The 72,089-nt window shown below is 37.3% G+C and overlaps 2 protein-coding genes across 13 annotated transcripts; one reads left to right on the forward strand and one right to left on the reverse strand.

Annotated features, from left to right (window-relative positions):
• The first annotated feature begins 20,576 nt into the window (after nucleotides 1-20,576).
• Nucleotides 20,577-49,704, forward strand: LOC120090245 (D-alanine-D-alanine ligase family). Of its 12 annotated transcripts, XR_016524454.1 has the most exons (26): nucleotides 20,577-21,122; nucleotides 21,423-21,494; nucleotides 21,667-21,710; nucleotides 21,802-21,913; nucleotides 22,007-22,078; nucleotides 22,175-22,237; nucleotides 22,418-22,495; nucleotides 22,590-22,682; nucleotides 22,863-22,982; nucleotides 23,081-23,167; nucleotides 23,308-23,517; nucleotides 23,605-23,652; nucleotides 23,962-24,216; nucleotides 24,906-25,012; nucleotides 31,251-31,495; nucleotides 31,704-31,772; nucleotides 31,861-31,925; nucleotides 32,024-32,193; nucleotides 32,346-32,424; nucleotides 32,707-32,959; nucleotides 33,245-33,290; nucleotides 33,582-33,690; nucleotides 34,052-34,114; nucleotides 34,475-34,556; nucleotides 48,356-48,482; nucleotides 49,451-49,704. XR_016524454.1 is itself a non-coding variant. In XM_039047800.2 (25 exons), exons 1-24 carry the CDS (start codon nucleotides 20,775-20,777, stop codon nucleotides 34,553-34,555), a joined length of 2,889 nt encoding a protein of 962 aa, XP_038903728.1. In that variant the 5' UTR covers nucleotides 20,577-20,774; the 3' UTR covers nucleotide 34,556; nucleotides 49,451-49,704. The 12 variants fall into 12 exon arrangements, 4 of the variants coding, with proteins under 4 accessions (XP_038903728.1, XP_038903727.1, XP_038903726.1 ...); XR_005485475.2 differs by lacking the exon at nucleotides 34,475-34,556; XM_039047800.2 differs by lacking the exon at nucleotides 48,356-48,482.
• LOC150032767 (uncharacterized) lies at nucleotides 35,957-37,831 on the reverse strand. The gene has a single exon (XM_090306788.1). It carries the CDS (start codon nucleotides 36,706-36,708, stop codon nucleotides 36,067-36,069), a length of 642 nt encoding a protein of 213 aa, XP_090162914.1. The 5' UTR covers nucleotides 36,709-37,831; the 3' UTR covers nucleotides 35,957-36,066.
• Nucleotides 49,705-72,089: the final 22,385 nt, after the last annotated feature.

Here is a 72,089-nt window from a genome sequence, read left to right on the forward strand (position 1 = left end):
GAAAAGACATTTGTGTTAAAGATGTTGCATACAAAATTTAAAAGGTTTATAAGTTACATAAGCTACATTATTCATAGTCAATTGATTAATTTAAGAAATGAGGAATCCGACATAATTATTGAAATGAAATTAAATAAGGATATTGAATAGTGTTTGAGGTGGAATAGTGAATATCCCATTCACCCAAAGTGATGGTACTTAAAAAAGAAAGTGAAGGTGGGTGTTTGGATACGGACGATGCAATGGTGTGTTTTGTAGTGGAATTCCACGAGACAGAGCTGAACAAAACCCAAAACCAAACAAAATAATAATAATAATAATAATAAGGAGCAAAGTGGAAGCATTAGTGTTTTAATTAATAATTAATTTGGAATTAGAGTTTCAAAACCTTTGTCTAGTTGAGGTCATACACATCTGTTGAAAAAAAATGATTGTTAAGTAGGTAATTAATCTGGGAGATCGTAGCTTAGCATCATGATAATTAATAAATTAGTGCTTATTCAGGTACTAATTTATTGGTTTAGCGTATAAGTGCGCCAATTTTTCCTTTTACACTCTTTCCCTTTAATGGCCACACCATTCATTTCACCATTATATTATTATTCCATTCCATATACTTCAGTGGATGCATTTCTTAATTATAATTCATTTAACTCCCTTTACTTTATATTTAAGTATACTTAAACTAACACGTAGTATGTATTAATGACTCAAAATCTGTCTATCGTAATACTAAAATGAATAAGATACTTCTTAATTCCATACATTTGATTTATATAGGCTTATTTTACAATGGCTTCGTTTATTCTATTATGTTTTTTTTAAAAAAATGTATGATTATTACTTCTCAAGTTCTCTATTATGAGTTTTACTTGTCTAAAATGCTTAAATTTCTAGTCAACTTTTTTTTTTTTTTAAAAAAAAAAAAAAAAAAAAGTGAAAAACTATATATATTTTTCTAGCTTTAAAATTTTACTGGTAGGATGTCAATCACGGATATTAAAAAAACAAAATCTACTCTCATTTCCTAGTAATTTAGATTTGAATTTATTTAGTATAACAATTGAAGTGAGAGTTTGAACCTCCGACCTCTTGAAGAGGTTCACATGCTAATACCATTGAACTAAGCTCACTTTAACAACTTCGATTATTTTTTACATTAACAAAAGGAGTATTTTTTTCGTAACCAATATAACAAACAATAAAATAATTCTGAGAATCCTTTTTAAATAAATAAAAAAAGAATTATTTCTAGAACTGCATTATTTTCCTGTATTTAGTTTTTTAATGTGTATAACATTTCTCTAACATTACATTATTTCAGGCATGGCTATTAGAAAGGCATAATAAACACACACATCTTTTTCTTTTTTTCAAATTATAAAATAAGTTCTGGTTAATTAGGTACAGTTTTGCTTTTCAACTTACCACCAATACCAACCATTTATATATATAGTTTTTTTTTTTTTTTTCTAATTAAAACACACACAGTCACACTGAAATAATATCTAAGTTTATATGAATACATTTTTTTAAAAATGATTTGACATTCCGTAGAGTGGTGTTTTTTAGGTTAGTTGTATAATTATTAGTTAGATGTGAGAATAATTGAGAATTATTGATCTATGCTATACCTATACCAACGGTGGTTACCCGGCTGCTCCGCCGTGGACCGTGGCGACCGTTTCCACGAAATAAATAAAGTGATATGAATTTTTCTTTTTTCTTTTTCTTTTTTCCTCCATCTCTTTTTTTTCTAGTGAAAAGTGAAATGATTTTCTTGTTGGTGGCGAACATGATTTGCAATTTTGGTCTAATCACCCGGAAAACCCGGAATTATTATTATTATTTTAAAAGAAAATAAATCGCTGCTCATTATATTCTATTTCTAGTCTAGGCTTTTAAAAATGTTATATTTAAAATCAGAAAAAAGAAAATGTATGGCCTTATCCTTATTATGCATCATAATTACGTCACGGGTATACATTCTCTCGTAACTTGTAAAATATGGTTCCCTTAGATTCCAAAAGGAGAAATTTTGTTTACCATTTTAATTTTAAAAAGTCAAAAGAAATACGCAAATTTTGGCCTTTCAAAATGTTAAAATATATGGTGATAGAATTTTGTTTCTGTCGTTGTTAGCTCCGGATTGGCCGACAGGCCAGTTGTTGCTTTGTTAGGTGGCAGGCGTAAAAGGCAAAACTGACATTGAGCCGTGCCCACCAATTCGAAGCCCAGATAATGGCCCAATATAGCCCATATTTGTTGGGCGGGGTGGGTAACAAAAACGGCCCAACCATATGAAAAGACAAAAGAGCCTACCAGCCCACAACAAACAAAAATTAGCCCAACCAATTTACAAAACGGCGAGATTCAAACTTCATCCTTATTCTCTTTCTTTATCACTTACTTTTGATCTCTAGATTCTCTACTGATCTTTCGATCATTTGTCCATTCTCCAACAATTTATTCTTCTTCTCTTCGTTTAGAGATGCCAACCTCTTTTTTGTTGCTAACTTCTCCATTCATGATGTGATGCACTCCTATTATTGATAAAAATCTAACTATGGTTCATTGATACGTTATAGTTACCTATTCTCTCTCTTTTCCTAATATATCATTTTTATAGATAAAGATTAGTTTGAATGTTGAAAATTTAATGACGTTCCCTTTTTGTGATACACTTCTATTAATGATGGAAAGTTAAGTGTAGCTATTAGTGATAGGCTATAATAATCTTTTTTTTTTTTTTATCTAATATTAAAATCTAATGTTTGTTTATTTATTATTTTGATCAAATCATAGTTCGACAACTTTGAAAGATGTGTAAAATATATTCTTAAAATTTAAAAGTTGTGAAATGTTTAAAATTTGAAATTTCATGTTTGATAATGGTTTTTGATAGAATCTAAGTAGTGTAGCAAGACTAACAAGTGGTCAACTAAATTTATGAACAAGTTGTTAGGAATGTCATAAAACCTAAAAAGTATAGACACAGATATGGATACATGACATCGATACGATACCATACGACGATATGTTAATTTCTAAAAAACTAAGATACAGATACGTTGAAGGTACATTATATATATAATGTCTAATTAATTGTTATAATACTTATTTTAAGTTAGATTAAAATATATTCAAGAAGAGAGTGACAACATGAAAAAAAAAAAACCAGTAACGTGGAGTGATTGTTGAGCAACTAGAGTAGACGGTAGGAAATAAGTAAAAGATGAAGATTGAAGAATGAAGTTGAGGATGAAGGGGGTGTGAATCATGATTTAGTGAGAGAGAATGGAAAAATAAAGATTTAATTACGTTTCGAGTTTTTTTTAAAAAAAATTATGTTTTATCATTTTTAATTTATTTTGTTTTGGATTGCTCAATTTAAATGGACTTTCATGTTTGAAAGTGATTTTAAAATGGTTGAAATCACTTTTGTTATTTTCAAAATCACCGTAAAACATGTTTGATTCTTCAAAACTAATTTTGATGATATGAAAATTGCATTTAAAAGTGTGAAATTGAAAACTAAATTAGTTTTGAGTGATTAAAAATGTGTTTTCGAGTGATTTTAAAAATGAAAAAAGTGAATGATTATTTTAAAATCACTCCTAAACATGCACTCAAATAAAATGGATTGTGGGTTGGACTTTTTAAATGGTTGGGCTTAAATTTGGAAAAAAAATTGACCCACGTATCCCCTTCACATATCTGAAAGTAGATATGCATATCTAAAAATTAAAAATAAAAATAAAAAAAATCAGATACTTCAAATCATGTATCAGACAGTATCTACCACATATCTGGACGTATGCGTATCTGATAACAATTCTCTGCACAATTAGAAGTCTATGTGCTTTCTAGCCTAAAACTCGCAATTCGTAATCATGGAAACATATTCTCTTTATCAATAAAAGTATTGTTGAAGAATTTATTCAATAAAAGTGTTATTGAAATTCCATTATGTTATAAAATCCAATAAATGAATTCATGGCTATAGTATGAATACTTATTTATGTAGAGACATAAAAGAGGATCAAGTTGTAATATATAATCAAAAAGGTCTATAAGTATATGGATAAGATTGAGTATCTCATCTGGAAGACACTATGAATACGACCTACTTTGTATACTGATACAAACGATGTGATTTCGAAATCGTTCGTGTGAAGATATGCGAGTAGAGGCATCCTATGCAAAAGATGTTCGCATAAGATCGAATCACGAAATAGTCACTTTTCTTTATAACAACTGTTTACTAAAGATTGTTTCAATTCGATGACTTAGGGTAACTTGATCTTAATCCTAAGCTAACTATGAACTCCTGTTTATTTGGGATTATCCTTTGATCTGCATATGTGAGAGTAGTTCAACAACACTGCTCAACAAGACTCACATTTTGGGGATAAGACCAGATAGATAACTGGAGACATAGTCCTGCAAGATGAAGCCCACTCCTACCCATTTAAGATTGGCAGATATGTTGTTTTCTTAAGTACTGATTCCTAGTCTTGAACAAAAGAACCACACCCTCTCATGGTCGAGAGAGATATGGTTTGTTAGTTGGACTATAAACCAATTGTTCAATAGAGGATCAGTAGGAGCTTAAGGAGCAAGATGTATTTACAAGGGTAAAACGATAATTTTTTACCTAGCTGTAAATACAAACGACTTGTGAAGAATCGACTTACTGATCATGGTTAAATCAAGTGGATAGAAATATATCTATAGTGAGGAGAGTGCAACCATCGAATTAGCTATAGTGGTATTTCTCCATGGTTAACGAATATTGATTAATTCGATTTAAAAAGTTTAGCTAATTAATCTCAAATTGTTGGAGTTCATGAGGTTCCTCTACTCGCTCATGAGAGATTAAACCTTAGATTAGAAAATTGAGCAAATTTAATAGTTAGGCTTTTGGAGCGGTTCGAGTGGTGTTGAAGTTGTTTTTGTAATAGTTAAGCTTTTACTTGCTTATTTTTTCCAAAACTAAAACCATATCAGTATGTCATTTATTTATGCATTGGGTGTATGTTATAATTATATAAATCTTGTATGTGCATATAGTATGCCATTTAGATTTAAAGTCCTACCATATGAAGCATGCAACATGCATTGAAAGTATGTTATAATTTGTTATAACATATAGTATGCATGTTAGGGTTTCTTGTATTTAATATAAATGTTATATTAGATATTGAATGCATGTATATTGTGGTTGTTTAACATGTCTAAAGTTTTAAAAATTGTTATAAAATTAGGCTAAACATTTAAAATCCATAACGAAGAACAGTTGCATGCTCACATAGATTAACCACTTGTTTTAATAGTTAAAATAGGTTGTTAAACTTGTAAAACTAGAGTTACAAACTCAATCGATATATAATTCTATCGAAGGATAAGGGTATTTAAATTGACGGTCTACGGAACACCTCCTACCTGGGGATTATGGCTAAATAATTTAGCGTTGGTAACCAGTTTTATGAGTATCCATGAGCGATGTGAGGTAATAAAAGCATTTATCACCTAGACATCATAGGTTTAAGTCCAATTATAAGTGTTATACTTGGATAAACCACATAAACTTAGAGTTGTTTTTATTTAGCGGGAAAAGAACCTAAGTATAAGGTTACCCAAAAATTAGAATACTTCAGTGGAGTGAATAACATCTATATAATAGAATTATTAGAAAACTTCAACGGGGGATTAATAACCCACATGATATGTTATTCTTAGCTCTCGCGTCCCTAAGAGTTCACAATCTGAATTTAAGCAGTACTTTGTGTCACCCTGGAAGTGACCTCTCTTCGAAAAGTATTTTTTAGCTTAAATTTAGATTGTGGTGAATAAGGGAAAGTTGTTCAAACAGAAATCCAGTGTACGATTTCAAACTGCCACGTCTCCACATAGTTCACACCATGAGATTCATATGACGCTTCATGTCACCCTAAAAGTGACCTCCCTTCGGAAATTGTTTTATATGAGTCAATATCAAGGTGAACGGAGGAAGTGGTTTATAGTAAGTGGGTGAAGGAAATGTGTCAACATATCCTGTGGTCTCCTCTATTAGTCTAAACCATGAGATTCCTATGTTGCGCCTGTTGGTTAGCTTTAAGCGGCCCTTTGCTAGTCGTCTAACGACGGCTATCCCTACGGAGGGTTGTAACATAGGATTCGGAACAACCCAGACTTCAGTAAAATGAATAAGGTCTTATAGTTCTGTCTTGGGTATTGTTTTCTATCGGAGTGATACTCATACCGTTCTATAAGATCCGAAAGTGGCGGGTCTACACTTACAGAATTATTAAGTATTAATAATGTCTAACCAAAAGTGGTACCTAAATGACTATCGGAATATGAGTTATTATGGAGGTAGTATTTAGTCAAAAATTTCTTGATGTAGTATCGTTACAAAAGAATAATCTTGGGTAAATTATTAAAATTGCTAAAACTTGATTGAATTTAAATTTCAGAATGACAAGTTTAATAATACAAGCGTTGGCGTAAAATAAACTCATTGGGGATAATTATGTGAATTAGAAATCAAATTTGAACACAATATTTGTGATAGACGATTTACAGTTTGTCTTAACTGAGGTTTGTCCTCTCATTCCTAGCTCTAACACAAACTGAAATGTTCGGGATGTATATGATAGATGGGTCAGGGTTAATGATATAGCCTATGCTTATATCCTCGCCAGCTTATCTGATGTGTTGACAAAAGAAGCATGAAGATATGAGTACTGCCAAAGAGATTATGGAATCTCTGCGAGGGATGCCATTAAGTACGTTTACAACAATCACATCAAAGTGGGGACCAATGTTCGTCCATGTCCTAGACATGATGGTCCACTTTAATGTGGTAGAAATAAATGATGTTGTCATAGATGAATGAAGTCTAATTGATTTTATTCTAGAATCTCTTTTAAAGAGTTTTCTGCAATTCTGAATGCAACTTGACTACTCTATTAAATGAGCTACAGGTTTACCAGACATTGTTGGGAACAAAAGGTCTGGTGTCAGAAGTAAATGTTACTACTGCCGAGAAGAGAGGAATGTCCTCCAAGCCTGAAGTTGCCTCCTCTTCGAAGAATAAGAGTATTATTGTGAAGAAAGACAAAGGGAAAGGGAAGAAGATACCTATTGGAAACAAAGGCAAAGATAACACTGCAAATAAAGGGAAATGTTTCCATTGCAACGAAGAAGGGTACTGGAGGAGACACTGCCCTCAGTATCTTATCGTAAAGAGAGCAGAGAAAGGTAGCCAGGCTAACTTGACCCTGGGACCATTTGCTCAACTTATCCAGTTGGAGAAGTTGCTACTTGTTTTTAACTGTTAAAACTTGTAAAGAACAAATTGTATATATTTTTGTGTTAAATGAAATGTTCATTTTCAAAAATTATATTTGTTCTAGCAACCTCTGTTAAAAAATCAAATTGTTAAAAGCCATTTGCAAATATTCAGATATTTAAATGGCTAGATCAAAGTATAGATAGTTTAAAGATTTCTAGATCTAATTGTTAAAAGAGTTGTTGAGACAGATCAGATGCACCTTGCTCAAAGTGTTGAGAGTACCTTAATGTAGTGGGAGGAAAGTGTGCTTCCTGGCCATTATTGAGATTAAGATGCAATCTCCATATAGTTTTATTCAAAAGCCTTTGTATACTAACAATGTTTACAATGATTCTCTCGGTTAAAGTGTTTGAGAATTACCTAGTGGGACTAGGAATACCAGATAACCTAGGGCAAGTGGGAGAAATATTGGGTATGGAGGTACCGAATGATAAAAGATGGGTATGGGATGCCCTAGTTTATTGTATTTCTTTATAAAACTCAGAACCTCAATCTTATATATCAATTGTATAAGTTACCACTTGAGTTTTAGTCCAAGTGAGAGTTTATTGGGTTTTATGTTCTAAAACTCGTGGTATGTAAACAATGGAACTTATTCTGAAAATTCAATAAAGGTGTTATTGAATAGATCTATTGCTTGAATAGAAATCCAATAAACCTATGAGTACTTGAACTTTGTGTGGAGACATAAAGGTGGATCAGGTTCGAGTAAATAGTCAAAATAATTTATAATATATGGATAAGATTGGGTACCTTATTCTGGTAACACTATTGGATGCGGTTTGCTCTGTAGTTGTTACAAGGAGTTGTGAAGTACTACAAACGAAGTGATCCTAATTCGTTCATGTTGGACATGAGGAGTGAGGGTGTCCACCATGTTTTCACTTTTCTACAGGAAACTAGTTCTTGGAAACAACTCTCAGAGTAGAGTTTGTACAAGATCGGACCACGAAATAAGTTGCTCTTACTTTATAACATTGTTTACTGTTTAAGACTGACTATTTCAAAGCGATGACCTAGTTAACTTAACTTTAATCATGAGTTAACTATGAACTTCTGTTTATTTAGGATTGCCCTTAGATTTGCATAGATGAGGGTTGGCTCAATAGCGCCGGCTCAATAAGACTGCCATTTCGGAGGTAAGACCGGATAGATAACTGAGGACATAGGATGTAAGAGGGAATTCACTCCTACCCGTTTTAGGGATAGTAAAGAGGTTGTTCCCTTAAGTGTTAATTCTAGGGCTTGAACAAGAGATCCCGCCCTCTCATTTGGCATGAGAGGGACTCGGTTTTGTGATTGGATCACAAAACAATTGTTCATTAGAGGATCAGTGGGGACTTAAGAAACAAAAGTAATTTCGGGCGTAAAATAGAGATTTGACCCAATCGTTATTACGAACAACCTGTGAAAGGTTAACTTACTAAACACATGGTTATATCGAGTAAACATAATATATCTATAGAAAGCGGAGTTCAACTATGGACTTTAGTGGAGTGACCCATTAGTTAACGAATTAATGAGTTTAGTTGATTAATCTCGGATCGTTGGAGCCCATGATCTGTAGGTCCATGAGGTCCCCCTACTAGCTTGAAAATGGATTAGCTCTAGAGTAGTGTGATAAGTTAATTTAAAACGTTCAAATTAGAATCAAACGGAATTGGAGAAAATATATTTAAGTATAATTTAAATATATGAAGATGAATTTGTGTAAAAATTAATTTAATATTGGATATTAAATTAATTAGAATTATTTAAATTGTTTAAATAATTATTTATTAATTTTATTAGAAAATTAATTTATGAAATTAATTTGTAAAATTAATAAATTTTGATTTTAAAAATAAAATATGATTTAAAATAAATTTTGGATTTTTGGAAATTGAAAAATTACACAAACTTGAAAGATGGGTTTTTTAAGTTCATCTTCAACTAGCCTAAAATGAACCCACCTCTTCCTTGATTTACTCCAAGCATGAGCCGCATCCCATGCAACACATCTCTTTGCATGATAGTCTGCTATATATTGACGAGGTTGGAGTAAAGTTAAATGTGATGAACCGATTGAATTTTTGTTGAAAAATTCGGATGAAGAAGGTGTTCTTCAATGAGCTTTCTCCATATTCCCTTTGATTCCAGCTTATTTTGAGTCCCACAACTTAATCTAGAGCACCAAGAGGATAGTAGGGAAGATCTTGTGGTAGTTTACACAAGGATTTGGAGGATTTAGCAGCTGGAAATAGATATTTCAATGGTCCGGCCAAGGTTTGTTCTTCAAACCCATTAAACTCTATTTTAGCATGTTTCTTTTAAGCCAAAATTAATGAATTAGAGTGCTTATGGATCCTGAACTCTTCCGCTGCATGCTGGTATCGATCCAACACGTCGCTCGTTCCGACGGAGTTTTAGATCGCGTAGTGATCCAACTGCAGCCTACCTGATCTCTAGCCATGATCTCCAGCTGCCTCACTCACCTGCTAGCACTGCTGCTGGAGTCTAGCTGTCAGATCTGAAGCTGTGCCGCTGTCCACAATCGTCCACAGCTGGTGCTCAACGTGGCCATTCGTGTGGGTTTTTGTTGGGCCGTCCGCTCGTTGTAACTTCCGCCGTTTGTTTCGCCACACTCATTCACCACCGATCGTTGGGCACTACCATTGAGTATTCGCTTTAAATTGCTAGATTTTAAAAGTTCGATGAGTTATTGTGAGTTGATGAGATTTCGTTGGGTTGTTTCCAATCTGTTGGTTATGGTAGGTTGATCTAATTTTAGTTTTCTCACGCTAACTTGATCATAGATTTAATGTTCTGGAAGAATTCGAAGAATTTTGAAGAAATTTCCAGCAAGATTGGGTCTACAATCGGTGAGTTTTGTTGGGTTCTTGTTTAATGGTAGATAACCCATTAAACTTTGCACTGGTTTAAGTTTGTTACTCACAATGCTTATGTTAGATTGGAGCTTTGAAGGACTTTGAGGCACTGTTTAGAAGCCGTTGGGTTTTTGTAGGTTATCTTTGTAAGATTTATTGATATGCAATGGAAGCAACAAGGATCAATAAGCATTCAAATTCACTAATTTTGGCAGAAACCAAAGCATGCTCATTTAAGAAAAGAGGGTTTGTAGTCATACCTTTATAAAACTCTTCAAGATCTTTAGAACGAGTCGTGGGACTCAAGAACAACTTGAAGCAATGAATAAACTAATTTTAAAACTGAAAAATTTTATTAATTTTATAAAATTAATAAATTAATTTTTAAATAATTTTAATTAATTTAATATCAAATATTAAATTAATTTTTACACAAATCCATCTTTATATATTTAAATATAAATTCTCCTATTCTGTTTCATTCTAATTTGAACGTTTCAAATTAACTTCTCAAGCTACTCTAAAGCTTATCCATTTACGAGTTAGTAGGGGGACCTCGCGGACCTACAGATCATGGGCTTCAACAATCCGAGATTAATCGGCTAAACTCATTAAACCGAATTAACCCCAATTTGTTAACTAATGGGTCACTCCACTACAACCCATAGTTGAACTCCCCTCACTGTAGATATATTATGTCCACTTTATATAATCATAATCAGTAAGTCGATCATTCACAGGTTGTTCATAATCACAGTTGGGTCAAGATAACCGTTTTACCCCTATGAATATATCTTGTTTCTTAAGTTCCCATTGACCCTCTAATGAATAATTTTGATACATAATCCTTATGAATCAAATCTTTTCTCTATCATGAGAAGGCGGGGCCCATATTGTTCAAGACCTGGAATTAGTACTTAAGAGAACAACCTATCTGCTAACTTTAAATCGGGTAGGAGTGAGTTTCATCTTGTAGGGCTATGTCCCCAGCTATTCAGCCGGTCTTATCCTCAAAATGAAAGGCTTATTGAGCAGTGCTGTTGGACTACTCTCAACGTTTGCAAATCAAAGGATAATCCCGAACAAACAGGAGTTCATAACTAGCTTAGGATTAAGATTAAGTTAACCTAGATTATGTAATAAATGAAATAGTCAGTTTTAACAGTAAACAGTCGTCATAAAGAAAGATGACTATTTTTGTGGTCCAGTCTGTGACGCTCCCAAAGATTGTAAGGTAAAATCCGTCTTGTTCCTTTTTATTTTTGGGTTTGAAATTACATGATATGTGGTTAGGGGATTTTGGAATATATATATATATAAAGGGAGGAGGAGTTAGGGTTTAGTGGGGTACAAATGGTTATAAATGTGAAGTTAATGAGCCCTCGATTTACGTGCAGAGAAAAGAAGAAAATAAAATTCTATTTTTTTTCTCTCATTCTTCTTTTGTCCAACCCCTCGCGAGCCCATTTTCTTCCCCAACTCTTTTTTTGCTAGCCGCTTGTGGTTCGACAGGTCGCTGGCGCCTCAGTCCAGCCGTGCCGATCATGCCTCAGTTCTCCGCCAGCTGCGTCGCTCAGCCTCGGTTCTCTGCCAGCCATGTCGCTCAACCTCAATTCTCCGTCGACGCGCCACTCGACCTCTGTTCTCTGCCAGGCGCGCCGCGCGACTGCTGCCCTCCACCAAGCGCACCGCTCAACCCTGGCATGCAAGAACCTGAGGTGCAAAGCCAAGAGGTGCGGGACCCGCCGCTTCGTGACTCTTTTGGGTCAACTTGGCAGAAGGTTAGACCAAGAAGCGGGCCCCGTGCTTCGACTGTGCCCCCGCCAGGACCATCATCCTCAGAAATTCTAGTAGAATATACGACTATGGCTGCAACTATTGGGAATGTCGTCACGCATGCCATAGTAAAACAGCTAAGAGGTATGGTGGCCGAGCAGATAGCTCAACACGCACAGTCACAATAGGCGCCATCCTCGTCAGTCCCATTACCACTAGTTCAGAATCAAGATAGGGCCACAAATAGGACTTGGCCGGTTCTTCTTTGGAGGCCGGATACCTATGGGATTTCAAGAAGTATGATCCCTCGAAGTTTAACGGGTCCCTGAAAGACCCCACAAACACAGAATTGTGGTTGTCCACTATGGAGGGGATTTTTCAATACACGAGGTGTCAAGAGGAGCAGAAGTTGCAGTGTGCCGCTTTTGTTTTCATCGATAATGCCAAGCGCTGGTGGCGCTCAGCTGAGAGAATGATAGAAGCCAGTGGAGACCAAGCCACGTGGGACCAGTTCAAGGAGCGGTTTTACAAGAAGTACTTCTTTGCTCACATGAGGTACAACAAACAGGTTGAGTTCATGAATTTGAAGTAGGGGATCATGACAGTAGAAGAGTATGAGGAGGAGTTTGACAAGTTGTCTTGCTTCGACCCTGACCTGGTGTCTACTAGAGAAAAGAAGGCTGAAAGGTTTGTGCAAGGACTCCGGGATAGGGTGCGAGGTATTGTGCAAGCTCTAAAGCCTCCCACTTAGGCCGCAGCTTTCCGAGCGGCAACACGTGTGGGCTGTCCTTCAGGGATAGAGTTCTTGAAGTCCTTGACGGAGGAATCGGCCCTCGACCAGAAGAGGAAAGCTGAGCAGAAAGCTCCAGGACCTCCGCAGAAGGTTCAGAGTACAAACAGGTTGGTAGGGCACACCCAACAACAGGCTACTGCTTCATGAGAAGTTTGGAGGGAAAGACCGGTGTGCAAGTCATACGGGAAGCACATTAGGGACGCTATCTGATTGGCACGGGGAATTATTTCAGATGTAAGCAGAAAGGGCATATGACGGACCAATGCCCTAGTAGTGGTTCTGGAAGTGCGGGGGGTCAACCCCCGAGTTCACATCAGAATAGTTCAAACCGACAGCAGCAGCAGGGTCAGGTCTGTGCCACCAGTCTTGGGGTACTATGCCTTGGCATTGTTTGACTCTAGCTCATCTCACTCTTTCATTTCATCGTTGTTCGTAAAGTATGCTATGTTAGTTTTAGAACCCTTAGGTTATGTTTTATCAATATCTACACCGTTGGGAGGAATTATGATAGTAAGTGAAAAGATAAAAGTATGTCAGTTAGAAATAGCGAATCACACCTTGATGTGACTCTAATAGTTTTAGACATGCCTGACTTTGATGTAATTCTAGGTATGGATTGGTTGGCTGCCAACCATGCTAGCATAGACTGTTCTCATAAGGAGGTGAATTTTTGCCCCCGTAGGGAAGCCAATTTTAAGTTCAAGGAGGTCGAGACGGTAGTTTTGCCCAAGATGATTTCAACGGTAAAAGCCAAGAGGTTGATTAACCAAGGTGTCTGGAGTATTTTGGCTAGCGTAGTTGACACATGAGAAACCGAGATTGCTCTAATCTTTGAGCCAGTTGTGAGGGATTATCCCGATGTGTTTTCGAAAGAACTTCCAGAGTTGCCTCTACCAAGGGAGATTGATTTTGCGATCGAATTGAAGCCGGGCACTATTCCTATATCCAAAGCTCCGTACATAATGGCTTCGGCAGAATTGAAAGATTTGAAGGTCCAGTTGCAGGAACTGCTTGATAAAGGGTTCATACGACCCAGTGTTTCTCCGTAGGGTGCACAAGGATGGATCGTTACATTTATGCATAGACTACAGGGAGTTGAATAAGGTGACCATCAAGAACAAGTACCTGCTTCCTAGGATCGATGACCTATTTGACCAGCTATAGGGTGATACTGTATTTTTCAAGATTGACCTATGGTTAGGTTACCATCAGCTGAGGATTAGGGACAGTGATATCCCTAAGACTGCGTTCCGATCCAGATACGGGCATTACGAGTTTATTGTAATGTCTTTTGGTCTAACCAATGCTCCAAACGATATTCATGGATTTGATGAACAGGGTGTTAAAGGACTTCTTGGACACCTTTGTAATCGTTTTCATTGATGACATCTTGGTCTACTCCAAGACAGAGGCGGAACACGAGGAACATCTTTGGAAGGTCCTAGGAACGCTGAGGGAAAACAAACTGTATGCAAAGTTTTCTAAGTGCGAATTTTGGCTCTGAAAGGTGTCCTTTCTTGGGCACGTGGTGTTGAAGGACGGGGTTTTAGTGGATCCAGCTAAGATTGAGGTCATGACCAATTGGCCTCACCCCTACAATGGTCAGTGAGGTGCACAGTTTCCTAGGGTTGGTTGGGTACTATCGTAGGTTTGTAGAGAATTTCTCTAGCATGGCCACGCCGTTGACTCAGCTAACGAGGAAGGGAGCTTCGTTTATTTGGAGCAAAGTTTGTGAGGACAGTTTTCAGGACCTCAAGCAGAGGTTGTTTCAGCACTAGTTCTCACTATATCAAATGGCTCCAGGAATTTCGTGATCTACGGTAATGCTTCTAAAAAGGGTTTGGGTTGTGTGCATGCAACATGGTAGGGTGGTCACTTATGCCTCCTGCCAGTTGAAAAACCATGAGCGAAACTATCCTACTCACGACTTGGAATTGGCAGCGGTGGTGTTTGCCCTGAAGATCTAAAGGCACTACTTGTATGAGGAAAAAATCTAGGTTTTCACCGACCACAAGAGTCTGAAATACTTCTTCACCCAGAAAGAGTTAAACATGAGGCAGCGTAAATGGCTTGAGTTAGTAAAGGATTACGACTGTGAGATCCTCTACCTCCCAGGTAAGGCGAATATGGTAGTCGATGCCCTTAGTCGAAAGGTCATTCATTCGGTCGCCTTGATCACTAAGCACGTTCAGTTGTGTAAGAATTTAGAGCGAGCAGAGATTGTAGTGGCAGTGGGGGAAGTCACTTCGCAGCTAGCTCAGTTGACAGTGCAACCAACCTTGAGGCAGAGGATTATTGTTGCACAGCAGGGTGATCCGTACTTAGTTCAGAAATGTCATCAGGTAGGGTCGAGCCAAGCTAGTGAATTTTCTATGTCGTGGACAAGGGTCTTCTATATCAGGGATGGTTGTGTTTTTCAGCAGATGATGGCCTGAAAGGGGAACTGTTGACAGAAACTCACAACTCTCTATTCTCGATGCACCTAGGTAGTACCAAAATGTACCAAGATATGAAGCGGTATTACTGGTGGCCCAATATGAAAAGGGAGATAGCTGACTATGTCAGCAAGTGTTTAATCTGTCAATTGGTGAAGGCCTCGAGGCATAAGATAGCAGGCTTGCTACAACCATTAGATGTGCCAGAATGGAAATGGGAGAGCGTGGCTATGGATTTCATTATGGGTTTGCCCAGGACAGCGAAGGGTTTCTCAATGATTAGGGTTGAGATAGACAGACTCACCAAGGTGGTGCATTTTATTCCAGGAAATCCCACGTACACGATGAGTAAGTGGGCTTAGCTATATATGAAGGAGATAAGAAGATTGTATGGTGTGCCAGTATCAATTGTGTCCGACAAGAACCCTCGTTTCACCTCCAGTTTTTGGAAGAGCCTCCAGGCAGCCTTAGGGTCGCGGTTAAACTTCAGTATAACCTTTCACCCCCAAATTGATGGGCAAACAGAACGTTTGAATCAAACGTTGGAGGACATGTTGCGCACTTGTGCGTTGGAATTCTCAGAGGGTTGGGACTCCCACTTGCATTTGGCAGAGTTTGCTTATGATAATAACTATCAGACTACCATTAGCATATCATCTTCTATTTGATGGGGTGAGATTGGGGAGAGGAAACTGGTAGGAACTGAGTTAGTGGAGTTGACAAATGAAACCATGCAGAAGATCAGGGCTCGAATGCTAGCAACGCAAAGTAGACAGAAAAGTTACGCTGATGTTAGGCGTAAAGATCTTGAGTTTGAGGTAGGTGACAAAGTGTTCCTGAAAGTGGTGCCAATGAAGGGTGTCTTGAGATTCGAAAAGAAGGGTAAGCTAAGTCCGCGTTTTGTAGTGCCATTCAAGATCTTGGAGCGAGTCGGCCTTGTGGCTTACCATTTGGCCTTGCCACCGTCTCTCTCCGCGGTCCATAATATCTTTCATGTCTCCATGCTGAGGAAGTACTTAACAGACTCGTCTTATGTGGTGGACTTTGAGCCCTTGCAGCTGAATGAAAACTTAAGTTACGAGGAGAAGCCTGCGCAAATTGTGGCCAGGGAGTTAAAAGTTTTGCGCAGCAGAGAGGTGCCAATGGTGAAGGTTCTATGGCAGAATTATCAGTTTGAGGAAGCAACTTGGGAGCCAGAGAACAAGATGAAAACACTGCATTCAGAGCTCTTCCAGGATTAGAACTTTTGAGGACGAAAGTTTATTAAAGGGGGAAGAGTGTGATGCCCCCAAAGATCGTAAGGTAAAATCCGTATTGTTCATTTTTATTTTTGGGTTTGAAATTATATGATAAGTGGTTAGGGAATTTTGGAAGATATATATATATATATATATATATATATATATAAATTTAAGGAAAAGGGAGGAGAAGTTAGGGTTTAGTGGGGTACAAATGGTTATAAATGTAGAGTTAATGAGCCCTCGGTTTGCATGCACAAAAAAGAAGAAAATAAAATTATATTTTTTTCTCTTCTTCTTCTTCCTTCCAGCCTCTCGCGAGCCCTTTTTCTTCCCCAACTCTTTTTTTGCCAGCCGCTTGTGGTTCGACAGGTCGCCGCTGCCTAGCCGCGTCGATAATGCCTCAGTTCTCCGCCAGCCGCATCGCTCGGCCTCGGTTCTGCACCAGTTGCACCGCTCGACTGCTGCCCTCCGCCAGCCATGCCACTCGATCGCTATTTTTCGCCAGTCGAGTTTCTTCAGTTTTCCATTCCCATTCTTGTCGTCCGCCAGTCGTCGACCTCTTCCGTTCTGCTAGGAACTTGGTTTTTTTTGGTGAGATTTAAGTTCTTGGTTTTTAGTTAATGGGTTTTGAATGCCTATCGATTTTGGTCTGATTTAAGTTTACTCACGATACATTGTTGCTCAATTCGGGGTTTCAAGATATTTTTTGGTACTGTCCAGCAGCATCAAAGTTCACTTTGGGCACCTTTTGGTAAGTTATAATGGGTGTTCTGATTTAAATATTGTTTTCCCCAGTTTGTTGGTGAATATTTGTGTTAATTGGATTTTAGGATTGAGTTTTGAAACCTTTCAGTTTGGCTTATTACTGGTTTGGATTCCGTACTTGAAGCTCAGATGTAGTTCTGGTTAAGTTGACATTTTTGGGTAAGTGGTTTGGAGACTTTTGGTGCATTTTGGGTGAGTTAGCCTGTGTTTATAAGGATTGACATTGATTGGTTTAATATAGGGAAATTCGAGCATTTGACTCAAGTCAAAGAGGAATTTGATTGATAGTTGAATTTTTATTTGCTAATTGTTCGACATAAATTTGAGGTAAGTGGTTTACTACCGGTTTGCCCTCAATCCCAAGCACGTGTTATGTATTGGTTCCTTAGTTGGAATGAAATATTTTTCTATGTCTGATGGTCAATGAAAATTTTGAAAGCTTACACTTATGCCACTGTTGTATGTCGTTGCAAAGTTTGGTGGATGGATAAATGATGAACTGTTAGATGATCTTGGCATGGTGTATGACCTTGTTTACATGCTTATGTCTGTTTGAAATTCCAGTGACTATTAGTATTGCCATTGGGCTATGCACATCACATGTTGTGAGCCTTTGGGCTACACCCTATGCTTATGTACGGTGTCCTTTTGGGATCACCACTATGTTTATGTTTGTGACCCCTGGGGTCACTACTTATGAAAGCATGCCTTCGAGTTCGCCCTTTATACCTATGCCTATGCCTATGATGCCTTTGTGCACTTTGGTCCAATGGAAAGACTAACAGACCACTGAGTGGGCTCAGTAATGGGCTGCTTACTGAGTATACTTTTACATTTCTTTTCATGTTTTTTAGGTAGGGGTAACGATAGACTGGTGCATGACAAGAGAGATCTGTGACCTGGCCATTTGGACGATTTACTGCTTCCGCACTTAGGCCTCATATATTAGAGTCTGGTTTAGGAGTTAGGCATTTTAGAATCTTATGAAATATTTATTGATTTATTTAATTGTTATTCATTTTAAAGTTAGGTTAGGGGTACCCCAAACGGTAATTTTTTTTATGTTTTCTCACCTTTGCTTATTGATCATTATTTAAATTAAATAAAAATTTATCTCTTTTATTTTATTATTTTTGAAAAAAAATGTATTGCCAAGCCTATGCATACAATAAGTAGCATCCTAGAAATATATTAGAAAGTTGGGTCGTTACACAGTCTATATACAAACTCATTGCATGGGATACCCTCACTCACCTGTCTCAACATGAACGATCTATGGATCACATCATTTGTAGCACTTTGCAACTCTTTGTAACAACTACAGAGTGAGCCGCATCCAATAGTGTTACGAGGATGAGATACCCAATTTCATTCTTATACTTATTAAACCATTTAGACTATATACTCTTAACTTGATCCTGTTTATGTCACTACATAAAGTTACAGTATTCAGACTATAGCCATGGATATATTTATTGGATTTTCATAATAGGATGCAAAATCAACAACTTATTATTATTGATAAATAGAATGTTTAACACGAACTGCGAGTTCTAGGACATTCCCAACAAGCTTAAGTTTAATTGTTGGGAATTTAGTCATTGTCTTACTGATGATTTGTGCATAGGTTGGACTACTTGGTGACGTCTTTGAGTGAAATCTTGGATTGATCTTGTTTTGACCTCCATTTGGGTAAATGGTTTAAGGATAGTTGAGGTAAAGTTTGTTGAAAATTTATGCTTTATGGGATGAAACCGATTATAGTTTATGTTTTAGGCTTTGGATTAAGGAAGTTTGATAAACAAAGGGAAAAATCGTTTGGATTTACTCTAAGGCAAGTGATTTACTACTGGTTCGCACTCGAACCCAAGTTGATGTTAAGACTGTGATTACACTGAAAGCATGATTCTATTTTGATGGGTTGAATTGCTATGACTTGCTATGGTTGAACTATTGAGGGTGTTCTGGAAACTTGTGTTTATGTTATGAGAAATATGATATTATGTGAACGATTTGCTACGTTTGAATGATGGGCTGTTGAGATCGTTCTGGAAACTTTTGAGTGAGTATGTTATAAGATTATGGTTACATGCTTATGACTATTTTAGACTGATGGTTATTGTTAGAATTCCTAACGAGATGTGTACATCCCCTGTGTATGTTTTGGCGTCCTTATGGGATCGCCACCTATATTTATGATTTTTTTGACTATTCGGAGCCACTACCTATGAAAGCGTGTCTTCGAGTTCACCCCTTATACTTATGCTTATGCCTATGTCGGGATGCACACATTATTTTATTAGGAAGACTAACCTGTACACCTAGTGGGCCCTGTAGTGAGTCGCTTACTGAGTATTTTTATACTCAATCTTTTCTCTACATGTTTTTTTTTTAGGTAGAGGTGAAGATAGACCGACGAATGACAAGAGGAATCCGTGACAAAGCCATTGGGACTTGACATCGCTTTCTCACATGATATTCTCAAAGTGTTATGTTTGTTTTAGAGTCAAATATTTAAATTATTCGATTGTTTTAGTCATTTATTTAATTTATTTTGAAGTGGATTAGGGGTACTCCGAACAGTGTTTTTATTTTATTTTATTATTTTAGAGCTTTATTTAATGAAAATATTTTATTTCTTTTATTGAATTTTTCTTCTAGAAATATGTTTTCAAGCTTATACATGCATGTAATGGCGTCTTTGAAATATATTAGAAAGTTGGGTCGTTATATGGTCCATTTTGGGGCATAACATCGTGGTTGTTCCCTTGATTGATCGATAAAAACAAGTGAAAGAGGCATCTTCCATCATATCGATTTTGGTTTAGTGATAGAAGTTTATCACTAATAATTATCAACGACAATCAATGATAAAATTATATGAGAAATTGAAATAAGCATATTTATGGCTAGCCACTTATAGACACGGATAGAATATATAAGTTGTAGACTTTCAGTTTGATATTGAGCATCTAATTACAATCTAATTACAATTATCTAAACTAATTCTTCTATATCAATACTAATTTAAAGTGTGTTTATTACCGCATAGGAGAAAGCGACAAAAAAGTTATATATATATATATATTTTTTTTTATTAAGATTGATAGATTATTATGTAGTAGTTAAAGAAGTCTCGTTTTTTTTTTTTTTTTTTTTTTTTTTTTTTTTTTCTGTTGCTAAGTAATATCATATTAGCATATTACAGTATATATAAAATTCAATAATTGATGTGTAGGAGCTAAATAAAAATGCTAAACTTGAAAACAACACCGAAAAAGTCAATTGGGAGTCGGGTAGGTCGTATTTTGTCCATGATATTATTGATTTTTTATTATTATTCTATACAGTTCAACGGCCGTCTGCCGGCTTCCTTAAGCTCGAACCTCTTTTCTCTACAAGACGAAGACAAAGAATAAAACATGGCGTCACCCTTCGCTTCGCTTATTCTATTCCGCTCCTCTCCGTTATTTTAGCTTCAATTATATCACGCTTTAATGTGGCAGAAGCCTGCGGTTATCGTCTTCATCTCCTCTTATGGCATATATAACAAATTGTTCTACCTGCGACGTGTCAAGCAAGGCCCTCAAACTGAGAGCTTCAACTTTTGCTCCAACACTTCCCTCCAGCTTCCTCAGATTGTCTCTGGATTTGAATAATTATACTCGGCGTCGGCGGCTTCAGTCTCCGAAAATCCATCTCCCTCGCTCTGCTGCCAAGGTGCTAGCTAAGGACGGTGTAGCTCAAATGGCGGTGACAGGGATGGAGAGGGAGAGACAGAGTGAAAAATGTGGAGCGTTGAGAGTTGGGCTCATCTGTGGAGGTCCGTCTGCGGAACGTGGAATTTCTCTCAACTCCGCTAGATCAGTTCTTGATCACATACAGGTACGTTGGGGCAAATGCTCGATAACTCTGGAGTTATCTGCCCTAAGATTACTATGTGATACGGAATAGATTAACTTCTAACAGAGGCTAAAGAATTGTTCGCATCGCATCGATATTTCTTTATTAATATTATGATGAAAATAATAAAGTAGAAGTTCATGTTGAAATTTGACAAGAAAGAGTGATCAGAAGCGTATAATTCTAGTAAGAAAGTTGAAAAATCGCTAGCGGATTTAGCGCCTTTCTGCTTTTACTATTCCCGACGCCTGTTCAAACTTGCATCGACTTTATCTACTATAGGGAGATGATTTGCAAGTGAGCTGTTACTACATCGATTCGGAGTTGAATGCATATGCAATATCTTCTGCTCAGGTACCAGTAACATGCAGCCTTCCTTGATCTTTGATCCTTGCTTCGTTTGATTTCGTACTTATCATGCTTCTAAGTTTCTAACTCTGCTCAAGAATGGGAACAAATCACAAAGACCTTCACCATCTTACAACATTTGCATCCTGTATTCTAATCTTCTTCTTCTCATTTATAGGTCTATTCAAACACTCCAGCAGACTTTGATTTTAAGCTTAAAAGGTAAGTTTAAATTATCCTTAATTGATTTTGTGACTTTTTGCTTTTGCAGGGAATTTAAGACGTTAAACTAATAAACTGTTCGTTTGTGAAGCCTTGCCCGCGGTTTCCTGTCTTTGACTGAGTTTGCTGAGCACCTTTCTACTTCTGTGGACATAGTATTCCCTGTTATACATGGTCGGTTTGGTGAAGATGGTGGAATCCAGGTGTAACTTTTAGTTCTCACAATATACATTTACTTTGTTCCTCCTGTACGTTTATATATAAATAAATTCTAAATGTTTGTTGATGTGTTTCAGGAACTATTGGAAACGCATAACATTCCGTTTGTTGGAACAGGTTCGACGCAGTGTTCACATGCCTTTGACAAGGTATGATGATCTAGTCTTGGAGACTAGAGTAGTTTTATGCATACAACTGTCTCCTGATAGTATTGCTAACTTGTTCTTTTCCTTGGTAATTGGTAGTATAACGCCTCCTTGGAGCTCGATAGACTTGGATTCATAACAGTGCCTAATTTTCTTGTACAGGTAGTCTTTCTATTCTTCATAGTTACAGTATCTGCCTACTTGAATGCTCTTCAATTAAGGTCCTTTTTGTGTGTGTGAAAAATAAGATTCTTAGGATATAGTTTATTTTGGTTTATCTTTTAGGCCTTACACATCTATCATTTATTATTCTAATATTCCGATTTGTGGAATAATGTTCAGGCTGGTGGTGTAAGTGAATCTGAGCTATCAAAGTGGTTTTTGAGTAATCAGCTTGATCTTAGCTCAGGAAAAGTTGTGGTAAGTAAAATGTTCACTTACTATGGAATCATGGTGGGACTGTAAACTTTGTACTCTAGAATATTAATTTTATTTTTTTTCTAATGTCAATCAGGTAAAACCAGCAAGAGCAGGATCAAGCATAGGTGTGTCAGTTGCATATGGAGTGGTGGATTCACTCAAGAAGGCTAATGAGATTATTTCAATGGTACTACGGCATTTGCTTATCCCATGTTCTGATGCAGGGCATGAAATCGTTCGTTCTTGACAATAGATCATATTTTTCTCATATAATAACTCAACAGAAGCTGATAATGTAATTCTATAAACATGTACTCAAATGGTCATATCTCAACTTCATAAAATGTGCACCATTTATCTTCTTTAGGAGATTGATGATAAAGTCCTCGTTGAAGTATTTCTTGAAGGAGGCAGTGAGTTCACTGCAATCGTCCTTGATGTGGGATCTGGTTCTGTTTGTCATCCTGTTGTACTACTACCAACAGAAGTATCTTTTCTTATCTCAAAATAACTTTCTTGATTTGTTTTCTTCCGATTACATATAATGCATCTTAAAACTTCTCTTCTTCTTTTTCTTTAAATTAGGTCGAGATTCAATCACTTGGTTTGGCAGATGCGGGAGAAAAGGATGCAATTTTCAATTACAGGAGGAAATACCTCCCCACCCAGCAGGTACACTGATGGTGTAGTGCCACTTATACTTGCATGTCTGCTATGTCTATTCTTGAATTCACTAGCTTCCATTCTATCTAACCCTATCTAGTAACTATATTCATTTTCAAATCAATGAGGAGTCTGCATTTATAAAACAGGTCGCATATCATACTCCTCCTCGTTTTCCTATTGACGTGATAGAAACCATTCGTGAAGGAGCATCTTTACTCTTCAAAGGACTTGGTCTCTGTGATTTTGCTCGGATTGATGGGTGGTATTTGCCTAATTTCTCTCATGAATCTTCATGCTCCATGGGGAAGTTTGGAAGGACTAAATCTGGCACAGTAGTCTATACCGACATAAATTTGGTAATGGTGTTTTTTTAGCTGATAGTTACAATTTGACTAAAAGTATACTTTTTCTAGATTTCCTATTAATCTTATTTATATACACAGATTAGTGGGATGGAACAAACCAGTTTTTTGTTTCAGCAAGCCTCAAAGGTACTTAATGTTGGCATTATAATGTTATTTTGTCTAATGGATCTCGGCTGGAGGTTAATAGAATACTCCTGGAGTACTGCCTGTAGGGCTTTCTGCAACTACGGGAAAAAAATATTTAGCCTCTTTAATGAGATGCTCACATTGTTCTTTTGGTTACATTACATAATATACATATTTAATAGGTTATGCCAAAACCTCTAGTTGTTATTCTCATCTTCCTTGCTAAAGCCTCTTTTTTCCATTTCTCATATGTGTTCAATCTCAAAACCATATACGCTACATCATTAAGTCTAATATACACATTTCCAGGTTGGTTTTTCTCACTCAAATATTCTTCGGAGCATTATTTACCATGCTTGTTTGCGGTATCCCAGTCTAGGATCATTGGACTGTATGTCTGGGAATACGCCTAGAAGATCGATCTCCTCTCAACGTAGTCAAGCATATTCTAGCCATGAAAGCATTCGAAAAGTTTTTGTTATTTTTGGAGGAGACACATCAGAACGTCAAGTATCTCTTATGAGTGGAACAAATGTTTGGCTTAATCTGCAAGCGTTCGATGAGGTAAGTTACCCCAATTTCTGCCTAGATTATGTTCAAATATGTAATAGTTGAAAGCGCAGGTGCTCAAGATCGAGATCTGATTTAATTAGTTTTCACTCCTTTGTATTCCTCCCATGATTTCGAAGCTGAACACCGAGTATACAATTATGCAATGATGGACAATTGCTAGTCTTTTCATGGTTTAAAAACTACTTTATTCCATGTACTTTTGGATTTGATTCATTTTGGTCAATGTACTTTTAAAATATTCATTTTGGTCATTGTACTTATTACCTTTTTGGTTATTTCATTTTTATTATCATTATCATTTCATTTTTAAGGGATCAAAATGGTCAATAAGTGTTGGTTGTCTGGGTGAATAGGCAACTAGATTCCTTCATTTGTTATGAAAGGAAGGAAGAATAGCAACCCCAATGCCAGAGGAATTACAAAAAACACTCTATTGATGATCAAATGTTCTGTATCACCCGAGTGAACTAGAAAAAACTTGAGTTTGAGAATTTCTACTTGCTTATTGCCTCGAGAGTTATTGGTTCCATTTATAAATGTTTTCAGATGTTCGTTTCTGTCTTGAAGTTGTGATAGATGATATAAGACCTCCAATGCAAAGTTTTACTTCATTGATGGTTTATTTCTCTGAGTGCATCTTTTTCCCTATCTTAATCTGAGAATGATTTTTATGGCTACAGCTTGAAGTAACTCCATGTTTACTGGCCCCATCTATCGAGCAAACATCTGGCGTGGATTTGGACAAAAATGAAGCCAACTTGACCTTCAAAACGGTTTGGTCATTGCCGTAAGTTCTGACTAGTGAATTTATAAATCTTTATCACTCTTAACAGGACAATAAGAAAGGAGGATTATAACCGTAGATGAAATTCTTTATTTTTGTAATTTACAACTATTTCTCAGGCAAATGTACCAAGTGCTATTGAAAAAAAAGGGAAAGGAAAATAAATACCAAGTTTACGTAGAAAACCCTAGATCAGGGAGAAAAAATCACGATAGGAGAATTTTATTAATTTTTGTCACAGTTACAAGCACCCAAGACTCAGATATAAATAGATATGCAGAAACCTAAAAATAGTAGGAACACGTAAAAAGACTAAAACGCCCCTAGGACAAATACTCCTTATTTCAATACTTCCCCTCAAGTTGGGGCATAAATATCAATAAGACCCAACTTGCTAACATAAGTGTCGAAGCTCTGTCTTAGTAACCCTTTGGTGAGAATGTCAGCAACCTGTTGACTCAAAGGAAGGTAGGGAATACAAATGCTACCATTATCCAGTTTCTCTTTAATAAAGTGTCTGTCAATCTCCACATGTTTGGTTCTATCATGTTGCACTGGATTGTTGGCAGCTGCCTTATTATCACAATAAAGTTTTATGGGACCTTGACTGTCCAGGTGAAGATCAAACAAAACTTTCTTCAACCATATCTCTTCGCATATTCCTAGACTCATAGCCCTGTATTCTGCCTTAGCGCTACTTCGAGCAACCACACCTTGTTTCTTACTTTGCCAGGTGACAAGATTACACACACAAAGGTACAATATCCTGAAGTCGATTTTCTATCTGTTATGGATCCTGCCCAATCTGAGTTAGTATAAGCTTTAATGAATCTATTATCATGTTTTCTGAACATTAAGCCATTTATAGGAATAGACTTCAAATACCCCAGAATCCGAGTAACAACCTTCATATGTTTCTCGTATGGAGCTTGCATAAACTGGCTGACCATGCTAACAACATAGGATATATCCGGTCTAGTATGAGACAGGTAGATCAATTTCCCTACGAGACACTGGTACCTTTCTTTATTCATTGGAACTCCTTCAACAGAATCTCCCAGTTTAGTATTGAATTCAACGGGAGTGTCAACAGGTTTACATCTTGTCATCCCTGTTTCCCTCAACAGGTCTAGAGTGTATTTCCGTTGAGATACATATATTCTGTCCTTCGATCTTGATACCTCCATACCAAGAAAATATCTCAGACTACCAAGGTCCTTAATCTCGAATTCACCTGCCATTCTCTGCTATATTATCTCCTGACAAAACTATATCATCAACGTATACAATCAAAACAACAATCTTCCCAGATTCGAATCTCTTCGTGAATAGAGTATGATCATAATGTCCCTAAACAAACCCTTGGGACTTAACGAAGGTAGTGAATATGTCGAACCACGCTTTCGGAGACTGTTTTAAGCCATATAAGGACTTCCTGAGTTTGCAGACGCAATTGCCAAATTTTGCTTAAACCCAGGAGGAGAGCTCATATAGACCTCTTCTTCTAACTCACTATTTAGGAAAGCATTCTTTACATCAAGTTGATAGAGGGGTCAGTCTTTTTAACTACAACTGAGAGAAGGACCCGAATTGTGTTCAGCTTTGCTATTGGAGAGAGTTTCTGAGTAATCAATCCCATATGTCTAAGCGAACCCTTTAGCAACCAATCTGGCCTTGTGCCTATCGAGAGTCCCGTCAGACTTATACTTGACAGTAAACACCCATTTGCATCCAACTGTTTTGTGACTCTTGGGAAGAGTAACAAGATCCCATGTCTCATTTGTTTCGAGAGCTTTTCATTTCTTCCATGACAGCAGATCTCCACTCGGGAACTTCCATGGCCACATGCACACTGGTTGGTTGGTATTGTCACAATATCCAAATTGGTTGTAAAAGCTTTAAACCCAGGCGACAAGTTATTGTAAGATAGAAAACTATGCATGGAATGTTTGGTACACGATCTAGTTCCTTTTCGTAGGGAAATTGGTATATCAAGGGAGGCATCATAATCTCCTGTTTTTCCAGACTCTTCATCAAACAGGGATGGTGATCATGCTTGCTTATTTGTGGCAAGACCTCACTCTCCTGAGTTTCTCCTGGTGACTCATTACAACTTGTAGGTTTGTCCTCATTGGGAGTCAACCCATTAATTTCACCCCATTCCGTTATATCACCTTTAACATACTCATTTTTACTTCCAGAAGCATCATTAGAAACAGGGGACGCTTGAATCTGAGCAGGTACCGGTTTCGATTCTTGGGCATTTCCCGGTGCAGTAACAGGAGCCACCATTTCCTTTCTAAGATTCTTCCTATAGTATGTTATCCAGGGTACTTATTTTGTAGAGGAATAGGGTTTGTTTTAGGAGTGGGCTCGGATTTTATAGGGATAGAGTAGGTAGATGAGTTAGCCTCTTCGCTAGAGTTCTCTCCCTGAAGAGGACTAACGGAAAAAAAAAGGTTGATCCTCAAGAAACATAATATCCATAGTGACAAAATACTTCCTTGAAGATGGATGGAAACACTTATAGCCCCGTTGGTGAAGAGGATACACCACAAAGACACACTTATAAGCACGAGGGGCAAACTTTGTTTGGTGAGGGCCGTGGCTATGAACAAAGGCAGTACACCTGAACACACAAAGAGGGATATCTGGAAAGAGACGCGTAGACATGAAAAATTCTTTAAAGCACTCTAGAGGTGTTTGAAACTTAAGAATACGGGATGACATACGATTGATGAGGTGAGCTGCAGTAAGAACGTCTCCCCAAAGGTACGAGGGAAAGGGATGTCGGAAGCATGAGAGATCGAGCAACTTCTATAAGGTGGAGATTTTTCCATTCAGTTACTCTGTTTTGCTGAGGAGTATAGGCACATGAGTTTTGATGGATAATTCCTTTTGAATTCAAAAACTCACGAAGGGTGTTATTAACAAACTCCCATCCATTATCACTCCAAAAGATAACAATCTTAGTATTGAACTGGGTTTCGACTGTAGTATAGAACTATTGGAAAACAAATGATACTTTGGACTTATCAACAAGAAGAAATATCCTTGTAAGATGGGTGTGGTCGTCAATGAAGGTGACAAACCATCACTTGTCGGATAAGGTAGTAATGTTCGATGGCTCCCAAACATCACTATGAACCAAGTGGAAAGGTTGGGAAGGTTTATAAGGTTGTGAGGGAAAGGTCACCCTGGGCTGTTTGACACGTATACAGACATCACAAGACAAAGAGGAAATATCCACATTAGAAAATAAATGGAGAAACAAATATTTCATATATTGAAAGTATGGATGACCAAGGCGAAAATGTCATAACAAATAGTCTTTTTTAGAAATTGTAAACGACGATAACAAACTAGTCCTAGACGTGCTACTAGAGGTAGAGAGACCCTTATCATGCTGGGCAGTACCAATCGTCGTCTCCAAGCTCAAGTCCTAAAATGAAACATCATCAGGTGAGAAGATAACTCTGCAGTTAAGATCCCTGGTTATTTGACTTATAGAACAAATTATAAGTAACTTTGGGCACGTGTAGAACATTTTGTAAAACCAACCCTGGAAAAGGAGACAAACGACCTCTACCAGCAATCGGAGCAAAGGACCCTTTTGCAATTCGAATCCTCTCATTTCCAGCGCACGGAGAGTATGAGAAGAATCGATCAGATGAGTCAATTAGATGATCGATCGCTCCTGAATCTAGTATCAAAGTATCTTTTCCCTCAATAAGAAGACTAAGAGATTGAGTGGTACCTGATTGAGCAACTGTACTGATTCCAATAGTACCTAGGTCACTCGGGTTGGTCACTTGAGACTGGGAGGCATCATCAGTAGTTTCACTCACAAGGGCTCAGCCAGACTTTGATTTGTCATTGGAAGACCGACATTTGCCATTCGGGGGTCGACCATGTAGTTTCCAGCATTGATCCTTCGTGTGCATGGTTTCTTACAATGCTCACATATTGGAGGCGATTTGCCATCCTGATTGTCATTCTCCGATCCGGATGATTTTACCCTAAATGCAGTAGAGTCCACAACTGTAATCACAAAATCGTTCATGGCACTTTTCCTATCTTCCTCCAATCAAACTTCAGAGCAAACCTCCATAAGGGACAGTATTGGCCTCTGTCCTAGTATACTACTACGAACCGTATCAAATTTTGAATTTAACCCAGCAAGGAAGTCATAGATACGATTAGTCTTCTCAATCTTCGAATACTGAACCCCACCACATGAGCAATTCTAGACAATCTCCTGGCATAAATCCATCTCTTGCCATAATAAAGACAACTTATTGAAGTACGAGGTCACGTCCATGGTTCCTCGTTTGCATTCATGGACTTGTTTTCGCAATGTATATAGACGCGAGGCATTCTGTCTTTTTGAATACAGCTTCTGGACCGCATCCCAGATGTCTCGAGCAGTGGCAGAATACAGCAAGGGCTTTCCGATTTGAGGTTCCGTGTTGTTAATCAACATCGAGCGAAGTAGGGAGTCTTCACCCTTCCAAACCCGTTCTTGAGGGTCCTTCCAAACCTGTTCTTGAGGGTCCCCATGGTTTGGTCTTGGTATTTTGCTAATTAGATATCCGAATTTATGTCGTCCTTCGAGAACCATTTTTACAGATTGAGACCAAGAAAAATAATTTTAGCCATTTAGTTTCTCTACTGTGATTATTCCTGTAGAATTCCCCACAGACCCCGATAAAATGTTTACCGTAGGTAAATTAGGGAAGGCTGTTACTGGAGTTTCCGCGTATAAAGGCAAACTTGAAAACAAATCTGGATTAGGGTTTGTCTGTGGGTTGGATGTGGTACCAAAAAAACGACCCAAGTGCTGCAATCTTTTGTTGGAGACTAGCAATCTGTTGTTGAATTCCAATCGAAAAGACACCCATTGGTCCTAAACCTCCATAACCGATCGATCCATAAGTTGTAGGAGACTGTTGCCCGTTCGGACCTGAAGAATGATGTTGACCTATAGGCTTGACAGCTTGGGTGTGAGGCTGTCCGGTTGGAGGCTGCACGGGTCGCGGCTGGAGCCCCAGATGAGCTGCCACTTGGAGGGTGTTAAGCAGGGCAGGGGCGGCGCTGGAGCTCGACGTTGGCTAGGTCGGAGCTGCGTTGGTGGACGGGTCGGCCTGCCCAGAAGCGGCGCTAAAGCTTGACATCAGCTGGGTTAGAGCCGCATTGGTGGATGGGTCGGCCTGCCCTGAGTAATGCCCGAACGGCTCGGTGCTGAGCGGTTGCATGATCAGCGGCTGGGTCTGGGTCGGTTGGGTCGGAGGTTGGAGTTGTTGGGTCGCGAGGCTAGCATACTGCCCTTCGAACAACTGTTGGACACCAGTCGGTTGTTGGAAAAGTTGGGTATGGAGTTGAATCAGTTGTTGGATACCAATCGGATGTTGCTGGAGCATGTGCGGCGTGGCTGGGCTTCCAATCGGCTACTGTTGGTTGAGAATTGTCCTGAGGTAACAATCAATGGCAGCCTGGATCACAGCGGTGTTCGTCTCTTCTACTGTTGGTCCATCATCTACTAGGGCCGATGATTGAATTTCTTCTATCAAGCCTAGGGTTTCATCCCCTTGCTCTGATACCATATTGAAAAAAAGGGAAAGGAAAATAAACACCAGGTTTACGTGAAAAACCCTAGATTAGAGAGAAAAAATCACGATAGGAGAATTTTATTAATTTTTATCACAATTACAAACTTACAAGCACTCAAGATTCAAATATAAATAGATTTGCAGAAACCCAAAAATAGCAAGAACACGTAAAAAGACTAAAATGCCCCTAGGATAAATACTCCATATTTCAACAAGTGCCAACTCTTTTTCAGGCATATAAGTACTAAGTGATAATAATCATATCTATTACAACCATTTTAAAGAACTGTAGCCTAAAATATTTAATATTTCTATGACCTTAATTGACCTTACTTGAAGAGGGCCAAGGTCATACAACTGTGTTTGAGTTCTAATTTTTTATTTATTTTTTTTAACATTTCTTTTTACCATTTATTTTATACTTCTATAATAAGTTTTTTGAAAGTCAAATCGTCAACGCACTAACCTTAATTTAAATGCAAGGTACAAGTACAAAACATTTAAACATCGTTGGCATCTAGATTTCTTATTATATTGTAAATAAAGAGAACTTTTAGATATTTCTATTTAACGTCCATTCATGCAGTTAGCCCTTTATATTATTGTTTAACACGATTCTTTTTTCTAAGCAGTTACTCACTTGTGCTAAGACACACCACGGAGGAAGTTCTTGCTGCATGCATTGAGGCCATTGAACCAACTCGCGCAGCATTAACATCTCATCTGCGAGAGCTAGTGGTGACTGATCTTGAAGAAGGTCTGAAGAAGCATAGTTGGTTTTCAGGATTTGATATCAAAGATGAATTGCCTGTGAGATTTTCCTTGGAGCAGTGGATCAAGAAAGCGAAGGAAGTTGATGCAACGGTTTTTATAGCAGGTGTTGTTTCTAACCAGCAGGTGCCAATCCTTGGCATGCGCTCCTCTTCTCCTTTATATGAGAGAAATTATAACGGCATTAGGAAACTTACTAATGTCAGTCCCTAGCAGTATAGAACCTTGGAATTTGAATAACAGTGCAGCTAAGTCAGAAAATCATAGCATAAAAGTTTACTGTGCATTTATGACTTTTATTGTGAACATTATAGTGCATGGAGGCATTGGTGAAGATGGCACGCTTCAATCCTTGTTGGAGGCCCAAGGAGTTCCTTATACAGGTTTGCCAAAAATCAACATTGGTCAAGGAGGACTATCAATATTTGTGCTTTCTCTTGCTCACTTTGTATTTCATTTTCTCAATTGAAGGTCCCGGAGTGGCAGCCTCTAACATATGCATGGACAAAGTATCAACTTCGTTGGCCCTAAACCATGTACGTTAGCCAACTGATTGTTATTTTTAAAGAGAACAGATTTGTATAATTTATAAAACCAGCATATATTCTGTTTCACGAATTATCTTTATGAATAGCTTTCAGAAATGGGTGTACTTACCATTAAAAAGGATGAGAGGAGGAAAGAATATCTCTTGCATATCCCTATATTAAATGTATGGCATGACTTAACCTGCAAGCTTCAGTGTCAGTCGTTATGTGTTAAACCAGCTAGAGATGGTTGCTCGACCGGGGTTGCAAGACTATGGTAAAAGATATAACATATTGTTTGCTGTTCGCTTTCTCCAAAAATTTGATTGACCATTTGAAATGTAGAAAAACATCTCATTATTGTTGTATCAAATTATATTCGAAAGAAATTTTTGTATTTACTTACATTTGAATTATTTCTTCATGCAGCTGTGCTGATGACCTTGCAGTTTATGTGAAAGCATTGGAGAACTGCCTCGTCAGAATTCCTTCTAATAGTTTGTCAAAGGTACAAATAGTTATGTGCCATCTCTAGGAACTTTTCTTCCTGCAATTCTATCCAAAACCACAAGGACAATTTTTTTTCCTGGTTGAGTGCTGTAGACTATCTTACAGAATAATAGACATCTGGCATTGAAAGGCAGCTTGTGCCATAGGTTACTAATACCAAATGTGAACAATCAATCGCTGTTAAATATCCATCTTTTCCTTATAGTTAGTTTTCGGTTATATTGTTGTTTTCTAGTTTATGTTATTGTTAGGTTATAGTGTAACAATTTTTTAATTATAGGCACATGGCATGATTGAGATGCCAAAACCACCTCCAGAACTCTTGATTTTTGAACCTTTTATCGAGACCGATGAGATAATTGTTTCATCCAAATCTACTGATGAGTCTGAAAGACTTTTGTGGAAAGGACAAAGTAGATGGGTGGAAATTACTGTAGGTGTTGTGGGAACACGTGGATCAATGCACTCATTGAGTCCTAGCGTCACCGTCAAGGAAAGTGGGGATATTTTATCTCTCGAGGAGAAATTCCAAGGTGATCTATCTTTTTCTTCCGAAACAAGATGGAATTCTAATATTTATTTGTAGTTCTATTAAATCGGGTTTATACAGAATACAGGCAGTGAGCTATTGCCTGACCCCTGTCTATGTGGGCGTCGAGCAAATATTTATCAGAAACAAGAAAAAATTGCTTATGTTAATAAACGCGAAGTAATTAAACACGACGAGGTGTACTTTCAGCTGTGATAGAGAGCTATAGATACTTGATTCCTTAACTTTAGTCTTTTGAAGTGTTCAATGACATATGTCTAATTGACAGGTGGGACTGGCATCAATTTAACTCCACCACCATTATCGATTATTAGGTTTGTGGTGATACTTCATTCTTTGACGGGGTGGCCTCGTTTTAGTTTTGGAAACTAGAGTACTTTTTTCTTTAAATGAGTAGCTACTCTATTTTTCATACAACACTTAAGTTTCTACTATTTATCTCGTATTTACATGCTATTAAGCTCCTTCCTTAATTGAACTTTGAAAGCATAAAATTTCTCCTGACTATGAGAAATATATGTTTAATATTTAAACACTACATCAAGTTGCTTCTCGGGTTTCTCTTTTACATTATGTATTTATGAAGATTTTTCTTTCTGCCTAAGTAATGAGTCGCTGGAGAAGTGTAAACAACATATTGAACTGATTGCAAACGCACTACAGCTGGAAGGATTTTCCCGAATTGATGCATTTGTAGATGTTGATAGTGGAAAGGTAACTCATTTGATGCTTTCTCCTTACATGCCTTTCCATTTACCAAATTGTTGAACAAGACAATATTGAAGCGTTTAAGATTTAAAATGCAGGCCTTACCGGGAAGTACTTTGCATTTCTCGTTAACAAAAATATCCTACACATTTATCTCATAAAAACAAGCCATGCTCTTATTTTTGAACAAACGTTCAAGGATGCTTGTCCAAGTATTTTGGGAACTTAATAAAATTTTTTTGTTGTCTCTCTGAAACTGAAGTCCTTGTTTGGGTTTAAGCATGGTACTCTAGGATTTTACACTGGAATTGATGTTATTTTAAAGTGTCATATTTTCTGACATCACTTGAGGTTGTGCCGTTCTTAGGTCTTAGTCATTGAAGTTAATACAGTCCCTGGAATGACACCTTCCACAGTTCTCATCCACCAGGTAAGTATTACATTGATGTATTATTATTATTATTATTATTTTCAAGGATTCATGTTACGTCATTAGTAGAACAATCAACATTCTTCGAGCACTAGCGACCCCTTTAAATTCCAATTTTAATTATTTGAGGCGTTCTTTTATTATGATCTAGGCTATCATTACATTAGTTTCTTCTGTAAAAAAGAAAAAATTGGAAAAGAATCCTTGAAATATCAAACTTGAAAATAAGAAATTTCATCTGGAGTTGATCCCCACGTCATTTATGCCGATTTTAGCGCAATCATGATGCATGCAAACACAGAGTGTCTTCCTCCCAACTTCTCAATGCTAAATAATCATGTGTCGTTCATGCACGCACAGGCACTTGCAGAGACACCACCTGTATACCCCCACCAGTTCTTTCGCAGATTGCTTGATTTGGCATTGGAGAGGTCAACATAAAGTATGGTCATTTACTCGTGATATTTAAGTGCTCTGATTCAATAAATTCCTTTCTCGTGCATGCTTTTCTTCCTTTATTCCCTCTCTTTTATCTTTACTTGAGAAAAGGGGCCTGCGAACGTATTGATGAAATAGACTGTAAGAAGCATATGAAATACCACACCTTCGGAAAGAAAACAAAAGAACGGACCATGCCAGAGACTTGCCATTCCCAATTTCAAAAATTGTAATAAAGGGCAAAGCCATTCTGTTGGAATTCTGGAAGTGAAGAAGCCAGGATAGCGACCAATCTTCCATCTGCACTTCATTCTCATAAGTTGCAACAAAGGATTAGGCGACTCTATGTATTCTGGGCTTCATATCTTTAGCCTGTTTGAGCTTTCTGGTGGCATGCACTAGGAAGCCTACTTTTTATTTCATCTCGTCTGTTCCTTTAATGAAGGCATGAATTTCTTTCTATAGGCTTCCGCAACATTTCTTGTATTTATTGTCCTCCTGAAGGTTGTCATTGGACCCTTTTCCTCAACTTGCAAAAGATTCTAAATGATAAACATCTTCTATTCTGGTATTCCGATTGGTCTGGATGTGTTAAGTTATATATCGAAATGCTTTAATATTTAAAGGCATTAGGAATCTTATGATGGTTAGCTAGTCTAGTATGCTGCTACATATGGATATACATAAAATTACAACATCCCAAAGTCTACATTTTATCTAGGGCTAGTGCCCAATGTGACTTCACATGTTGTTTAGTTCATTAGCACAATCATTTTATTTGGACAAAGTCCAAAACTATCGCAAATAGTAGTGCCTCGTGGCTCGTACGCGCATACACTGGTGTCTTGACCTTGACTCTCTCTATCATCAGCCTAGGACTAACCAAAAATATCAACCTCAACCTTAAGTAAGATGGACTTAAATTCAAATCAAAGAGATGAGATCGTGGTTTCATTCCAGCTACTTTTTTTAGTTCTAGTTTTTTGAAATTGCCTAGTTTTCCGAATTATAATTTCTTTTGGGTACGCAGACCATCCACCAGACTACTTTTCTTCCCAAACATTTGCAAGCAATTTTTAGCGACAATGGTTAAGGCTGGCTAAGGAATATCAGGCGTTAACGACCAATGATAATTGGAAACTTGGTGAAGGCTTGTAAAAGTGGTCGAGTGGTATAAGGCGCGTTTCGTGGCGTATGGTTTCGATCATGTTTATGGGATTTTGCAAGGATTTTTCAAATACTTAGTTAATAGTCTTGGGGGGGGGGGGGGGGGGAGGAAAAAGAAAAAAGAAAATTGAATAACGGTTAAGTTGATCCCTAAGTCCACGTTCAACCCACCAACCCTGACCTGACCACCCTGCATCAACATCATCCTCCCTCATGACTTGATAGAATGAACAAAAGTGGTTCAAATGGGATGCATATACATATATTTGGGAGGAAAATTCTGGGCATAGTGGTAAACCATACAGCCCCAACAATTTAACAGAAAACTAAGCAAAACCACATAGAACTTAGTTAGATACTAAATCATTCCCAAGGCAATTGTTATCAATAAACCCCCCGTCTTCACCAATTGGAATTATCAACCATTCATCTGCAAACGAGGTGTGGTCACTCGTTTCCAGAAACAGTGCTTCCCCACTTTCCAAGCCATCCTGACACTGAGTCAACATCATTGAACTCATCCCCACCGCACTTCCACTCCCTGCATTTTGATACTCTGTGTCGTTGCTGCTATTAACATCCAAAGCCTTCAAAAATCCAAGCCACCAAGCGTAAGAAGCTTGCCCATCTCCCCACTCAAAAATTTCCTGCTCTTCCATCGGCGCCACCGGCGAACGCAGAACAGAAGGTGCTGTGGTTGACCATGTCGGTTGAGGAACTGGCATAGACTCCAATATCGAATAGCAAAAATGCTGCGAACCTGGAAATATGGACTTTTTCTCAAACTCACAGACATAGCAACCACTGGGTTCAGCCATACACATCCTCGTTGCAAACGGTGACGACAACGACGATCTATGAAGTCGCAAAGCTTCGGCTATCTGTCTTCTAGCCTCCGCCATATTGATTACAGCTTCCCTTGGAACCTTTCTAGTGTGGGACCTTCTTTTCATAGGCTTCCGGGGAAAACCTGTTCTCTGTGACATCATGGATTCAAAATAGCGGGTTGAATTGAAAGGACACTCATTTCGGCATGGCTATGACCATGAGTGAACCAGAAAAGATATGGAATTTAAAGGATAAAGACCCAGACGAAAATAACGTACAAGTATTTGAGAGGGAGGGATGGGGTGTTTGTTTTAAGACTTAAGAGAGGGTCAGAAACAGTAACATGTAAAGCGACACGTGGGTACCAAATGGGACACATCAAATCTGACTTTTAAAGTTGAGAGTCCCTGTCTCTTCAAACTTCAAAGTCTGTCTGAGAAATGGGGCTAAATAGCTTAGTCGTACTCTACTGACCTTTTGCCTTTAATGGAGGATGACGACTCTGCAAGGAACTCCTGTGCCTTCGAATCTGAATCCCACATCACCTTGTGAGTTTGGAATTCCAATTTTTCCTAGCGTAATCTTAACTTTTTAACCGTCTGTTTCCACTCCACCGCCGTTTCGTATTCGTGTTGAACACAACTGGAATTATAGCGATTGTCCGGCGTCACAATCGCACTCCTGTAAGGGACTCGAGGCAATTGTCTGACACTTGTTTTTGCCCTCGAACAAGTTGATCAATCCAAATTCGAATAGCCAATGGCATAATGGACGTTTCTCGCAACTTCCACCCTATTCTTGAGAAAAGGTTTTAGAAAACAGGTTTAGAGAAAAAAAGTTTTCACAAAACGTTTGAAAGCATGATTAAGCAATGAATATTAGTCATACAACTAGAAAGCAATAAGCAACAACACGACTTTATAACATACATCTTATAAGAATACGATAATTAGTCTTACCCCTATATAGTGCATTTTGAACAAAAACACATCCGCCACATATGGAAATGGACGAGTGGTCACACACTAAGAAAAGTACATAGAAAGTAAACTACCCAACAAAGTGAAATACATAGGATGAAAACATGGTAAAAAAGGGTGGAGACAGGCATATGGCCATGGGCAACATGTAGGTGTAACGACCCAAATTTCTAGTATGTTTCTAGATGCTCCTTTATGCATGCATAGGCGTGACAATATATTTTCTCAAAGAATAATAATATAAAAGAGAGAATTTTTATTTAATTAAATAATGCTCAAATAGGCAAATAAGAGGAAAAAAAAAAAGAAATACCGTTTGGGGTATTCCTAACCCAACTTTAAAATGAATAACAATTAAATAAATCAATAAATAAAATTAATGAATATTTCATAAGATTTTAAAACGCCTAACTCCTAAACCAGACTTCAGTACATGAAACCTAAGTGCGGAAGCAATAATCCGTTCAAATGGCCAGGTCATGGATCTCTCTTGTCATGCGCCGGTCTATCGTTACCCTTACCTGAAAAACATGAAAAGAAAAGGATGAGTATAAAAGTATACTCAGTAAGTGACCTACTACTGGACCCACTCAGTGATCTGTTAGTCTTTCCATTGGACCGAAGTGCACAAGGACATCATAGGCGTAGGCATAGGTATAGGCATAAGGGGCGAACTCGAAGGCACGCTTTCATAAGTAGTGACCCCAAAGGTCACAAACATAAACATAAGTGGTGATCCCAAAAGGACACCGTACATAAGTATAGGGTGTGGCCCGAAGGCTCACAACATGCGATGTGCATAGCTCAATGACAATACTAACAGTCACTGGAATCTCAAACAGACATAAGCATGCAAACAAGGTCATAAATCATGCCAAGATCATCCAACAGTTCACAATTTATCCACCCATCAAACTTTGCAACGACATACAACATTGACATACGGTGACATAAGTCTAAGTTTTCAAAATTTTTATCTGACCAGCAGACATATCCAAATATTTTATTCCAACTAAGGAACCAATACGTAATACATGCTTGGGATTGAGGGAAAATCGGTAGTAAACCACTTATCTCGAATTTATGTCGAACAATTAGCAAACCAAACTCCAACCATCAATCAAATCCCTCTTTGACTTGAGTCAAATGCTTGAATCGCCCTAGAATAAACCAATTTAATGTCAATTCTTATAAACACAACCTAACTCACCCAAAATGCACCAAAAGTCCCCAAACCACTTACCCAAAATGTCGACTTAGCCAGAACTACACCTGAGCTCCAAGTACGGAATCCAAACCAGTCATAAGCCAAACTGAAAGGTTCCAAAACTCAATCCTAAATTCCAATTAACATAAATATTCACCAAACCAACTAGAGAAAACAAGATTTAATTAGAACAACCATTATAGCTTACCAAAAGGCGCCCAAAGCGAACTCTGATGCTGCTGAACAGTATCGAAAAATATCCTGAAACCCCGAATTAAGCAACAATGCATCCTGCGTAAACTTAAATCAGACCAAAATCGATAGGTATTCAAAACCCATCAACTAAAAACCAAAAACTTAAATCTCACAAAAAAAAAAACCAAGTTCCTGGAAAAATAGAAGAGGTCGACGACTGGCGGACGACAAGAACGGGAATGGAAAACCGAAGAAACTCGACTGGTGGAAAGCGTCGATGCGCGACGCGGCTGGTGGAGAGCAGGGGTCGAGCGGTGCGGCTAGCGGAGAACAGCGGTCGAGCGATGCGTCTGGCGGGGAACTGAGGTCGAGCGATGCAGCTGGCGGAGAATTGAGGCGCGATCGGCGCAGCTGAGGCGTGAGGAGGCAGCGACGATCAGACAGCCGGTGACCTGTCAAACCATAAGCGGCTGGTAGAAAAATGAGTTGGGGAAGAAAAAGGTTTCGCGAAGGGGCTGGAAGGAAGAAAAAGGAGAGAAAAAAGAAAATTTTATTTTCTTCTTTTCTCTACACGCAAACCGAGGGCTCATTAACTCCACTTTTATAACCAATTGTACCCTATTAAACCTTAACTCCTCACTTTTCCTTAAAGAATATACATAATAATATTTATTTTAATATATATATATATATATATATATATATATTCCAAAATGCCTTAACCACTTATCATATATTTTCAAACCCAAAAATAAAAAGGAACAAGACGGATTTTACCTTACGATCTTTAGGGCGTCACACTCTTTCCCCCTTAATAAACTTTCGTCCTCGAAAGTTCTAATCCTGGAAGAGCTTTGGATGCAGTGTTCTCATCTCGTCCTCTCGCTCCCAAGTTGCTTCCTCAAACTGATGATTCTGCCACAGAACCTTCACTAGTGGCACCTCCCTGTTGCGCAAAACTTTCACCTCCCTGGCCACAATTTGCACAGGCTTCTCTTCGTAATTTAAGTTTCCATTCAGTTGCAAGGGCTCAAAGTCCACCACATGAGACGGGTTCGTTAAATACTTCCTCAGCATGGAGACATGAAAAACATTATGGACCGCGGAGAGAGACGGTGGCAGAGCTAAACGGTAAGCCACAGGGCTAACTCACTCTAAGATCTCGAATGGCCCTACAAAACGCAGACTTAGTTTACCCTTCTTTCTGAATCTTAGGACACCCTTCATTGGCACCACTTTCAGGAACACTTTGTCACCTGCCTCGAACTCAAGATCTTTGAGGGCATCACACTCTTCCCCCTTTAATAAACTTTCGTCCTCGAAAGTTCTAATCCTGGAAGAGCTCTGAATGTAGTGTTTTCATCTCGTCCTCTCGCTCCAAGTTGCTTCCTCAAACTGATAATTCTGCCACAGAACCTTCATCATTGGCACCTCCCTGCTGTGCAAAACTTTCAACTCCCTGGCCACAATTTGCGCAGGCTTCTCCTCATAACTTAAATTTTCATTCGCTGCAAGGGCTCAAAGTCCACCACATGAGACGGATCCGTTAAATACTTCCTCAGCATGGAGACATGAAAGACATTATGGACCGCGGAGAGAGACGGTGGCAAGGCCAAACGGTAAGCCATAGGGCCGACTCGCTCCAAGATCTTGAATGGCCTACAAAACGCGGACTTAGCTTAGCCTTCTTTTCGAATCTGAGGACACCCTTCATTGGCACCACTTTCATGAACACTTTGTCACCTGCCTCGAACTCAAGATCTTTATGCCTAACATCAACGTAACTTTTCTGTCTACTTCGCGTTGCTAGCATTCGAGCCCTGATCTTCTGCATGGCTTCATTTGTCAACTCTACTAACTTAGTTCCCACCAGTTTCCTCTCCCCAATCTCACCCTAGCAAACAGGAGACCTGCAACCTCTACTGTAAAGAGCTTCAAATGGCGACATGCTAATGGTTGCCTGATAGCTATTATTATAAGCAAACTCTGCCAAATGCAAGTGGGAATCCCAACTCCCTGAGAACTCCAACGCACAAGCGCGCAACATATCCTCTAACGTCTGATTCAAGTGTTATATTTTCCCATCCGTCTGGGGATGGAAGGTCGTATTGAAGTTTAACCGCGTCCCTAAGGCTGCCTGGAGGCTTTTCCAAAAATTGGAGGTGAAATGAGGGTCCCTATTGGACACAATTGACACCGGCACACCATGCAATCTTACTATCTCCTTCATATATAGCTGAGCCCACTTACTCGCCGCGTACGTCGGCTTTCCTGGAATAAAATGCGCCACCTTGGTGAGTTGTCTATCACAACCCAAATCACTGAGAAACCTTTCGCTCTTCTAGGCAAACCCATAATGAAATCCATGGACATGCTCTCCCACTTCCATTCTGGTACATCCAGTGGCCGTAGCAAGCTTGCTATCTTCTGGCTCGGGGTCTTCACCTGTTGATAGACTAAACATCTGCTGACATAATTAGCTATCTCTCTTTACATATTGGGCCACCAGTAATACTGCTTCACATCTTGGTACTACCTGGGTGCATCGAGAATGCAGAGTTGTGAGCTTCTGCCAATAATTTCCCCTTCAGGCCATCATCTACTGGAGTGCATAACCGTCCCTGATATAGAAGGCCCTAGTCCACCAACACAGAAAATTCACTGGCCTGGCCTGACCCTACCTGATGACATTTCTGAATCAAGTCCGGATCACCCTACTGTGCAACAATAATCCTTTGCCTCAAGGTTGGTTGCACTGTCAACTGAGCTAGATGCGAAGTGACTTCCCCCACTGTCACCACAATCTCTGCTCGCTCCAGATCCTTACACAACTGAACCTGCTTAGTGATCAAGGCGACCGAATGAGCGGTCTTTCAACTGAGGGCATTAGCTACCACATTCACCTTACCTGGGTGGTAGAGGATCTCGCAGTTGTAATCCTTTACTAACTTAAGCCACTTGCGTTGCCTCATGTTTAACTCTTTTTGGGTGAAGAAGTATTTCACTCTTGTGGTCAGTGAAAACCTGGATCTTTTCCCCATACAAGTAGTGCCTCCAGATCTTCAGGGGAAACACCACAACTGCTAGTTCCAAGTCGTGAGTAGGATAGTTTCGCTCATGATTTCAACTGGTGGGAGGCATAGGCAACCACTCTACCTTGTTGCATAAGCACACAACCCAAAACCTTCTTAGAAGCATCACTGTAGATCACAAAATTCACGGAGCCATCTGGTACCGTGAGAACCGGTGCTGAAACCAACCTCTGCTTGAGGTCCTACTATCCTCACAAGCTTTGCTCCAAACAAACGAAGCTCCATTCCTGGTGTTAGCCGAGTCAACGACGTGGCCGTGTTAGAGAAATTCTCTACAAACCTATGATAGTACGCAGCCAATCCCAGGAAACTGTGCACCTTGCTGACCGTTGTAGGGCGAGGCCAATTGGTAACAGACTCAATCTTAGCTGGATCCACTGAAACCCCGTCCTTTGACACCACGTGCCCAAGAAAGGACACCTTTCGTAGCCAGAACTCGCACTTAGAAAACTTTGCATACAGTTTGTTTTCCCTCTGTGTTCTTAGGACTTTTCGAAGATGTTCCTCGTGTTCCGCCTCTGTCTTGGAGTAGACCAAGATGTCATCAATGAAAACAATTACAAAGGTGTCCAGGAAATCCCTGAACACCCTATTCATCAAATCCATGAATACCGCTGGGGCATTGGTCAAACCAAAAGACATTACAATGAACTTGAAATGCCTGTATCTGGATCGAAACATAGTCTTTGGGATATCGCTGTCCCTGATCCTTAGTTGATGGTAACCTGATCGTAGGTCAATCTTGGAAAATACAGTAGCACCCTGTAGCTGGTCAAACAGGTCATCAATCTTAGGAAGCGGGTACTTGTTCTTGATGGTCACCTTATTCAACTCCTTGTAGCCTATGCATAAACGTAACGATACATCATTTTTCTTCACAAACAACACTGGTGCATCCCACGGAGAAACATTGGGTCGTATGAACCATTTATCAGGCAGTTCCTGCAACTGGACCTTCAACTCTTTCAATTCTACCGGAGCCATTCTATACGGAGCTTTGGATATGGGAATAGTGCTCGGCTCCAGTTCGATCACAAAATAAATCTCCCTTGGTGGAGGCAACCCTGGAAGTTCTTCCAGAAACACATCGGGATAATCTCTCACAATTGGCTTAGAGGTTAGAGCAATCTCGGTTTCTCTTGTGTCAACTATGCTAGCCAAGATACTCCAGACACCTTGGTTAATCAACCTCTTAGCCTTTACCGCTGAAATCACCTTGGGAAAACTACCATCCCAGCCCCCTTGAATTTAAAACTGGCTTCCCTAGGGGGGGGGTTAAAAATCACCTCCTTACGAGAACAGTCTATGCTAGCATGACTAGCAGCCAATCAATCCATACCTAGAATTACATCAAAGTCACGCATGTCTAACACTATTAGAGTCATATCAAGGGTGCGATTCACTATTTCTAACTGACACGCTTTTATCTTTTCACTTGCTATCATAATTTCCCCTGATAGTGTAGATATCGATAAAATATAACCCAATGGTTCTAAAGCTAACATAGCATGCTTTACGAACAACGATGAAATGAAAGAGTGAGACGAGCCAAAGCCAAACAATGCCAAGGCATAGTGCCCCAAGATTGGGAGTGTACCTGTCACTATTGTTTCCGAATGCTTAGCTTCCCGATGACTGGTGGCATAGACCCGACCCTACTGCTGTTATCGGTTTAAACTACTCTAATGCGAACTCGGCGGCGGACCCCCTGCACTTTTGGAACCACTACTAGGGCATTGATCTGTCGTATGCCCTGTCTGCTTACATCTTAAACAAGTCCCCGTGCCAATCAAATAGTGTCCCCAATGACACTTCTCGCATGACTTGCACACCGATCTTTCCCTCTAAACTCCTTCTGAAGCAGTAGCTTGTCGTTGGGCGTGCCCTACCGACCTATTTGTACTCTGAACCTTTTGTGGAGGTCCTGGAGCTTTTTGCTCAACTTTCCTTTTCTGGCCGGGGGCTGGTTCCTCCATCAAGAACTTTAGGAACTCTATCCCTGAAGGACAACCCACGCGTGCTGCTGCTCGGAAAGCTACGACGTAGGTGGGAGGCTCTAGAGCTTGCATAAGAAAGACAACCTTATATAAATCTCTCGGCCCTCTTTGCTTTAGTAGACACCAGATCAGAGGCAAAGCAAGACAACCTGTCAAACTCCTTCTCATACTCCTCTACTGTTATGATCCCCTACTTTAGATTCATGAACTCAGCTTGCTTGTTGTACCTCACGTGAGTAGAGAAGTACTCCTCGTAAACCGCTCCTTGAACTGGTCCCACGTGGTTTGGCCTCCACTGGCTTCTATCATTCTCTCAGCTGAGCGCCACCAACGCTTGGAATTATCGATGAGAACAAAAGTGGCATACTGTAACTTCTACTCCTCTGGACACCTCATGTACTGAAAAATCCCCTCTACAGTGGACAACCACAACTCTGTGTTGTGGGGTCTTTCAAGGACCCGTTAAACGTCGGGGGATCATACTTCTTGAAGTCCCATAGGTATCCGACCTCCAAAGAAGGGCCTGCCACAGTCCGATTTGTGGCCCTATCTTGATTCTGAACTGGTGGTAACGGGACCAACGAGGATGGCGCCTGTTGTGACTGTGTGTGCTGAGCTATCTGCTCGGCCACCATATCCCTTAGTTGTCCTACCACGACCTATGTGATGACTAATAGCTGCAGCCATGGCCATACACTCTACTGGAATTTCTGAGGATGACGGCCCTGGCGGGGGCACAGTCGAAGCTCGAGGCCCGCTTCTTGGTCTAACCTTCTGCCAAGTTGACCTAGAAGGGTCACGAGGTAGCGAGTCCCGCACCTTTTGGCTCTGCTTCAGGTTCTTGCATGTCAGGGTCCCACTCCCCAACTACTTTCTTACCTCGACTGCCCCTTTCTCTAGTTCGTGGTGCCATACCTGATAACAATACGTAACGCTTTAATAGACACGAGCAGGGTAAACCATCAAACGACTGCACAACAAGCAAGATTTCATACACATTTCCCTAAAGAACAAAACGACATACCTGGCGATGAAGAAAGATCCATTTGTGGTCATAAGGAACAGGTTGGACTCACAATGTAAGTTAGTCTAGAGAATCTAAAACATAGGCTCTGATACCAACTTTAACGACCCAAATTTCTAGTATGTTTCTAGGATGCTACTTTATGCATGTATAGGCGTGGCAATACATTTTCTCAAATTTGGGTCCTAGAAATGGATATTCTAGAAATTTGGGCCTATACATGCATAAAGTAGCATCCTAGAAACATACTAGAAATTTGGGTCGTTACAGTTGGTATCAGAGCCTAAGTTTTAGGTTCTATAGACTGACTTACATCGTGAGTCCAACCTGTTCCTTATGGCCACAGATGGATCTTTTGTCATCGCCAGGTGTGTCGTTTAAAGTTCTTTAGGGAAATGTGTATGAAATTTTACCTGTTGTGCAGTTGTTTTATGGTTTAACCTGCTAATGTTTATTAAAGCGTTACATGTTGTTATCAGGTATGACACCATGAACTAGAGGAAGGGGCAGTCGAGGTAAGAAAGTAGTTGGGGAGCGGGACCCTGACATGCAAGAACCTGAGGTGTAGAGCCAAGAGGTGCGGGACTCGCCACCTCGTGACCTTTCTAGGTCAACTTGGCAGAAGGTTAGACCAAGAAGCGGGCCTCGAGCTTCGACTGTGCCCTGCTAGGGCCTCATCCTTAGAAATTCCAGTAGAGTATACGACCATGGCTGTAACTATTGGAAATGTCGTCACACAGGCCGTGGTAGGACAGCTAAGGGATATGGTGGCCGAGCAGATAGCTCAGCACGCATAGTTGCAACAGGCGCCATCCTCGTGATCTCGTTGCCACCAGTTGAGAATCAAGATAGGGACACGAATCGGACTGTGGCAGACCCTTCTTTGGAGGTCGGATACCTACGAAACTTCAAGAAGTATGATCCTTCGACGTTTAACAAGTCCCTAAAAGACCCCACAAATGCAGAGCTGTGGTTGTCCACTGTGGAGGGGATTTTTCAGTACATGAGGTGTCAAGAGGAGCAGAAGCTGCAGTGTGCTGCTTTTGTTCTCATGGACAATTCTAAGCGCTGGTGGCGCTCAATTGAGAGAATGATAGAAGCCAGTGGAGGCCAAGCCACATGGACCAGTTCAAGGAGCGGTTTACGAGAAGTACTTTTCTGCTCACGTGAGGTACAACAAGCAGGCTGAGTTCATGAATCTGAAGCAGGGGATCGTGACAATAGAGGAGTATGAGGAGGAGTTTGACAGGTTGTCTTGCTTCGCCCCTGATATAGTGTCTACTAAAGCAAAGAGGGTTGAGAGATTTGTACAAGGACTCCGGGACGGGGTGTGAGGTACTGTGCAGCTTTTCGAGCGGTAGCACGCGTGGGCTGTCCTTCAGGGATAGAGTTCCTGAAGTCCTTGATGGAGGAACCAGCCCCTAGCTAGAAGAGGAAAGCTGAGCAGAAAGCTCCGGGACCTCCGCAGAAGGTTCAGAGTACAAACAGGTCGGTAGGGCACGCCCAACGACAAGCTACTGCTTTAAGAGAAGTTTGGAGGGAAAGACCGATGTGCAAGTCGTGTGGGAAGCGTCATTGGGGACGCTGTCTGATTGGCATGGGGACTTGTTTCAGATGTAAGCAGGCAGGGCATATGACAGACCAATGCCCTAGTAGTGGTTCCGGAAGTGCAGGGGGTCAGCCCCCGGGTTCGCATCAGGGTACCGACAACAGCAGTAGGGTCGGGACTATGCCACTAACCATCGAGAAGTTGAGCATTCGGGAACAATAGTGACAGGTACGCTCTCAATCTTGGGACACTACGTCTTGACATTATTTGACACTGGCTCGTCTCACTCTTTCATTTCATCGTTGTTCGTAAAACATGCTATGTTAGTTTTAGAACCCTTGGATTATTTATCAGTATCTACACCGTCAGGAGAAATTATGATAGAAAGTGAAAAGATAAAAGCGTGTTGGTTAGAAATAGCGAATCGCACCCTTGATGTGACTCTAATAGCGTTAGACATGCGTGACTTTGATGTAATTCTGCACATGGATTGGTTGGCTGCCAACCATGTTAGCATAGACTGTTCTCGTAAGGAGGTGATTTTTAACCCCCCAGCCAGTTTTAAGTTCAAGGGAGTCAGGACGATAGTATTACCCAAGGTGATTTTAGCGATAAAGGCCAAGAAGTTGTTTAACCAAGGTGTCTAGAGTATCTTGGCCAGCGTAGTTGACACAAGAGAGACCAGGATTGCTCTAACTTCTGAGCCAGTGGTGAGAGTTGGCTCAACAACGCCGGCTCAATATGACTGCCATTTCAGGGGTAAGACTGGATAGATAGTTGGAGACATAGGGTGTAAGAGGGACTTGGTAGAGAGGTTGTTCTTTTAAGTGTTGATTCTAGAGCTTGAACAAGGGATCTTGTCCTCTCATTTGGCATGAGAGGGACTTGGTTTTGTGATTGGATCACAAAAAAATTGTTCATTAGGGGATCAGTGGGGACTTAAGGAACAAGAGGTAATTTCGGGGGTAAAACAGAGATTTGACCCAACCGTTATTGCGAATAACCTGTGAATGGTTAACTTACTAATCATGGTTATATCAGGTGGACATAATATATCTACAGTGAAGGGAGTTCAACTATGGACTTTAGTGGAGTGACCCATTAATTAACTAATGGAGGTTAGATCGGTCTAATGAGTTTAGCTAATTAATCTCGGATAGTTGGAGCCTATGATCTGTAGGTACATGAGGTCCCCCTACTAGCTCGAAAATGGATTAGCTCTAGAGTAGCGTGATAAGTTAATTTGAAACGTTCAAATTAGAATCAAATAGAATAAAAAAAATATATTTAAATATGATTTAAATATATGAAATGAATTTGTATAAAAATTAATTTAATATTGGATATTAAATTACTTAGAATTATTTAAATTGTTTAAATAATTATTTATTAATTTTATTAGAAAATTAATGTACGAAATTAATTTGTAAAATTAATAAAGTTTGATTTTAGAAATAAAATATGATTTTAAAATCAATTTTGGATTTTTGGAAATTGAAAAATTACACAACTTGAAAATGAGTTTTTAAAAGTTTATCTTCAACTAGCTTACAAGGAACCCACCACCTCTTCCTTGGTTTACTCCAAGCATGAGCTGCATCCCATGCAACACATCTCTTTGCATGATAGTCTGCAATATATTGAATAGATTGGGGTGAAGAATGGATGATGACCAAATGAATTTTTGCTGAAAAAATTGGATGAAGAAGGTGTTCTTCAATGGGTTGGTTCATTGAGCTTTCTCCATATTCCCTTTGATTCCAGCTTATTTTGAGTCCTACAACTCAATCTAGAACACCAAGAAGATAGTTGGGAAGAGCTTGTGGTGGTCTAGACAAGGATTTGGAGGATTTTACAGCTAGAAAATGGAGATTTCGATGGTTCGACCAAGGTATGTTCTTGAAACCCATTATATTCTGTTTTAGCATGTTTCCTTTCAACCAAAATTAATGAATTAGAATGTTTATGGATTTTGATTTCTTCCGCTGCGTGATGGTGTCGATCCAACAATTGGTATCAGAGCATCTTATAAGCATTCAATTCGGATTAATTCTGGTTTGGTGGATTTTTGGTGTGAAAATATGAAATTGCTGTAATGATATGGTTTTTTGAGTTTTGGCCTTTAATTTCTCTTTGATTTCCCATTTAAATTTGTAATTGGCTCTTGTTTGATGAGCTTTAATTTTTAATTTATTTGGAGTCATTAGAGTTGAAATTAAGCTGTAATTTGAAGAAACAAGCGAAGGGGCCGAGTTGCAGATTCCAGATGATCGGCCTCTGTTCATATCGTCGTTAAGCTTCAGTAGCTAAACGATCGTTTAGTTTCATGCGTTAGACGATATGAAGGAAAAGCTAAACGATCGTTTAGCTTCATGCGTTAAACGATATTTTGATATGCGTATTGGTCAGTTGAAAATTTTTGTAACTTACGCCTATGTAGTGGAATGTTGATGTTATGTGTTGTATTAGTGTTTGACGTATGGATGAATTGTGAACTGTTATGTGATCTTAGCATGATTTAAGACCTCGATGTATGCTTATACTTTATGAGATTGCAGTGATTGTTGGCACTTCTATTGGGCTATGCACATCGCATGATGTGAGTCTTCAAGCCCACACCTTATGCTTATGTACGGTGTCCCCTTGGGACCACCACTTATGTTTATGTTTGTGCCCTTCGGGGTTACTTCTTATGAAAGCGTGTCTTCGGGTTCGCTCCTTATGCCTATGCCTACGCCTATGATGCCCTTGTGCACTTTTGTCTCAATAGAAAGGCTAACAGGTCACTGAGTGGGCCCAGTAGTGGGTCGTTTACTGAGTATACTTTTATACTCATCATTTTCCTTTCATGTTTTTCAGGTAAGGGTAAAGATAGACTGGTGCATGACAAGAGAGATCCATGACTTGGCCATTTGGACAGATTATTGCTTCCGCATTTAGGTTTTATGTACTAGTGTCTGATTTAGGAGTCAGACATTTTAAAGTCTTAAAGAAACAAAGTCAGACATTTTAAAGTCTTAAAGAAACATTCCTTGATTATATTTATTGATTTATTTAACTGTTATTTATTTTAAAGAATGGTTAGGGGTACCCCGAACGGTATTTTTTTTTTAGGTTTTATCTTCTTTGCTTAGTTGAGCATTATTTAATTAAATAAATTTTTTTATCTCTTTTATCTAATTATTCTTTGAGAAAATGTATTGTCAAGCCTTTGCATGCATAAAGTAGCGTCCTAGAAATATACTAGAAATTTGAATCGTTACACATATTGAGTTTGCAATCTGGCCACTCTCATCCATACAAATCAAAAGACTGACTTCATGACTAGGAGTTCACAACTCACTTAGGATTAAGGTCATGTCACCAATAGTCATCCCGGTGAAATGTAAGTTTATATGATTAATAGTGTTATATAATGAGACTAACTATTTCGTGGCCTGGTTTTATACAAACTTTTTTTGTATAGGATACCCTGCTCATATGTCTCCACATGAATGATCAGGATCTAATCATTTGTAGCACTTTACAACACTTAACATTTACAAATCGGCCCGTATCCGTAGTGTTACTAGTATATATAAGGTACCAACCTTATTCATCTACTATAGACCGTTTAGGTTATTATTTAAACAAGATTCACCTGTATGTCTCTACATACTTTTTAAAATTACATAAAATAACCTAGGATAATAGTTTATTGGATTGAGTGTATGCTCATAAAATAACAATTATTTTATTAATAACAATTTATTTATACAATGTTTACAAATTACGGGAATACAAGAGATTTAGGACACCAATCTCAACACTCACAACCTCCACCTTCGTTCTTGAGAAAAGGTTTTAGAAAACGAGTTTAGAGAAGAAGGTTTTCGCAAACGTTTGAAAGCATGATTAAGCAATAAAAATTAGTCGTACAGCTAGAAAGCAATAAACAACAACATAGCTTTATAGCATACAACTCACGGATATGAGGATATGATGATTAGTCTTACCTCTATATAATGCATTTTGAACAAAAACACATCCACCACCCTTGCATATAGAAATGGACGAGCGGTCACCTACTAAGAAAAGTACATAAAAAGTAAATTACCTAGCAAAAGGAAATATAGGATGAGAACATGCGGCCTCGGGCAACATGCCTCAGATAAATATGATCGTGACACCTGACACATCAATCAAAGGGTTGGCTTTATCTTATTTGATTAGAGATGCGATTCAAAATTTTATCCCATGAATTGAAACCTCGTGAATTAGAGACTTAAACGTAGTTCAAGACGTAAAATCGTTTGGATCCTGCATTCTTTATTTTAAATATTATTAACAACAATATTTACTCCTAATATACTACGTTCTTTTTTGGTGCGTATTTTTTTTTAAAACCAAATTGAGGAGGTTCAAATAATTGGCCAGCAAAAAAAAAAAAAAAAGGAAAATCATTAGGAACTTAACTAACCAAAGGTATTGTTAATTTTACCACGGACAAAACAATAATTGAGATGAACCAAGCATAGGCCATAGGGTAGATTTAATAATAATAATAATATTATTATTATTATTATTACTTTTTTATCAATGGCAAATAGTTGAGACTGTATGATATAATATTACTTTATTTTGAAATTTCAGGTCATTTAGAAATGGTAAATATATACGGAGAAAAAGTTTAATAATACGAAATACTCTTATACTTTAGAGCATATTATAATTTGATGGTGATTTGTAAATAATTATATAAGTAACAAGCAATTATCTTTAAACAATTTTAGAAGTTACAAGTTATAACGGTACTTTTGAAACAAGAAGAAATAAATTAAAATCCACCTTAAAGGTTGGGGACATAATTGAAACTTACACTTAAAGCTACATGTATCACAATGTTAAGACAAATTTTTGGTTCAGATGTATACTATTTCATTTGCTCATATAAATATATAAATATTTAATGTCGAGAACCTCACATCATTTGAAAATGGTTATGATGTGGCAAACAATTCATACTTCGGTTCAGAGAGCATTTATGTTTGTCTTCGTTGTAAAATAAAACTTTTAAAAATATTAGAGCATAATTAAAATTTACCCAGATATTTTATATATATAACTCGAGAAAAAAAAGCATACATGATTTTGATGAAAATAATAATGTATTCTATATACTTGAAAAACAAATTAATTTAATCAGTAATACAAAGGGTTGAAATTACTTAGGAAAAAAAAAAAATACTTTTTTAGTCACTCAGTTTTGAGTCTAGTTTTTATTTGATCTCTATATTTCAAAATATCACTTTTAATTTTTAATTTTTTGAGTTTGATTTTAATTTAGTCATGAATTTCAAAATATTATAAATTTACTTTTGAGATTTGAGTTTTATTTCAATTTGGTCCATTGATTTTAAAATTTACATTTTTAATGACGATTTTTCACTAAATACTTCCACCTTCAATCTTTAGTGTTAATGTTCATTAATTAATTTAAAATAATTGTATTGCAATTATTTAAGTTTCACTACTTTTTCATCACTATTAAAACTAATATTGAAATTTCACTTCATAATTATTATAAATTAATTAATAGGCAGCAAAAAATTTAAGATAAGTATTTAGTGAAAAATCAAGATTAAAAATGTGAATCTTAAAATCTAGAGTTCTAATTGAAACAAAAATCACACTTCACGAATAAAATTGTAACATTTTAAAATTTTGTGACTAAATTGAAATCAAATTCAAAACTTAAATAATTAAAAATATAACATTTTAAAACTCAAAAGATCAAATGAAAACTAGATCCAAACGTAGGAATAAAAACATGCTTTTTCTCTTTTATAATTATAGTGCTTTTTGACATGTTAACCAAATTAAGGACCAGGTTTCTTCAAAATTACATTTTTTTTTTCCATTTCACTTTTACAATAAACTCATGAATATTTTCTATATTAGTATGATGATATTAAGAAGACTTCTAAAACAATTACAGTTCGTCAAGAAATAAGTGTGGAAATACCTTTGACGTTCATTTTTGTACATCAAGAAAAAATGTGAAGAATATTTTTATCTTTTAAAGTTCAATTTTTAATTAAAAAGTACTGACAGACAATAGATTAAGTATAAATATAGGGTAGAAAAAACAAGTAGCCTGAAAATTATTTGCAAAATGGGGCAGTTTTTTTTTTTTTAATTTTTATTTTTAACTCATTTTAGCCTATTTTTGCAAATAATTTTCAGCCTACTTGTTTTTTTTTTTTTTTTTTTTTTTTTGCAAATATTTCTACAAAGTACCCTATGTTTATACTTAATCCGACAACATCCAATGCAACGGCTTTTCTTTTGGATCATCGAACTCTCTAATGGTAAGGATTCAAAGTTCAATCCTCTTCTAAAAAAAAATCATATGTTTTGATCAAACTCCATATTTAACAATCGTAACACAATAACAAGCTTTGTCATTCATGTCTGACTTTCAGTCTTTGATCAACTGTTTCCTCTCAACTCAGTCCTTTGTGAGTGATCTTTATTCTTTAAACCGCTAACAATTTTTAGGCAGATCAGATTGGCTGCAACTATAAGATGGTTCGGACTTCGGAGGTAGTGAATCTTTCCTTTTTCTTCGTGGTAATACTTGATAAGCAAATTGGTTGAGTACCAAGGGGGTGTTGGAGTTGGAGCGGAGTTGAGTTCTTATTTGGTCTAAAGAGTTCATGATCCTATGTCTAAATGACATCAATTTCATGCTTTATCAACTCTTTATATGGTAGGTCCCTGACTTTAACTCAAATGTTTTGTTGAATTACTTATAAACTATGAAAATCAAGTTTTTTTATTTGGCCATCCAAAGAGCATGAGATGTTTGAAAGAGATCAGACAATCATTTGGAAGAAAGAAACTCTTATTTAAGAAGTACACAATGGACATTTTCAAGAGAAGATTTTTTACTCTCTCAATACTCGTTCGCTTTTCCTCACTCTTTCTAAGTTTATCTATATTTTATTAACTTCCTTAACGTGACCTACAAATGAGACACAACTCTTATTTATAGAGTATGAGGTCCTTGGGGCACAAGTAGAATGATTTTTCTAGGTCCTTTTTAATTAGATCCCGTTGCAATATATAACTTTTTCTTTTTATTTCTTGTGTTAATTTTACAAGAGGGAGCACCCCTTATATATACAACCATGATAGCTAAGTATGGAAAAACCTATAACAGTAAAAAAATGTACATATGCTAAGAATAAAAATAAAACCTAATTACAAGGAATAAAATCATATGTACAAGGTAGAGAATAAAAATAAAACCTAATTACAGGGAATAAAATCATATGTACAAGGTAGAGAATAAAAATAAAACCTAATTACAGGGAATAAAATCATATGTACAAGGTAGAGGGAGATTTTCCATATTCAACACTCCCCCTCAAGCTGGGCGATATATGTTGATTAGGTCCAGCTTGGTTTTTAAGTCTTCAAACATATTCTTGAATAGGGCTTTTGTTAGTATGTCAGCAATTTGCCTCTTGGTAGGTATGTAGTTGAGTGAGATGCTTTTGTTTTCAATTTTTTCTTTAAAAAAGTGCCGATCAAGTTCAGATAGAATTCCCCCATTAGTTCTTCTAATAGTAGCCTGATTATCACAATGTACCTCCATTAGTTCTTCTGATTTGATTTTAAGTTCAGATAGAATGTTTTTGAGCCACATTCCTTCACATATTCCTTGAGTTAGAGCTCTTAGTTCTGCTTTGGCACTGCTCTTGGATACTATAGATTGTTTCTTGCTTCGCCAGGTGACTAAATTCCCCCAAACAAAGGTGCAATAACCGAAAGTTGACCTTCTGTCTATTTTGAGCTTGCCCAATCGGCATTTGTGAAGATTTCGATGTTTCTTCTCTTAGATTTCTTGAAGTATAATCCCTCTTCTGGAGTTCCTTTCAAGTACCGAGTATTCTATATACAGCTTGCATATTGTCTTCTTTTGGACTGTTCATAAATTGACTTGCAAAGCTAACTGCAAAACATATATCAAGTCTTGTGTGAGTTAGATAAATCAATTTTCCAACTAGCCTTTGATACTGATTTTTGTTAACCATTTTGTGATTATTTTCTTTGATTATGTGATTCTTTGTGTCAATTGGAGTATTAACAGGTTTGCATCCAAGCATTCCAGTTTCCTTTAATAGGTCAAGGATATATTTTCTTGGAGAAATGCTCAAGCCTATTTTTGAACGGGCTACTTCCATTCCTAGGAAGTATTTAAGATTGTCTAAGTCTTTTACTTCGAATTCCTTGGCTAAGAGAAGTTTTAGATTTCTTATTTCTTTTTCATGGTCTCCTGTAAGAATAATGTCATCTACATAGACAATGATAATTGCTATTTTACTCGTGTAAGAATGTTTGACAAATAGAGTATGGTCAGATTGACATTGTAAGTATCCGTTTTCCTTTACCACCCTTGAGAATTTATCAAACCAGGCCCTGGGGATTGTTTTAGTCCATATATAGATGTTTTGAGTTTGCATACCTTATTTATGGTTTGTGTAGATTCTACATCAGCTGGTATATCCATATACACTTCTTCTTCTAAGTCTCCATAAGGAAGACATTCTTTATGTCTAATTGGTGAAGAACCCAATCGTTATTCACAGCTAGGGAAAACAGGATACGAATAATATTTAATTTTGCCACCGGGGCAAATTTTTCTTGATGGTCAATGCCATAAGACTGGGTGAATCCTTTGGTGACGAGTCTAGCTTTGAACCTATCTATTTCTCCATTAGCCTTGTACTTGATGGTGAAGATCCATTTGCATCCTACTGTTTTCTTTCCTGGAGGTAGGTCTGTTATTTCCCATGTGTTGTTCTTTTCCAAGGCCTTTATTTTGTCTAATACAGCTTGCTTCCAATTAATGTCCTTGAGGGCTTCATAGACATTGTTTAGAATGTAAACTTGGGATAGTGTAGTTTTGAATGCTTTAAACTTGGGAGAGAGGTTTTTGTAGGATAGGTAGTTTTGGATGGGATGCATCGTACAGATTCTTACCCCTTTTTGTTTTGCAATAGGAAGATCAATGTCTTTAGTAGGTGTTTCAGCTGTGGAGTTGGAGACATGATTTTCCTGTATTTCGGTTGGATTTTGATTGAGTACTGGTGCACGTTCAAGGGTGTTCTTCCTTCTAGTATAGACTATAGGATCTTTCCTACTTTCTGGTGGGTCTTGATGGGGAATATCTATTTCAGCTATATAAGGAACATGTGGAGCACTCTCTTAAATGAGATCTAGTTTTTGGTTCCTTCATTTTCCTTCGTTTTTCGTTTTCTATGAGGGTGGAAGGTTCAGTGGTGTCTTGCTTTTTGAAGTAAGGTTGGGTTTCAAATAAGGTTACATCCATGGATGTATAGAACATTTTTGTAGTTGGTGAATAACATTTGTATCCCTTTTGGCTTGGAGCATAACTGAGAAAGATGCATTTTATTGCCTTAGGATCTAACTTACTCCTATTGGGTCTATGATCTTGGACAAAAATCGTGCAACCAAATATTTTTAAAGGAACTTGAGAAAATAATCTATCATGAGGAAATACTTCCTTAAGTTTTTGTAAGGGGGTTTTGAAGCCTAATATTCGAGAGGGCATTCTATTAATAAAGAGGTGGCTGTTAGAACTGCTTCTCCCCCCCCAAAAAAATGGAGGGTATTAGCGTGACACATTAAAGCTTAGAAACTTCTAGGAGATGTCTATTTTTTCTCTCCGCAATTCCATTTTGCTGGGGAGTGTTAGGACATGTACTCAGGTGGGCAATACCTTTTTCGTTTAATTTTTTTTTTTAAGGAAGTGTTAAAATAATCCTTAGCATTGTTAATGTGAAGGATTTGGATTTTGGTGTTAAAGAGATTGAGAATCATGGCAAACAGATTCTGGAATATGGAAGTAACTCTAGATTTTTCTTTCATTAAAAATACCCAAGTAAGTCTAGTGTGATCATCGATAAATGAAACAAACCATTTAGCTCCTGTTACATTCTAAACTCTACTAGATCCCCAAACATCACTATGCATCATAGAAAAGGGATAAGAGGGTTTATATGCGCTTATCGGATATGAGGATTGAGCCAACTTTGTCATTTCAGAAGGCTCACATTGAAACACCAGAGAACTTTTATTGAAAATATCTGGAAACATTTGTTTCAAATATAGAAAATTGGGATGTCCTAAACGATTATGCCATAACATTATTACACTATCATAATTGTCTTTAGAAGCAACAAAAATAGATGTACTAACATAATTATCTTTAGAGACAACAAAATTAGATGTACTAGATGCACTATCATAATAGTCTTTAGAAATAAAACGAGATTTGCTAAGACCTAACTCCTTGACTTGTGGCTTAAGAGCATTTAATATGTAGAGACCGGAGGTTTCCTTAGCATTGCCAATCATCTTCCTCGAATTCAAATCCTGAAATATGCAATTATGTGAGTAGAAAGTTGCACTGCAGTTTTTCATAGACGTTAGTTTGCTTATAGAAAGAAGATTGCATTTAAGATTTGGGACATGCAACACATTCTCTAATACTAGATCTTTAGATACAAACACATTGCCAATTCCCATTACTTTAGAATAGGTAACATCGACAATCTTTACAGTAATTTGACTGTTACAGTGTGTTTAGTTAGTTAAAAGTGAGATGTCACCTGTCATGTAATCTGATGCACCAGAGTCAATAATCCAAGTACTACAATTTTCTTTGGTTGCATTAAGGGCCCAAAGAAAGTTTCCTGATTGTGCCATTGTTGCTACGTTGGTTTCTGATGTCTTTTGAGTCGGTTTCGGTTGGCCGAATAATTTTTTGAGAAGGTCCAACTACTCTTAGTAAACACATTATATTCAGGGTTGACGTTACCTTCTGATGATGTACTTGCTTGATATACCTTTCAACGTCTGTCTCCTGTACCTTTATTGGGCTTCCAATCTGGAGGTTTTCCATGAATATCCCAACACACTTCTTTAGTGTGTCCTAGTTTTCTACAGTGTTCACACCATGGTCTTGGTTTTCGTTGCCAATTTTCAGTTCCTGTGTAGTCATGGTTTCGATTGTAATTGTTATCATGAGTATTTGTACGTACCTCATTACCAAGGTTTCGAGTAAGTAAGGCTGATCCTTCAAATTCAGAACTTGCAGTCACACCTAACATTAGTTTCTTCCTACTTTCTTCTCTTCGTACTTCTGCAAACACTTCTCTGATGTTAGGTAATGGTTTAATAGCTAAGATTCTACCATGTACCTCATCGAGTTCTTTATTAAGGCCAAGTAGGAATTTGAACACTCGTTTCTTTTCAACTATCTTTTTGAATGTAGCTTCATCTGCAGTGCACTCCCACTTATGGCTTTAAAAAACATCCAATTGCTGCCAAAGACGAGATAGTTGAGTGAAATAGTGAGTGACTTGCATATCCCCTTGCCGTAGCTATGGATCTTTCCTTCAATTTCAAATGACTCTGCAGTATTTTCTTGGTCAGAATAAGTTTCATGGGCTGCTTCCCAAATTTCGCTTGCAGTTGAGAAGAGTAAAAATCCTTCACCAATCTCTGTCGTCATGGAGTTGATTAGCCATGACATAACCATATTATTTTCTGCTTTCCATGTCTTGTATCTTTGATCAGTTTGGTCTGGGATAGGATTTTTGCTTGACTGGTAGTCTTATTTTCCTTTTCCACATATGAACATCATGATTGATTGTGACCAATGTAGATAATTCCTTCCATTTAATTTGTGCTTAGTGATTGGAAGAATGGTCCCTTCAGTATTATTAGAATTTATGGATGCCATAGAAAAATAAATGATTGGTAAAACAAGAAATTAAGGACGAAATAGGGAGAAATAAAAAGGAAAACTTATGAAAAAACTCTCCGGACTCGGTTTTTGTCAAAAATTGCTCCAGACCTGATTTATCGACCCAATTAGGTTAACAAAAAATCGAAAAACTATGCTATAGACCCGGTTTATCGACTTGAATAGGTTAACAAAAAACCCGAAAAACGTTGCTCCAGACCTAGTTTCAAAGAGTTGCTCCAAACCCGAAAAATGCTCCAGACCCGACTCGATCAGGTTGACAAAAACTTACCGACCCGATTAGGTTTAAAGATTGCTCGACTCGTCACGATCTTCCTTAACACGATCCGACCTAGTTTAGTAGTCGATCGCCACTTTGCAACCACGATCAGCAGCCACCCATGATTACAGACGACGCTTACGAGAATCGGCACCCACGATTGACGACTTTGAGCCATAGTTGATGACTTTCAGTTGATGAACGAGCTTCGTGGTTGTTGATCGAAGAATGTGTTTTTGGCCAGGAATGCTTCAATTAGTACCGGCCGTTCATGAGAGTTGGAGTACAAATTTGCTTCGTACATGAAGCTCCAAAGAATCTGATGTACTGCTTCAAGGAAAACGGTATGTTTGAGATTTCAATGTTCTGTTTTTTTCTTTTCTAGGATTTCGGACGTGAAACTAATAGAAAAGATTCAAAGAGATGGCTCTGATACCATGTTGCAATACATAACTCTTTCTTTTTATTTCTTGTGTTAATTTTACAAGAGGGAGCACCCCTTATATATATAAATAGCTAAGTATGGAAAAACCTATAACAGTAAAAAAGTGTACATATGGTAAGAATAAAAATAAAATCTAATTACAGGGAATAAAATCATATGTACAAGGTAGGAGGATATTTTCCATATTCAACAGATCCTAAAGAAACACTAGGATATTTCTAGAGCCTTTCTTTGAGTTATTTATTTACACATTTCAATATAATTCTAGAGAAATCTGATTTATACATTTCGGTCATATTATAGATACTCCATGATGCTTCTAGAATGGTTAATGTTATCTTCTACTTTAAGAGTGGCGCAAACAATTCTAGTATCTGTGAACCTTCTTTCAAACTATCAATCGGGAGTGATGAAGACAGGTGGCTACACTTGGATTATTAGTATATACACCAAATCTAAAACAGTCGAATCTGATATCCAGGAAAGGAATGCCACTCAATTATCTGCCTATTTCAAATTCCTTCAGAAGAGGAAAACCATTTACTAATTGGTCAAAATTAACATATATGAACAAGATCAACAAAGATAAGTTTTGGAAGAAAGTTAACAAGAGAAGGGGAAAGATATTGCACTGAATGAAAATAGTAGTGAATTTCATATGCTTGGTTCAAACAAGGAACATTTGATATTTGGGAAGTTTGATGGGACTTCCCCAAAACAAAATTTGAAATCAGAAACTTTGGTAAGTATTGAACATCTTGAAGAAGTGGAACAAGCCATACTCCTGAAAAGCAAGATTCGTTCGGACATATTCAGCCTCTCTGTACTTGATAATGCTACTGGAACTTGCTTCTTGCTGCACCAAGAAGTTACTTATTGAATCAATATTGAAAAGTAGCCTGAGATGGAGCACACTTGATATTTCATACCCAACTAGAATTTTCAGGACCTTGTGGAGAAAGTCCTCCTTTTTTATAAAGTAACTTCGTAATTTAATGTACCTTTCACATACCTCAAAATGTGTTTTGCAACGGTTAAGAAAACAACAATTAAAGAATAATAAAAGAACGTAAAAGGATCGACAGACAGATTAGCTACATCCACAAGATAGAGGGAGAACAATATTATTAAAGAGAATGTTTTCTGAATACGCAAAAAATGACGCATCCAGGTTAAAGAATTTATATGTGTAACAAGCCTAATTCCAAGAAATTGCATCTAGTTATCTTGATTATTTAGTTTTGGATTTCGAATTTTAGAGATTTGAAATTTGTTTATTTTGGTAAAATCAATCCAAAATAAACTTGGTCAAAGAGATGAGATTAATTTGACTATTGAGATTAGAATTAAATTTTTGGTTATGTTTTGGGAGGATTTCAGTTGGACAGTTGGGTTTTAGTTGAATCTTAATTTTTTTTTTTTTTTTTGGGTTTAATGTGAGAGAATAAATTTTTGTGGCTGTTTGGGGGAAAAGAAATAGATATTTGTAATACATAGTAGAATAAGAGAAAAAAATCTAAAAATATATTACATTTTTAAAATATTTGCAAATATGGATGAGTTGATTAGTCAATGTTTGAATTTTTTTTAATTTTTAATTTTGCCCTCCCTTGTCTTAACTTGTTGTACATCTTTTTTTAGTCCTTTTATGTTATTTCTCTTTTTCAATTTTTTCTTATTCCCTCCCTATTTTTATTTTTTCATTTTATTTTCTTTTTCAGTTTTTGCTTCTTCTTCTTCTTTCCTTTTTTTTATTCTTTCCTTTATCCAATTGTTGCTTGTTTCCTTTATTTTACATTTTCTTTAATTTCTTTCTTTTTTTCCTTTCTTTTCCTTTCCTTTATTTTTTTTATTTTCTTTCCTTTATTTCTTTATTTTTTTTTAATTTTCTTTTCTTTCTTCGGTTTTTGCTTATTCATTTTTTTTTCTTGTTTCAGCTCTTGCTTATTCCTTTTATTTTTTATTTTTATTTTCTTCCATTTCTTCGATTTTTGCTTCGTCCCTTATCTTTTTTTATTATTTTATTTTTTTTTCTTTCTTCGATTTTTTTGCTTCTTCCCTTTCTTTTTCTTTTTTTAGTTTTTCTTTCATTTGTTTGGTTTTTGCTTCCTTTTTTTCTATTTAATTTTTTTTCCAGTTTTTGCTTCTTTTCTTTCTCTTATTTTTTAAATTTTTCCTTCCTTTATTTCAATTTTCTCTTCTTCCCTTTTTTTTTTTCATCAGAATGAGGTTGAGTTCCATACGCAGGACTTGAAAGTACTTAATTCATAAGTGACTTAACACCAACAAGCAATCATCAAGTTTGATTATTATAACAAATAATAAATATAAATAGCAAATGAAAGTCTACCAATGATAACTACTAATATTTTCTATCATTTATAGCTTAATCTTTGATTATATTTTCGTAGTTAATAGCCACTTATAGAAATCTATCATTGATAGCCAACTTAGTGAATTTAATTAATAAAGTTGAATCTCAAACTAAAATGTAAGTAGAATGCCTAGAAGTTATCATTAATAGCATGTTTATCAGTGATAGAAACTATCATCGAAAAGAAAAGAGACTTATAAATGTTTGTGAAGGACAAGAAAGGGGTAAAAAGGTGTTTAGTGGCTATGATTGATAGAAGCTACTACTGATAGCATGTTATCGATGATAGAAGCTATCCAATAGCTCGTTATCTGTGATAGAAGCTACAACTGATAGCACGTTATCGGTGATAGAGAACTATCACTGATAATATGATATCGGTGAGATCATTGATAGCATCTTATTAGTGATGTGATCAGTGAAAGAAGTTATTATTGATAACCACAATATGAGTGATGTTAGTGATATCGGTGATAAAACTTAGGTGATATCTATATATCGAGTTTTTTTCAAAGGTGATAACCAGTTATAGAAGTCTATCATTGATAGTCTTAAGTGTTAATATTTTAAGGTTGATTCTAATTTATGAAAGTCTATCAGTGATAACGACTGATAACTACTATCAGTGATAGCCATGATAAAAGATTATTAGTGATAACTACTATGGTAATCAAAGTTGTTGGTATTCTTTCAAAGTTGATCACTATTTATAAATCTATCATTGAAAACCACTGAGAGCCTAGTAATATTTCAATGTTGATTTCAATTGATGAAAGTGAATCAATGATAGCTACTAATAATTGATAAAAAAAAAATTAAAAGCTAATATTTCAAGATTATATTAATTTCTCTCAAATTGAAAGCTATCATTGATAGCAACTATCATCAATAGCAATTGATAGAAGCTATCAGCGATCGCAGCTGATAGCAGCTATCAGTGGTTATCACTGATAGTTGCTATCAGTGATAACTTTTAGTTTGAGAAAACCGGGGAGAAGCGAACAAAATGGTGATTAGGCATGGGTTTTTTTAGTCTTTTACCATTTTTTTTATCTATATATGTAATTATTTTATCCTTGTACTACATATTCTATTATTTTTTGTTTGAATTCTATTTATGCAACTAACCTAAAGAAATATTTTTTGGTTAGAGCTGCCTCATTTTTTGTGCGAAGTAAACGAAAAAAAACGGAGAACTCTCGGTCTTCTTTTCTCCTTTGTGCAGCGCGACCCCCGCCCCCTCCTTCACGATCGAAGTTGTCGTCCAGACGATCGACACACATCATGCCGCACCAATGACCAGGACAAAGCCACAAGCCAGTTAATTGCCTGCCGCCAACTAGTCACCTGTTTTGTCGATCAGACGTGATTCACCGTCATTGGGCCTCGAACGCCACCTTTACTCGGCTCTGGTCGCGCGTCTCTGCTTGTCGTCCGTTGCACCTTTGGTCGCTGGAATCCGGTAATTTGGGTGAGTTTTGGGTTTTTTTTAATGCCTATTATTATTGGTTTAAATTTTGACGAAAACTAATTTACCCATCAATTTTTTAGTTTGGATTTAGGAGTTTGGGTTTTAAGGAAGTTGTCCAACAAAGTAGAGATTTGTTTTGGGCAATTTCGATACTTTTGGATAAGTGGTAAAGTTTTAGTGCGATTATGGACTGGGTTGTTGTAAGTTGATATTGAACGTTTGTTGTGTTGGGAATATCCTAGAATTCGCAGTTCGTGTTAGACATTCTATTTATCAATAATAATGGCTTGTTGATTTTGCATCTTATTATGAAAATCCAATAAACATATCCATGGCTATAGTCTGAATACTGTTAACATAAATAGGATCAAGTTGATAGTATATAGCCTAAATGATCTAATAAGTATATGAATGAAATTTGGTATCTGGTAACATTAATGGATGCGACCCACTATGTAGTTGTTACAAGAAGTTGTAAAGTGCTACAAACGATATGATCCACAAATCGTTCATGTTGAGATATGTGAGTGGGGGCATCCTATGCAATGAGTTTGCATATAGACTAGACCATGAAAATAATCACTTTCCTTTGTAACGATCGTTTACTATTAAAACTGATTAGTTCATTTATTAAATAACCTAGGTTAACTCGATGTTAATCTTAACCTAGCTATGAACTTCTGTTTGTTCGGGATTATCCTTTGATATGCAAATGGTGAGAGTAGTCCAACAGCACTGCTCAATAAGCTTCCCATTTTAGGATAAGAATAGATGAATAGTTAGGGACATAGCCTTGCAAGATAGAATTCAATCCTACCCGATTTAGGGTTAACAGATAGGTTGTTTTCTTAAGTACTGATTTCAGGTCTTGAACAATCGGGGCATCGCCTTCTCATGATAGAAAAATGATTTGATTCATAAGGATTATGAATCAAAATTGTTCATTAGAGGGTCAATAGAAACTTAAGGAACAAGATGTATTCACAGGGGTAAAACGGTTATTTCGACCCAGCTGTGTTACGAACAACCTGTGAAGGATCGACTTACTGATTATGGTTATAAAGTGGATATAATATATCTATGGTAATGGGAGTTCAACTATGGGCTATAGTGGAGTGTCCCATTAGTTAACAAATGGGGGTTAGATCGAAATAATGAGTTTAACCGATTAATCTTGAATCGTTGGAGCCCATGATCTGTAGGTTTGCGAGGTCCCCCTACTAGCTCATAAATGGTTCAACTTTAGAGTAGCTTGAGAAAATAATTTGAAACGTTCAAATTAGAATTAAACGGAATAGGAGAATATGTATTTAAATATGATTTAAATATATGAAGATGATTTTTGTGCAAAATTAATTTAATATTTGATATTAAATTAATTTATAAAATTATTTTTAGAAAATTATTTTTTAGTTTTAAAATCAAAATGGATTTTGAAATCAAATTTTGGTTGTAAAGAAAAATTGGAAAATAGGCATACATGCACAAATGGATTTTGAAGTTTTCCATTACCATCTTCTTCATGCTCACACAAAGCCCACTTCCTTTTCTTCATTTAACTCCAAGCATGAGCTGCAAACCATGCAAATTTCTTCTTTTGCATGTTCATCTGTAATAAATAAAGAAGAATGGAGTGATTTGAATAAAGGCATTACACAGAAATTTTGAGAGAAAATTTTAGCCGGAAGAAAGAATTCTTCGGTAGTGTGCTGCTTCCTCTGTAATTCCGTTGCTTCAAGCTATTCTTGAGTCCCACAACTCGGTCTAAAGCTCGAAGAGGATAGTGAGGAAGATCTTGAGGTGGTTCACGGTGATCTTTGGAGAAGACTGAGATCTTGAAGAGTTCTACAAAGGTATGATCTAAAGCCCTCTTATTTAGATGAGCATGCTTTAGTTTCTGCCAAAATTAGTGAATTTGAATGCTTATGTATCCTTGATACTTCCGCTGCATGTTATCTTACTCTAACAATTGGTATCAGAGCATCATATAAGCGTTCCATTCGATTTAATTTTGGTGTGGTGGGTATTTTTCATGAGATATATGAAACTGATGCACTGATATGGTTTTCTGAGTTTTGACATTTTAATTATCTCTAATTTCTTGATTAAATTTATAATTGGCTCTAGTTTCATGAGCTTATATGTGTTAGCAAGAGTCTGTAATTTATTTGGAGTCATTAGAGTTGAAATTAAGATGTAATTGAAGAAACAAGGGAAGAAGATCGAGCTGTTGTTCCAGTTTTTAGCTTCTGCTCAAAATCGTTTTTGAGGTTCAGTTGCTAAGCAATTGTCTAGTTCCAGGCGTTATACAATGTGAAGAAAAGTTAGATGACTGATAGCAATGGGCGCCGTTCGTTGTGATGTTGGGTGTTAAACGATCGTGTACCTGCAGGAGCTAAGCAATGGATTGAAATGCTATAGATAGTACTAAACGATCATTTAGCTTTTACGTGGGAACTAAATGGTACGTTGAATATGCTATACGATGGCACTATATGATCGTGTAGTTGCGACGCGCGCTAAGCGATGCGATGAAGTGTTGTGCGATAGCGCTAAGCGATCGTTTAGATGCAACGCTAAATGATTGTCTAGATGTGGTGCTAAGTGATGCGTTGAAGTTTCTATGCGATGGAACTCAACAATCGTTTGGCTACAGCGTTGAACGACGCGATGATGTTCTATGTGATGGAACTAAGCGATCGTGTAACTGCGGCAGACACTAAACGATGACATGAAGCGCTAGGCGATGGTGTTAAGCGATCATGTAGTTCTATCTGAGAGCTAAGCGATTGCACTATGCGATAGACAGACAACACTAAGTGATCATATACCTCTTCTCTACACAAGGCGATGGTGTTAGATGATTGCCTTCAATGCTACACGATCGGCCTTAGCGAGACTTTGAGGTTGAATCGAGAGTAGCCGGTTCGATCGATTTTCTCAAGGTCCAATCCAGTCTAGCCTCAAAGCGTTTTTGGCTGGTCCGGTTCAAGATGCTTGGGTTCGGTTTGGAGCGATTTGAGCGGTTCAAAAAAGGTTTTGAAGCTGTTTGTAATAGTTAGGCATCTGTTTGCTTGTTTATGCCAAAACAAAAACCATATCGGTTAGTATTTAATTGTTTATGCATATGATATATGTAATAATTAAATAATTCATCTATATGCATACATTATGCCATGTAGATTTAAAACCTCATCGTAAGAAGCATGTTACATGCATTGAAAGTATGTTATAATTGTTATAATATATAGTATGCATGTTAGGGTTAAATTTAATATAATGGTTATATTAGATGCCTTTGTTGAATGTTGTGGATGTTTAACATGTCTAAAATTTTGTAAGTTGTTATAAAATTGGTTAGACGTTTAAAATCCATAACAAAGAATAGTTGCATGCTCACTTAGGTTAACAACCAGTTTTAATCGTTAAAATAGATTGTTACCTTATAAAATACGATTACAAACTCATATCGGTTCATAAACCTGTCTAAGGCTAGGGGTACTTAAGTTGACAGTTTATGGAACACCTTCTATCTAGGGATTATGACCGAACTATTGAGAGTTGTTAACTAATTTTATGAGCTTACGTGAGGTAATAAAATGGTTTATCACCTAGACATTGTAGGTTAAATCTAATTATAAGAGTTATATTTGGATAAACCACTTAGACTTAGATTGTATGAAATTAGCCGTCATGCCTAAGTAAATACCCCAAAAATTTAAAACACTTAAATGAGAGATTAATAATATATTTGATATATAGTTATTAACTCTCACGTCCTCAAGTGTTCACATCGTGAGATCCATGTTTGGCTTCTTATCGATTTTATCTTGACTACTCCATACGGAAAGTGTTTGCATGGGTCAATAACAAGGTGAATGAGGGAAGTGGTTCATAATAAGTAGGTGAAGGAAATGTGTCAACATTGTCCTACGGTCTCCTCCATTAGTTTGAATCATTAGATTCCTATGTTGCGCTTTCTGTTGTTTTTATGCGGCACTAGTTAGTAATTAACCGCGGTAATCCCTACGGAGGGTTGTAACATAGGATTCGGAACAACCCAAGCTTCAGTAAAACGAATAGGGTCATATAGGTCCGTCTTAGATATTGTCTTCTATCTTGGAGGCATATTCATATCGTCTTATAAGATCTGAAAATGGCAGGTTACACTTACAAGAATTACTAATCGTTGGTAATGATCTTGATCGAAAGCGATAACCAAAAGAACTATTGGAATATGAGTTATTCTGAAAATAGTATTTGGTCAAGAACTGTCTTACTTCTGTGAGGGAATTCTTGACTGCCCCTCGGTAGTAATTGTTTTAAATCACTTAATTATCATTGCAAATAAATAAAGATTTATTGGGTACTTTATTAGTTTTTCTAAAATGGATTTAGATGCATATTTAAAAGAGTTTATTTAAAATGTTTCAGCAATGTCGAACTCAATCATACAATTGCTTACTTCTGATAAATTTAACGGGGGGGGGGGGGGGGGGGGGGGGGGGTTATTCGAACTGGAAGTCAAACATCAGTACGATATTAGTAGTAGACGATCTGAGGTTTGTGTTGACGGAGGAGTGTCCTCCAGTTCCTAGTTCAATAACCACCCAAATTTTTGGGACGTCTATGATAGGTGGGTGAGGGCAAACAAGAAAGCCCGTGCCTATATCTTAGCGAGTATATCTGATGTACTCAACAAAAAGCATGGGGTCATGCCCACAACCCGTGAGATTATGACATCATTACAGGAGATGTTCGAGCAACCTTCATCTTCTGTTAGACATGAAGCCATCAAGTATGTCTATGTTACACGCATGAAAGATGGAACCAATGTAAGATAACACATTCTCGATATGATGGTTCATTTCAATATTGCGGAGGCTCACGGGGTGATGATAGACGAGACAAGTTAAGTGGGCATGATACTGGAATCTCTCCTTAAGAGTTATCTGTCGTTCAGGACAAACACTGTCATGAACAAAATCACCTATAACTTGATGACGCTGTTGAATGAGTTGCAGACTTATCAATCAATGATGAAACTGAAGGAAAAAGAAATAAATGTTATTTCAAAACCGAAAAAGGTTTATAAAGGTCCACATCAGGTACGAAATCCATTGATAATAGGAAAGCTGGTCCTTCATCTTCTAAGGATAAAACCGTACAAATGAAGAAGAAAGGAAAAGGGAAAAAGAAAGCCATTGCAAAAAAAAAAAAAAAAAAAAAAAAAAAAACACTCTCAAAGAAAAATGTTTCTATTGTGGAGAAGTTAGGCATTGGAAACGAAACTGCCCAAAATATCTGGATGAAAAGAAAGCAGAAAAGGTAAATAAGGTAAATCTGATTTACTAATTGTTGAAACATGTATAGTGAAAATTTCTCACCTTACCTGGATATTAGATTCAGACGCCGCTAATCATGTTTGTACTTTTCTATGGGAAACTAGTTCTTGGAGAAGTCTTTCTGAATATGAGATGACTTTCAAGGTGTAAATAGGTGAAGTCATTTCAATTAAAGTAGTGGGAGATATAAAATTTTTTTTTTTTTTAGATTCTTTTATCTTGCTTATGAATGTATTCTATGTACCAAAGATGAAAAGAAATTTGATCTCCATTTCTTGTCTATTAGAGAATATGTACAGTGTATCTTTTGAATGTAACGAAGTGTTTGTTTATTCAAGAGGTGTTCATATTTGTTCTGCTAGACTTAAAAATAACTTATACATATTACAACCAACTGAAGCAAGAGCCATTTTAAATATAGAGATATTTAAAACGGTCGAGACATAATAAAAAGCGGAAAATTTCTTCTAATGCCTATCTTTGGCACCTCAGGCTTAGTCACATTAATCTCAATAGGATTGAGAGATTGGTAAAAAACGATCCTCTAATTTAGAGAACAGTTCTCTACCTCTTAATGAATCATGTCTTGAGGGAAAAATGACTAAAAGATCTTTTTCTGATAAAGGTCTTTGAGCCAAAGAACCTCTCGAACTTATACATTCAGACCTATGTGTCCGATGAATGTTGAAGCTCGAGGAGGATATCGGTACTTCGTCAGTTTTATTGACGATTACTCTCGATTTGACTACATTTACTTAATCAGTCACAAGTCTGAAACTCTTGAAAAGTTCAAAGAATTTAAAGCTGAACTGAAAATCAGTTAAGTAAAAGAATTAAAACACTTGATTTGATCGAGGTGGTGAATATATGGATTTGCAATTCAAGATCTATCTAGCAGATCATGGAATTCAATCACAACTCATAGCATTTGGAACACCACAATAAAACAGTGTTGTAGAAAGAAGAAATCAAACCTACAGAATCCTAAGAAATTGGAAACACGTTCGAAATTATTCCTATTTGCAGGATACCCCATAGAAACAAAAGGAGGATACTTTTATGATCCTCAAGAAGATAAAGTATTTGTATCGACAAATGCTACGTTTTTAGAAGAGGATCATATTTAAAATCATCTACCTCGCAGTAACAAATATTGCAAGAACTTGCTAAAGATACTGCAGAAAGATCAACAAGAGTTGTTGATCAAGCTGGTCCATCAACAACGGTCGTTGTCCCGTCACGTCCATCCCAAGAGTTGGGGATGCCTCGACGTAGTGGGAGGATTATTCAACAACCTGAACGCTGCATGGGTTTAACAGAAACTCAAAATATCATACAAGATGATGGTTTAGAGGATCCATTAATCTTTAAAAAGGCAATAGAAGATGTCGATAGAGAACAATTGTTAAAAGCCATGGACGATGAAATGAAGTCTATGTAATTCAACTCTGTCTGGGAACTTGTAGATCAACCACATGGGATTACACCTATAGGTTGTAAATGGATCTACAAGAGAAAACGAGACCAAACGGGATAGGTACAGACCTATAAAGCCAGACTCGTGGCAAAAAGTTTTGCCCAAAGAGAAGGAGTTGATTATGAAGAAATTTTTTCTCCTATTGCCATGATCAAACTAATAAAAATACTTCTTACTATTTTCACATATTATGACTATGAGATATGACAAATGGATGTCAAGACAACTTTTCTGAATGACTATCTTGATGAAAGTATTTTTATGTCTCAACCAGAAGGGTTCATCGAAAAAGGACAGGAACAGAAAGTCTGTACGCATAATCGATCCATTTATGGATTGAAACAAGCATCCAGATCCTAGAATATAAGATTTGACCCTACGATCAAGACTTATGGTTTTGAACAAAATGTTGACAAACCTTGTGTATACAAGAAGATAATCAACAAAACTGCAGCATTCTTAGTTCTATATGTTGATGATACCTTGCTCATTGGGAATGAGACAAGTTTTCTAGCTGACGTAAAGAGATGGTTAACAACACAGTTCCAAATGAAAGATTTCGATGATGGTCTAGGAATACAGATCTTTCGGAACCGAAAGAATAGAACATTGGCACTATCTCAGACATCTTATATTGACAAGATGTTGTCAAGGTATAATATGCAAAATTCCAAAAAAGATTTAATACGGCATGAAATTCATTTGTCAAAGGAACAATGTCCTAAAACACCTAAAGAAGTTGAGGAGATGAACAAAATTCCATACGCATCTGCAGTTGGGAGTTTGATCTACACTATGTTGTGTACACGCCTTGACATATATTTTGCAGTTGGAATCGTCAGCAAGTTCCAATCCAATCCAGGACACAGTCATTGGACTGCTGTAAAAAAACATCCTCAAATATCTAAGGAGAATGAGGGACTATATGCTTGTGTATGGACTTAAGGATTTGATGCTTATAGGATACACTGATTCTAACTTTCAGACTGACATAGATTCCAGGAAGCTGCTAAAGAAGCAGTATGGCTACGCAAATTTATTCTGATTTGGAAGTCGTTCCAGATATGCACCTGCCTATCACACTGTATTGTGACAATAGTGGTGTCGTTGCCAACTCAAAGGAACACAGGAGTCAAAAAAGTGGAAAACATATTGAAAGAAAGTGAAGGAACTCTTAACGAAGAGCATCCATGAGTGCGTTCGGATCTTTCCGATTTCATTGTGACCGAAATACAACACATACAGTTTAACAGATAGTTATGCAATTAAACACTAATTAACGACATACTTTGATAAATAAAATACAAGGGAATGAGTTCTCATACTAGTTGAAGACTCTCTTCAAATTCAAACTCAATGCAGCGGAAGATTCTCTACACGAACTCTATCGTTCTGTAAATTAGTCGGCTGCGGAAACACGACACTAAGCACAAACAAGTTAGCAGCGGGGACGACACCACCAGTTGGAGCCCTTGGTATTCTCAGAGTGAGAATCCAATGTGTGGTCTTTGGTGAATTTGGTAGAGGTAGGAGGAAAAGAAGATTATGTAGATGATAAAAAAAGTGGGAGAGAAAGCTATCGTATAGCGGAGAGCTTATTGTTTAGACAAAGCTACACGATCATGTAGGTTTTACTACACGGTCGTCTAGTAAAAGGTTTACTATCGTTTAGAAACGTGGCACGCTAAGCGATCATTTAGAAAAAGGCATGTGATCATTTACACGCTGGTGTGCATTCGTTTAGACAATGAGACTCTATCGTATAGGCTTTCAAGCTAGGCGACCGATACGTTTTCACACCGATTGTTAATTTTCAAACCCTTTTTACGGAATGAAACAAATTTTCATTTTATTCTTCGGTTACCATAACCAAACATTGCTGCTTCCACTAACACACGATTGAAGAGAATAATTCGGTAAATTATCTCATAATTAACCAATTTAATAATAAATGAATATAATCATATTATATTCTTACCCTATAGTTTGATATCACATATCTACTATAGTATTTTTTCCTCCACTTGATATAAATCATATTTATATTTAATTTTCTCCAAAATAATGTATCTCATACATTTAACCAATTATATCATATATAATTAACCATTCAATTATATCATATATAATCGAACTCCCTCTTGTCAATTTAAACATTTCAAACTAACCCAAATACTGATTCTTGACTTTATCCAAGCTACCTAGGGGACCTAATGGACTTGTAAAGACCAACAGTTGAACTTTTCTTACCACAGACATATTTCTGTGTCCATCGGATATAACCA

This window comes from Benincasa hispida, chromosome 11 (assembly GCF_027475165.1).
Source record: "Benincasa hispida cultivar pf3 chromosome 11, pf3_genome.v1.1, whole genome shotgun sequence".
Classification (NCBI taxonomy): domain Eukaryota; kingdom Viridiplantae; phylum Streptophyta; class Magnoliopsida; order Cucurbitales; family Cucurbitaceae; genus Benincasa; species Benincasa hispida.

Bases quoted from the DNA above. Each gene is read 5' to 3' on its own strand.
- LOC150032767 (XM_090306788.1), bottom strand. From the start codon at position 36,708: ATGATGTCACAGAGAACAGGTTTTCCCCGGAAGCCTATGAAAAGAAGG.
- LOC120090245 (XM_039047800.2), top strand. From the start codon at position 20,775: ATGGCATATATAACAAATTGTTCTACCTGCGACGTGTCAAGCAAGGCC. The intron at 22,238-22,417 runs GTAGTCTTTCTA...AATAATGTTCAG, and splicing joins TGCCTAATTTTCTTGTACAG to GCTGGTGGTGTAAGTGAATC. The intron at 31,926-32,023 runs GTACGTTAGCCA...CTTTATGAATAG, and splicing joins CTTCGTTGGCCCTAAACCAT to CTTTCAGAAATGGGTGTACT.